Here is a 72,089-nt window from a genome sequence, read left to right as displayed (position 1 = left end):
ATACACAATACTTTCTCCCAAAAACTTGGAAAACCTACGTATGAGAAATTTTAGAGGAAAATTTACTATATTTGAAGGTTTTATTTTGCAGGTGGGATCACACTAAACTTAGGTTTTTTTTGTAGCACTCAAATACACAATAATTTTTCCATAAAAGTTGGAATAATTACATATGATTACAGTAAGCGTACACTCAAATACATTTCTAGGTGGGATTGCACTAAACCTAGCCCTTTTTCCAGCACGGGGATACATAATATCAATGTTACAAGAGATATAATCTTTACGCATTATTTGTTGAAGGTGCCATTGATCCAACATCTGATGATGATGGTGAAGAAGGAGATTCTCCCTCATCTAGACTTTGCATGATGTCTAACACATTAATGCTTTCTTGAAGTGTTGGTTTGAGTGAATGTGGGATGTGTATGGAGATGATCCATTGAAGGCTAGCATCCCATCAACATGCTTTGATGTCCATAAACCATTCTTCATCTCTTCCTACATCAAGTTAGGGGCCAATCCCGTGGAATCTAGAATGTCAAGTCTGATGTATAAGTCATCCAATGAGAAAACATGAGATGTCCTTCTTTTCACCTCTTCTAAAGGCTTGGAATTATCCATCTTTAGCATACTAGCTCGATGTGAGTGCAACCAAGCGGTGATGGTACTCCTCACAAGATGGGCTCATTGGGTGGCAATGGCACTACACATCTTCTGCACGTCCATGGCCAACTGCATCTCTCAGACATGGTACACATAGGCATGATCGTCTTCCATGTTGACCAAAGATGTGCAACAGCTCCTTTGAGAAGCTATTTAAGGTTAAATTCTTCTCCATCATGGAGCTAGTAGGCCCTTTGTAGCTCTCTTTTTTTTAAAACAATTAGACTCTCCCTCTCCCTCTCTCTCTCTCTCTCTCTCTCTCTCTCTCTCTCTCTCTCTCTCACACACACACACACACACACACACACACACACACACACACACACACACCATAAAAAATGGAGACTTCATGAATTGGGAGCAAAACTCGAGAAAAAAGTGTAATGTCACCTACAAATTTTGAAACATTACTTCTAAATTTTAAATTAGAAGGTAAGAAAACCTTCAAAATATGAAGGAACTTATTATTTAAAGTTTCTTTTGAGTATTAGGGGAGGGGTGGGAGAGAGAGAGAGAGAGAGAGAGAGAGAGAGAGAGAGAGAGAGAGAGTTAAACAACTATAAGCAACCCAGAGAACTATCCAATTAAATAGAGAGAATGGAGGAGGACGAGGAGAATATAAATATTAATCTTTGTGTGTGTGTGTGTGTGTGTGTGTGTGTGTGTGTGTGTGTGTGTGTGTGTGTGTGTGTTCTCTTCAATAGCTATAAAGCACCAAGATCCATTGAATAAGGGCTAGAAAATCCTACATAACGTGTGAGAACCTGCCAAGCTTGGTATTAAAGGAATATTTGTTGCCTCTTGCATGTATATATTTATTTGAGAAGCCATAGAGAGATGTTGTGAATAATTATTTTGAAATGCAAGAGGTGTATACATGTAGAGTGAATCCATATAATTTTCCACCTTTGTAGTTGTAAGAATAGAAGACATGCATTTTCTAGCCACATCAATGCGCGGGTCACATACTAGTAGCATTCAAAAGGCTAGGATCTTTGTATTCATTCACAAGACTTTTAAGTTCCATAGGGACACTTGTCAAACAAGAAAATTTGAACGACCTTTGCTCCTTGGTACTAAGGCCTTTAGAGGCAAAAAAAAGGTGAAGATTTATGATGGCCTGCAGGAGGAGAGAAGGATGGGGACTGGCAATTTCAAAGTTGGTTGTAAAAGAGCATAATGTATGTTGCGGAGTGATCAGACCAATACATGAAGTTGGTCCCTGATTCACAGTTGGATATTGTTGAGCTAGCCCAAATGTGGTCTAAAGACGATCCATGGATAGTTGTAATATCTATTATTAACTGTCTGATGCTAAATTAATTTAGGAAAGAGGAAAGGCCATTGTATGAAGTGTTAGGGACTCTAATGTTAATGTTGAAGTCACCCAAGATAATTATTGGAATTTCCTCGATGTGGTTTTTGAGCAATGATGTCAATGCGTCTATTAGATTTGTTAGTGGCGTCGAAGGGGAGCTGTAAAACGAAACTACTTTGATGATTTTGTTGTTTGTGAGCTTAATGGTTGCTTGTAGTATCTCAATTCCTAGACGAGAGATACTCGTATAATCAAAGTGGATCAGTGTTTTTTGGTGGAGAATTGAGATGTCCATTTTCCCATTGAATTGGTGGTGTAGAAAGCCTGATATTGAATTTGGTAATTTTTTTGTTAGCCTTGTCTCTTGCAAACAGAGTACATGTGATGCCATCACGATGGAATTTGTTGTAATCTTTGTTATATGTTTATTGAAAGAGACAACATTTAGAGATTGAATGATAATATGTGTCTTTGAGTAAGCTTCTAATGGCTTTTGGGTGGAGATCCATTTAGCTTGTACTTGTAGGCGATGGAGTTCTTCTAACACGGTTCAATGCATACGCAACATTATCTTGTATTTGAGACCCGACTAATCTATACCTACTCGAAAGACTGCAACCTTCCCATATCAAAGTTGAAGACCATGTGTTCTTATGTGTCCAGGATTGAAGGCCAGTGTTTGCAACGTAAGACCTTGTGAACGATGAATTGTTCGAGCACTAGCTGGTTGTAATGGGAACTGCGATCTTGAAATTGTATTCAAGTAGTTTTTCCCAACTTGAAATTCACGAATCACACGTTCTATTGGATTCCATTGTTTGCTAAGTGTTGGTGAATATAGTGCTTGATTTTCATAGCGTTTTTTCTTTTCAACAATAGGGTTAGAGAAATGAACCCACATTATCGTTTTGCTCGTTGTTTTGGTGAAATCTTTGTACTATCCTTCTGCGCCGTTCACTAACCCATCAAGAATGTCTAGGTTTCCCGCACATAGTTCAACAACAATGCCTGTTTTTAGGCTTAGTGTGGAGTGCAATCCTCCAGTTGATTTGGCCAACTTGAAGTTTATTAAGAGTCTCTATGAATATTGGATCATTTTGTCGCATTGTTAGTGTAAGTTCGTAGCATCGTGGATAAGTTTGCCAATATCAAGGAGAAATTTGTTTCCAAAAGTGTGTTTTTTTTGGCAAAGATCCAAGTATCCTTGATGGGGCTTGCTTGACATAAATCACCACACAGAATGACATCCAATCCACCGAATGGTTTATGGTGGACTCGTTTGATTGCACGCAAACATGAGTCGCCCATGGAAAACACACTTGAGCCAATCAAAGATACCTCATCAAAAACTACAATTTTCAAATCTCTATATAGAAGCCAAAGTGCGTCCAACTTTTCAACACTCAAACTTGTTTGCAAAGAAGTAATTAGAGGCAAGTGAAGTGCAGAGTGAATTGTGGTGCCACCAATACTAAAAGTTGCCTTCCCTGTATATGCCATTAGTAATGTTGTTGGAGATTCTGGATTGGGTGGGCTTTTATGGTTGTAGAATCTTTGTAGTGCTTCAACTAACAATAGCAAGGTGAATGTTTTTCCTATTCCTGCTCCTCTTGTAAGGAAGAGATGTATTGCTTTGTTGGGTTCAATTCATTTTTGTAACATTATGTCATCAAATATGTGTCGTTGTTGGTGGTTTAATTTTTCAATGCCTGCATAGTAGTCATCATTTGTCATAGCAAGGTACTTAAAATGTTTTAATTACAAAGGGTTTTTTGAGCGCACATTGATGTTTAAGTCATTGAGAACATCTGCTTGGTGTGAGTGGTACGAGTCATTGTCTGTTGTGCTCGGAGAGAGAGTGCACTCTTTTGTGAGTTTTTCTATTGTGCTTGCATCTTTATCGAACTTAATCTCATTTTGATTTTATGACTTGCAAATGATGATCATATATGTCCCTCCATGTAGAGGATTCTTTCAAATGCTGGATCTCATTGTTGATCCAAGGGAGGTATAGCAAGCATTGTTCTCTGTAATGGTCATTTGGACTCTTAAGAATATATTTCGTGAATCATATGATCTTAGCTTTACGGAATTTTTTGTATGTTGCTCCGTCTTGGTTAATTGTTGATGCATATTCAGCTAAGCATAGGTGATGGAGACTTTCTAGTCTTTGAGCCTATTTGTCAATAATATTTTGGAAGAATATGTTTGTGTTAGATGAGTCAAGGTTTTACAAAGTTGACTTTCTTTTAAGAACTAATTCTCGTTGATCAGGAGGGTTAGTGTTTATGTATACAAAGGCACAAGTTGCACTATGAAGCGATAATGACAGCGCTATATAACATGCTTATTGCGCACTAATTTGCTGTGTGTTGAGAATAGTGTTGCCTACCTTGCGCAATCGATCGATTGTTGTTGCATTGTTGGCCACACAAATATCGAATTGAGATTTTATTGCAGCAATCAATGTGTTGTCCATTTTTGTCATGTATGATGTACAGTAACTTGCTGCAGCATGCGCATTCAAGACAAATTGAATATCAGTGTTTGCATCCCATAGTGTTGCAATCATGGGATTAAAATTGTTTATGTAAATGTCCTTTACATGTCGTTTCAAGAAGAGTGTTGCGGTGGACAATGTGTCGCTTAGTACGGAGGCATATTCTTCGAAAGTCAATTGCAAGCTTCGCAACCATTCTTTGAAAGGCAGGTTATTTTTGACGTCAACTGTATCGAGACTGTTTTTGATACGTTTGCTTCTAGTTTGATTTTGGTGCTCCTTGTCAACAGGTCTCAAAATGACTGCCATGGCATGGGCAATCTTGGAAAACCAAATTGACAAGATTTTGTTTTCTTAAGGCAAGTTTTTCTATGGCGATGTCTTTGCACTTCGTGAAGGTCTAATGGGAGTTTAGAACTGTCTGTACTTATGTACTTGTCCACAAATGCAATAATGGTTTCATCCGTATCATGATCAAGTAAAGGAGCACCTTCGACCTACAAAAGACCATGATTATGTTGACTACCACGGCTTTGGAACTCTGTGACGAAGAAATAATCAAGAATTTTTCCACATATTGTCGTATCGTTGAGGAGCACTCTTTTCATGAATGTGAAGCGGTTAAGGTAGAAGCGAGATGTTGTAATTGGGTATGCTCGGATTAAACGTCTATGGAAGGACATATCGCTTTTGTTGGTATCTTGTTTAATCGGAACTATTTGTTGTGGTGCATTGACAACGATTTTCCATCATTTTTCAGTTGAAGAGAATGTAACGAAGAACGTTGGCAGCCCTAATTGGCGAATCATGCCAAAAACTTTTTTTTTTATTTGTCTTTATAGTCGGGAGAGGTACGGAGTGCTTCAAAATCTCTGTAGTCAATTCGCGATGAGACTAGTTTTTCTACGTTCTTGTCTTGAGAAACTTCTTTAGCACACAATCTTGCTCCCTCAAGTTTTGCTTTGCGCAGCCGTATCCAAATGGAGGATAGTATTTTCTGCGTCATGATTTTCACTGACTCAAAAAATAAATTTTTGATATTGAGAGCAAAGCGTCTATCTTTGTGCATTAGCTCCCACTTTGAAATTGTTTGGTAATTTTTAGGTATATATTGATGGTATTTCCTAGGCTCTCCAAAGAAGATTGTAGGAAAACTAAGTTCTTCACAAAACTCATCAGCAAATAAACCAAGTGGAGTGTTGCCCTCTGATGGCGCGACATGTAAAATTTTATCGTTGTAATCGACAACTTGCTCAACGGTAGTTACGCTAGTAACATAACATCAATGTGAATACTGTTTTCATCCTCGATATCATTTGTGCTCATGTTTAGGGGGATTGGTTCTTCGATCATATATGTGCTTATGTCTAGGGGAATTGATGATTTTGAGATTTCTTGTAAGTGTGCAAGCCATTTATTGTTTATGGTTATGTTCTCCTTTTTGTATAGAGAGCTATTAAGAAGAGCATTTGTGGCCTTTAGTGTTAGCAATGGTCTTACAACTCCAGATAAGTAGCAATATGCATACTTGAGCTTCCGTTTAATGCCTACCAAGACTGAAGCCTCATCTTGGGTAAAGCGAGGAAAAACTTGTTGTCCTTTTTCAATGTCTGCAAGAACATTAACTACACTCCCACGCAAACCATAATGGTCATCGTAAGTCAGCTCCCAAATCTTTGTGAATGGTATGCGAATAGATACTAAGCGCGCTTCGATATTGTTTAGTTCCATGACTCGTTGCAGAGGCTCATTAAGGACTAATCTATGCAAGATCTCAAATGGAATCTTGGATTTGTTTGTTTTGTGATTGCATGCACGGCAAAAAAATAAAGAGGAATTTATTTTACGCTTTCTGTCTGCATTGTTTAAGTGGAGTTGAGGAACAAATTGTGTAACTTGTGCACGAAAACATAGTCGACCACATTCTGCACATGGATATGTAGGCATATCATTCAGTCTCTTCACGAATTTGTTTGCAAGCTTGGATCTCTGATGCAGATCAACAGGGACATCTCGCTTCAACGAGGCATTTTTTGTGGGCTTTGTATTTCTTAGACGTTTTAATTTTGTTGTGATTGTAGAGTGTGTATGGACACAAAGTGGTTGCTTTTCAAGGAATAGATCCGCGATTTGAGTAGCTGGTTTTCTCTACATAATTGCGATAGCACATCACACTCTTGGATTGTCCAATGGAAATACTTACGAGATGATTGCAAATTCGTGAAAGGATAATATATTAGGCCCATGGTAGATGCATCTATAATTAGAAGCCCTTTCTGAAATTGTTGAAGTGATATGCCTACTACTTGTTGTTTGCTTTCTCTAGTTGTAGCATTGTGAAGAACAATAATAAGCCCTTTCTGAAATTTGTGCGTGAAAACATTAATGAACTCCATTGTGAGACTCATTGATGTGTTGCAAGTTTCATATAAAGCATTAAACTGTGTAGTGCTTTCACTTGACGAATCCAATTGTGACGCGAAGAATAATGAAGTGAAAGATTGCGTGGCAAAGTTTGTTAGATAGTTGACGTGCTAATCCTAAATGATTCAAAGCTTAAGTTAGTCTGCAATATATTATGGAGCGCTAGAAACAACTCATGATTAAAAGGATGTGTCTCCATAAATACCATGTCAGCATGTATGTCTTTTGGAATATTCAAGTTGGTAGGATTCTCCATGATTATGGGAAATAGGGTGTATGTGTTTATTTCTATGTGTGTGTGTGTGTGTGTGTGTGTGGGAGAGAAAGGGGGACAGAGGGGAGAGAGAGAGAAAACGGTCAAATTTATAAGGTAAATATAGATGAGAATATCAGACAAGTGAAACAAGAAATGTTATAGAAAGAGGGGAGAGGAGGAGAGTCCATTGTATTACAAGTGATTCAGAGACATAGTGACCAATTGAGAGGAGAAGAAGAAGAAGAGAATTTTATCGTCGCAGGAGAGTATCCCAAGAGACCTTAAAGAGCTATTCAACGAGGAGAGCTAAACACAAGAGCTGTTGTTCAAGAGCGATTGTGTCTTCGTTTACAAGCAATATATAGAAAGAGAGAAAAGGATAAAGATAAGCAGAGAGAGAGAGAGAGGGACAGGTTGTTTTGTTTGCGAATGTGTTTTTGTGATTGGTTTTCCTTCTTGACTGCGTCCAAAAAAAAATGAGGTGAGCGGGTAAGTATATAATTATATAAACAAAGAGAGAGGATATAATTTGTTCTTTGTGCGTGGGTGTATTTTTTGTGTGTTTGAGAGAAATAAAATCCTCAAATTTTGAAAGCGAGTAGATGTCACAATTGCTGCAAAACACACACACACAGAGACACAAAGAACGAGAAAGAATGTGTGTAGTTCGCATTAGTTATTAGAGAGAGACAGTGTGAGCAAAACAGACAGAGAGATAGAGAGACAGGGGGAGGGGGGGCCGGAGAGGGAAAAAGAATGTTCTCTATATATGTATGTTTGTGTGGATGCACGTATTTGTATTTGTTTATAGATAGATAGAAAGAGAGATAGAGAGGGACATGAAGAAGAGAAACAAAGAGAGTTAGAGAAATGCTTGGAAAGAGCAACGTAAGTACAAAGTGCACAACTCGTAAAGTCAAAGCCAAAAGTGTGCAAAATCACGCTACAAATAAGTAGAGGATGGGAGCATAGCTTTGCTTCGAAGAGCTGGATACAACAAGCATGTGACAGTGAAAAGACCTAAACATGATAGATGAACATTCATAAGACTAAGGTTCAGTTTCATATGCCACTATGTGCCCGCTTGCATTAATTTTGAAGTGACCAAAGCGGGTGCTTGTTGCCAAGGTAGCTCTTGATCAGAAACATAATCAATGTAACTTTCACTGAAGCTTCTACCCAATGCAAGCACTAAATCCACTGCCGCACCAATGACTTGCACATCAAGAATCTTCTTGTCTTTGGTTGTAATGCGTGCTTCCAACTTTGATGTTGTGATTATTGTGGTGTTCTAAGATCCACAATAAGTTGCTTGCCTAAGCCTGTACACTTTTGTGGATGTGCAATTTGGACAATGCTTCTCCAACAGCACACTGTTGAAATTCACAAATTGAAGCGTGCCAACAACGACCTGCACAGGTTAACTACATAAGAAAATGAGCAACCGCATGTAGTATATTTCTTTATCTTATGTGAGTGCACCTCACGATTGTAGCCCAAATTTTCAGTTTGAACTTGAAACACAAGCTCCTGTCTGAGGCATGCACTACAAACTGGCACTAGAATTTTGATATCCAATACTGACAAGGTGTTGGGTTTGCCGAGGAATGGGGCAATATTTCTTGCAACACGGATTACAGGGCCATTAGCAACGATCTTCTGAAGCAATTTTTGGCACTCATCCTTGCGAGAGTTGATGAAGCTCACCTACAAAGGAAGACTCAAAATGTAAACTATTAGAGAGGGCATGAACAAGTGATGCAAGATTTTGAATCGATAATGCCGACCAAAAAAAAGATAAGCAAGATAGGTGGATTCTCACGATCACCCTATCTGATTGGAGAGGACCATCCACAACCAGAAGGTCACCAGCAGATGCACCAAATCTTGATTGTGAGTTGTGCTTTTGTAAAATAACAAAAGTAAAAGTGGCCAATTGACAACGTCCACCTGCAGTTTGTTGTGCACTTACATCATCAAGAAATGCACGTATCTTGCAATCAGGGGAGAAGGTGAGAGACACTGGGAAAGGTTCTCCTGGACTTAGACTAGTCATAGCATCAACATACAAGGAGTACAATGTTGACCCTCCATCTGCCCTATTTTTGCGATGCACCTCTAGGCGATCAATATGAACAAATTCACCTAGTTGAAGCTTGTCGACACAAAACTCTATGTATGGATCACTAACCACCACCATAATAGTGTCAGTGCATTCTTTATCAACCAGGTCGACCTTTAAGTAACGGTTGTATTTTAGTTGGTCGAGGCCAACTTTGTAGGTGCCATACACATTCAATATCTTGCCCTCAATACAAAAGCGTGGACTTGAGTCAGAAATGTCAGCAATCAAGAATTGTGGGAGAAGACTTTGACCAAATGGAACAATGCTAAGATTGGTGTCCTTTGCATGTAGATGAAATGGTTGACCCACTTCATATAGGTGAGATGCTTCACCCACTTCATGTGAGCCACAAGCTTGACCAGAAGGCTCAATCTCAATGGGGGTTGGATCATTAGCAAGATCAAGAGCTATATTGTTGGTAGGATTTGGGATGATTGTTGCTTGTGGTGGGAGGGGAGCCTCAATCGACAAAGGTGCAATACAAAGAGGCCTTGTCTCATTTGTCACATAAATTGGAGTAGGTGCTTCGACATACGCTTCTTTTTCCACATCAATTGGTTCCTCCACGACTTCAATTGCTACATAATTCAAAAGATAGCAATATAAGCAAACATATCTATAAGTTCATGACATGAATCTCAGACAAACATGCTTTTGCAATAGAAAAACCTCACGTGTAGAGTTCACCGGTTTGTTCAAACAAAACAGTGTGCCTTCAATAGCCCTGTGAGGCCTATGAAATCTTTTTCGAGGTGGCGATGACGTGCATGCAATTGGAGACCCGCCAATACATTTACTGCTCCACTTAGGAGAACCTTCCGTGAACCTTTAAAGCTCTGTAGAACACTAATTGTGAGAAGCTAATGTGTTCGACATGCAAGGGAAAACTGTACAAAGACTACTAGAAACACATGCATTTTTTTGTCATAGAAAACACCACATCTATTTTGCATCATGACTCCTTGCATATCAAAATGCCTAAAAGTTTGATATGCTCCTATGGTTGCAGAAAGATCAACAATCTTATCAAAATAGCCATATTATAGTGCTCTTGTGGTAGGGGACTCTATGTACGTGTGTGTGTGTGTGTGTGTGTGTGTGTGTGTGTGTGTGTGTGTGTGTGTGTGTGTGTGTGTGTGTGTGTGTGTGTGTGTGTGTGTGTGTGTGTGTGTGTGTGTGTGAGAGAGAGAGAGAGAGAGAGAGAGAGAGATTTAATTCCTCCTTATAAACTACCAACGATATATTTTTATAAAAAACTAGAAAAATCACCAAAGATTGTAGAAAATAGGCAACCTAGTATCGATAACCTCGTAATTAATAATAATTACATTAAGCCACTAGATAGTACTCTTATTACTAACTTTGGTGAGGTCAGCAGAAGCGATGAAAGTAATGCAATCAACATAGAAGGCAAGCAAGGAATGCGGTAGCAGTGCTAATGTAGGTAAGGCTCAACTCCATTTTGCTATCAAGGATGGTGAGAAAGTAATATTTTCTATCAAGGGCAGGAGAAAGCAATACATACGTTCAGACCTAGATAGTTAGAAGGCAAGTTAAAGCACTAGATTTCCATATTTCCTACTGTCTTACATATGGCATGACAAATTTGAACGTCATATTGAGGAGAAAAGCAAACCAGAAGTCTATTAATACCTAGATTCCCTTGTTGATTAAAGCTTCCTTAAACCGACAAGTGAATGACAAGAACTGAAGACAAAGACTATACACCAACAACGCAATGAGGAAATTAACTAAGCAATCCAATTACGTCCTTGAAAACTCCATGAGCCCGAACGACACAAACCAAAGACAAACATAGCACACCAGCAGCGTGCCGAGTAAAACCAAAAGCATAGCACCAAAAAATACATCACCGATACAGATATTATATCATTTCTTGCTATGAATGAAGCACAACAGATCCGCAATAAAGCACAAGTTCAGATTTTGACAAAAAGATGCTCGAATAGGTGGCCAGAATAGGTTTACAAAGCATCAAATCAAAAAAACTTCAGTGGAGCTCACCCCCTTTGAAGTCCATGCTCTCAGCTCCGAGAGAATCACCACTGCTGATGCACAATTCTTCCGCTTCACTAGCACACGAACTCCAACTATCCTGGTTGCAAGCCATTAACAGTGACACTCAAGATGCTCTCACGCATTCAAATAGAGACAAAGAGGCGGGCTTAGATGGAGAGAGAAAGGGGCAACCACCTCCTCTTATACAAGCACAGACTGCTGCTCGTAGCACCAATCAGTAGGTCGTCAGCAACAGAGTAGGGGCAAAAAACTGCACGCTGAAAAAGACTCTCCCATGAGGCATTCAATGCGCACAGAGAATCGCCAGCAAGCAGGCACTACAACCCTTCTGCATAACCATTAATTTCGCCTTCTTTCACACAGATGACAGTCGTCTTCATCCTCGGGATGCACAACAACGAAACGAATCTGCCTTGCACAGTGGCAATCACACTAGGGGCTACAAGCTTAGAGCTTGTGCTGAACTACGTGACAAGCCAGGAGCATTCATGGCGCCTTGCTTTGCAGAAACGGCGCCCGTCTTCATGCTCGCAATGCAGACTCGGACTTGGCCCAGAAAGGACGCATAAACTTGCTGAGCCCTAACTTTAGGAGCTCTCACAGGCACGTGGCAGCCATCTAGCCCCCGGAAAATAACGGCTCATAACATGCACGATTTCTCTACCAGGCCCCTATGGCCTTCTGCAAGCCAAAAAAAAACACTACCTACATAGTGCAAGGACAAAAAGGAAGAAAATGCTGAAGAAAAAATAAAGGAGAAGACAAACAAAAATCCACTTGACCACCTCTTTATATGGACTCAAAAAGTCTTTTGACTTTCCGCCGTCATGTTCTCATTTCCTAAACTCACATTTCACTTACGCATTGAAGATGTTTTGAAAGAATTTTTATTTTTTTGAAATTGGGTGGTACTAGCTTTCCTACTGACTCATGTTTTTAAAAACCCCTCAAAAGTTAGAAGATTCCCTTCGCTATCAAGTACATGTCGCAATTAGCAAAGAAGCATCCTATTGAAGAGAGCCAAGGAGTTCATAACCTCCCGTCCTAAGTTCTCTTTCATCTTTATTTTGTTGCCATGGACCAAATGTGCATAAAACCCAATGTGTGTGTGTGTGTGTGTGTGTGTGTGTGTGTGTGTGTGTGTGTGTGTGAGAGAGAGAGAGAGAGAGAGAGAGAGAGAGAGAGAGAGAGATTCTACTACTCTCTTTGCTCCTCGCCTTTGCTTGCCTCTAATCGCAAGCCCAATTGAACTCAAGGAGAGCTTGGAGGGTTTCTACCATGAGTAAGGACATTACAACAGCCGGTGCTTGCAAGCCATGGTCTGCGCATTCCCAACCTCATTCTATCTATGCCTATAGCCTTGCCTCCATCCTAGGTAGGCTCTGATGCACGCATCATATTGTGATGCAATACACGTATCGAACGCATGCACAAAGAAAGGCTACACGTCCAAAGGCTTCTACTTGATGTTACACAAGTCAGGCCACACATGCATGAGTTAGACTGCAATTCTGTTCCATGAGAGAGAGTGTGCGCGCTGAATTTTGGAAAAGAGAAAGAGAATATCTTTAGATTCTCACAAAGTTATTACTTTTGAAATGGGTACTACTTACTCCTATTGGCACAATCTAAAAGATATTCATTAATTTATAAGAAGATTCTTTCGACAAGAAACTGCCACTAAGGTTTCTAATTAGGCGAGGGTGATGTGAGGAACACTTGGCAGCTTGCGCGCAGCCACAACAGTCTTGGCAAACTTGGCAGAATGCCCCACCATAGCAACCCTAGCAAAGGCGCACATGGCAGCCTACATGCAGCCACAACAGGCTTGACAGCCTTGGCGAACGCCCCAACCCATGTGTAGGGGCATGGAGGATCGCAACACAAGGCACATATGATGGCCTGCGCACATCAGCATCGAGGGACTCAGCGGAAGATGCAGGTTTTGAGGAACGCACAAGTGCATAAGAGTAGCGGGCGTCAATGGCAAGGGGAGGTGTCTATGTTGGATATGCATGCAAACTAAAGTTTCAAAAGTGGTCCCTACTCTTTTCTTTTGTGTTATGCTTGAGAAACCTCCTTACCCTCTATTCCCCCCTTATTTTCTATTTTAGTCCCCTTTAGGATTTAACCCCCCTAGAGGGATACACCCCCTTGTATTGCGTTCGACGCCCCCCCACCCACCCACCCACCATTTTTCCCATTTTATTAGGCCCCGCCTTCACTTGAACTGCTCCTCGGCTAACAATCAACGAAAACTTCCCTTATTTTTATCTATGGGGACTCTATACCACACTTTACACCACTGATTTCCTTCAGTTAAAGGAACTCACTCCCTAACTATACCCCTTCAAAAAGTACACTTCCTTCTTCCTCCCCCCTTTATGTCATGTGGCACTAATCTGCAAGCTTTATCCAATGGTCCACAATTGCTCCAAAAATCCTACCGTTTACTATAAACTCCTTATGTAGTCCAAAAAGATACTCTATAATTTTTTGTTAGTCTTTTCAATAAGTTTCTTTTATTAAAAAAAGTAAACTTGATAAGCATAGAAAATAATAAAATAGTTTAATAAAATAATTTTTGTGAGATCCTTAAATAAAAGGACTCTTTTATCACTATCTTATATCATAATATCAAACTCCTATAAATTGTTTATTCATTTGTTCTCTAAAAGCTTTTGTCATGCATGCCAAACAAGGTGAAAATTCACTATGGGGCTACATAAGGCTATCTAAAAGAATGTCATAATAAGAGGCCTCTTTTTGTGTGAGAGAAAAATAGAAAATGACATAGTATTTTAAAACATATGGTATCACAATAAAATATTATGTTTTTTAAAAAAAAGTGTAACAATGAGCTATTTAGATTACAATATATTCCAAAAGCATAAAAAGTAATGTTTGACAGGATATTCAATGTCCCTCTTTAAAGAGAGAGGTACACAAATGTCAACATCCTCTCACAAGGACCTAGGTGCCTCGTCAAGCTGCAAGGGTGGTAAGGTACTCTCCCAGGATTGAACTTGAAGTGGTTCATTAGGTGATTCTTGAACACTGGGAGGTGTGGATTCTTTTGTAGCTTCATGGAGGTCCACTACTATGGATGGAGGCGGTGTAGAAGCTTTTACCTCTATGGATGTATTACATGAGGAGCTAGAATCTTCATGGGACTCCCCCCTTCCTGAGCTAGGTGGAACAAATCGTTCTTTCTTTGGTGAAAAGTAATGTCTATGAGAAGCTTCCAACCTTGGTATCAAAAGAATGCTTTGCAGCATCTATTAAGAGGTTGTGTCATGCATCTTTATAAATGCGATAGATTAAACGTGTAGGAAGAGAATATTGACAGTGTTCCACTTGGAAGAGAAGATAACCCTATGAGAATAGAGGCATTGTTTCCTTGGCCGCAGCAAGGCGCGGGTCACATACTAGTTCTTAAATTTTTTTCTCACATTTTTACAGACAAAAAGGTACCATAAAACGTAATTGGAAAAAAAATTTACATACTAAATTATTTGTCAAAAATTCACAGATAACGAGTTTAAAAATAATCCTTGAACGCACATGATATACAAAATCTATATTTAGTGACACACCAAGTCAAATTTACAAGATAATATGGTTTTTTTAGAGTAATAGCGTATTTTCAAAAGGGTAGCTAACATTTTTCACCCTAGAAAATAAATAAAATGCCCAACAAAAATTAACCCTCACATTGGCACCCCAAATAGGGAGAGAGATTACCCACTTAATGTACCTTTTACTAGTTCTTGGATATTTTGTCATTTTTGTTTTTAAGAGTTAAATCATGGAAAATGCTTAAAAATTGATAAATTCTCTAAAATTTGATAGGCAAAGGTGCCTGTCAAAAATCAAACCCCCCCCCCCCCCCCCCCCCCCCCCCCCCCCACACACACAGAGAAAAATGTTTTAACGTCGACAAATGACGTAGTAAGCAGACGGGAGAAGAGGAGAAAGAGATAATAAAATGTTTAAGGGTGTAAGAATAATTTGAAAAGACGCTAAATTTACACAACAAGTCTTAAACACTTGAATATTTATGGAAAGGAAGGAGAAGAGAGAGAGAGAGAGAGAGAGAGAGAGAGAGAGAAGAAGAAGAAGAAGAAGAATAATAATAAAATTTTTAATCCCAGAAGATATATATATGGCAACTTGGGAGAATAAAGATATTTTTGTTTCATCTTCTAACTCTCTCTCTCTCTCTCTCTCTCTCTCTCACACACACACACACACACACACACACACACACACACACACACACACGTCTTGAAAAAAGAAGAAATTAAAACGTAGTAGGAACGATCCAATGAGATCTCAAAGATCTATTCGATGGTCTCAAGTTCAAGACCTTAGAGAGAGAGAGAGAGAGAGAGACCAATCATAGCCATCTATACTTTTCTTTACAGAGATTGAGAAAAAGGAGTTTACTCACTTTTTTCATGCATTGATTTGAGGTCATCACTTCAACCGCACTGCCAATTTTTCGACTACTATACCACGATGAGAAGTCATATGTGTATGCACACATGAACTCCATGCAAACTGCTATCCATCTAATACGTGTGTGTGTGTGTGTGTGTGTGTGTGTGTGTACACGTGTGTGTGTGTGTGTGTGTGTGTGTGTGTGTGTGTGAGAGAGAGAGAGAGAGAGAGAGAGGGGTTTGGGGGGGGGGGGGGGGACGCACGAAGGGAGCATAAAAGTTTTGAATGTCATAGTTATTGTATTATAACTACAACAAGAGGCTTCAAGACCTATGTGACAAATCTTCAATATAAGAATATATATATGTATACACACACACATACACACATAGATATATATGTATATGTATGTATGTATACATATACATACACACACACACACAAAATACACATATATACATGTGTGTGTGTGTGTGTGCGTATACTCAAGTAGGTATGATACTCATATTCTCAAATTTTCAAGGAACCTAATGTGTACACAAAAAGAGGTTGTCCTACATTGCTTCAATGTCCAATCACACATTTAACAGAGCAACAATTAAGCCAAATGGTTGGTATAGTATAGATTGTGTGCAAGGAAATAGGCTCAAGCTGGTTGAATACAATCTGCTCTCTTGGTTTGTAATTACAATATAAAGATAGATAGAGATCAATGGCATGCAGTCCTTCAGTTTAGTATAATGACCAAAACTCCTACAAAAATAAACAATTGGGCAACCTTACTTTGTTTTCATTTCTATCGCATTTTAAAATGCAAATGATGTGAAAGTGTACATGAACAAATAGTGTGCACCTTATCATACTAAGCTGCTTATGTATTGTTGTGATTAGGTGATGACGTAAACCATTACCATGCTTGTGAACATAGATAGAGATCCAAGAGAAGCATCTAGAGAGAAGCATAGATGTAATTACATTCTTAATATTAAAAGAACATCATCTCATCTCTTTGAAATTTGAAGCTTTTCTTGTACAATGGAAACTATGAGCCCTTATATTTTTCAACTCTACTCTTAGACATGAAAAGATTTTTAATTACACATTGTAGCAATTATGGGTCTTCATCTTTAAAAACTTGCTGGCTTACCCAATTTGTACTTCTCGACTTGATAGCACTTTTGTCAACTCTAGGTAGACCAAGGAAAGATGGTCTTCTTGCCATATAAGAAGTTATAATGTACACTTCTACCATGTCTTGCTCATAAGAAAGATGTAAGGATAGAAGTAAGTAAGAAAGTGGAGTAGAGACATTGAATTCAATTGTGTTCCTATTGTTGAAACCAATTCTAGAACCCACTCCATTTTTAAAAAAAAACTTATTTGTTACATGAATTTCAGATGGCTTTCATCTCTTCATACCATGCTAACTTACCTAATATGTATAAGCAACATTGTTAGCATTGCTAAACCAAGATACACCAGAAGGAGGAGACTCTCTCTCTCTCTCTCTCTCTCTCTCTCTCTCTCTCTCTCTCTCTCTCTCTACCACAATAGAAGTAGAGCACTCTTAGGTTTTTTGAACAAGGGCTAGCACCTTGTGAAAGAGAGAGAGAGAGAGAGAGAGAGTCACAATCACTTGTTCTTGTGAAAAAAACTCTTTACTCTTTAAAAGCTTTAAAAATAAAAAGATACACAAAATAAAAGCAATGTAGTTCCATCCTAAGAAAAAAGAATAAGTATAAATTATGTGTTCATGTTGAAAATAATATAAGATGAGCAAGGACAAAAAAAATAAACAAGGCAAAGTCTTAAAAAGCCCTGTAAGGCTATGAAATGAAAGGGACCCATTTGACAAACTCCATCAACATTTAAGATGAGTCTCCATCGTTGGCACTGAAAACATTAGAAGGATGTCTAACTCGACTCAACACTAAGGCTTCTTTTAGGAAGCCAACAATGTCTATGAGAAACTCCCAAGCTTGGTATCAAAGAATGCTTTGTAGAATCTTACATATATTTATGTTTGTTAGAATATTCAAGAGGTTGTGTAATGCATTACTTTTAGAAATGCAATAGAATATACATGTAGGAATAAAGTATTGATAGTGTTTCACTTGGAAGAGAAGATATCCCTACAAGAATAGAAGCGATGTTTCTTTGGCCGCAGCAACGCGCGGGTCACATACTAGTTCTTTATAATGCAGCTTAAAATTTTTCATGAAGGAGAGGACGTCCACGTGTCACTCTCTGGTTCATTTCAAAAAACACCTTGCAAAACATCTAATATAAAATGCAAAAGTAAAGGGTAAGATTGTAAGAAATGAAAGCCTTTTTAAATGTATAAAAGTCAAAAGACTTTCTATTCTACATAAAATAAATGTTGAAGTTTGATTATACATAACAAAAAAAAAGGGGCTAACTTTAATGGAGGTTTTTTTTTCTTAATGTGAATTTACTTTTTGAAGATACAACAAAAAAAGAAGGATTTTTGTGATTTTTTTTTGTTTAATGGAAATGTAATTTTTGAAGATATATTTGGCTTTATCTTTTCAAAGGGATTTTTTCATGACCAATATTGATTTGTTTTAAAAAGAATTGGAAGTATGTATTTCTTTAAAGAGCTTGAGAAAAAGAAAAGACCTCCCTTAATGTCAACTTGGGGCTGTCTCGCTTTGAGGACATGCATGACATACAAATGCAGGGTCGTTATCCACATTATTGACCATGAATGTGTGTGTGTGTGTGTGTGTGTGTGTGTGTGTGTGTGTGTGAGAGAGAGAGAGAGAGAGAGAGAGAGCATCACATTGCCTCTGTGTATACACACGTACAGTTATGAGGGGGAGAGAGAGAAAGAAATATTTTACCGTTGAGCTCACACAATTTTCAAATTTTCAAGATATTATATTTTGGCATTAGTGTATTTTTAAAATGATAGCTAAAGTTTTTCACCTATAGAAAGTGGACTAAATGCTCGACAAAGACCAACCCTCACATTAACACCCCAAATGGGTAGAGAGATTACCCAATTGATGGGACCTTTTACCAATTCTTGGATATTTTGTTCTTTTATTTTTAAGAGTTAACATGTGGGTTATGCTTAAAAATCTATAAATTCTTTAAATTTTGGCATGCAAGGGTGCCAATCTAAAATCAACGAAAGAGAACATCCCAAATGGGTATAGAGATTTTCCAGTTAATGGACTTCTACCAATTCTTGGATATTTTGTTCTTTTTATTTTTAAGAGTTAACATGTGGGCCATGCTTAAAAATCTATAAATTCCTTAAATTTTGGTAGGCAAGGGTGCCAATCTAAAATCAACACGAGAGAGAGAGAGAGAGAGAGAGAGAGAGAGAACAATTTTTTAGTGCCGTATTTAATTTGTTGAAATGCAAAGTCCAATAAATGACGCAAGAGGAGAGAGGAAGACATAACAAAATGTTTCCGTGTAGGAACAATCTAAGTGACTTAAAAAGTTACAAGACAAGTCTTCAAGAAAAGTGAATATCTATGGGGAGGAGAGAGAGAGAGAGAGAGAGAGAGAGAGAGAGAGAGAGAGAGAAGAAGACGATTTTAATGCCATCGAAACAATCCCAAAAAGATATATCTCACAACATGGGTAAGAATAAAGTTATTTTTGTTTCATCTTCTCTCTCTCTCTCTCTCTCTCTCTCTCTCTCTCTCTCACACACACACACACACACATACACACTCACACACACACACACACTCACATACACACGTCTTGATAAAAGGAGAATTTGAAATATTGTAGGAACATCCAATGAGATCTCAAAGATCTATCCAATGGTAGAGAGAGAGAGAGAGAGAGAGAGAGAGAGAGAGAGAGAGAGACCAATCATAGCCATCTATACTTTTCTTTTCAAAAAAATGAGAAAAAAGGAGTTCGCTTCTCCTTTTTAATTGTCCACCTGGGATCGTCACTTCAATGAAAGGGTTTTGGGGGGAGGGGGGGGACGAGGGGAGCATAGAATCTTTGAATGTCATAGTTATCGTATTGGAACAATAGCAAGATGCCTCAAGACCTATGTGAAAAATCTTTCCTTCAAGCATATATATATATATATATATGTGTGTGTGTGTGTGTATATATATATATGTGTGTGTGTGTATGTATATATATATATATATATATATATACATACACACACACACACACATATATATACACACACACACACACATATATATATGTGTGTGTGTGTGTGTGTGTGTGTGTGCACGCGCGCTCTATGTGTACATATAGACATAATTGGAACATATCATGATGTCCCAAGACCTATGTGACAAATCTTTGCTTCAAGCATATGTGTGTGTGTGTGTGTGTGTGTACTATGTATACATATAGATATATATGTATACATACATCCATACATGTATACAAGGATAGAACAAGTAAGAGAGTGGAGCAGAGACATTGAATCCAATTGCGTTCCTATCATTGAAACCAATTCTAGAACCCACTCCATTTATAATTAAAAAAATTATTATTACATTGATTTCTCTTAGCTTTCATCTCTTCACACCATTCTAACTTATCTAATCTCTTTAATCAAGCTTGGTAGCATTGATAGATCAAGGTAGACCAAAAGGAGGAATCTCTCTCTCTCTCTCTCTCTCTCTCTCTCTCTCTCCCCACCCACCCACCCAAATAGAATTAGAGCACTCCTAAGTTTGTTGAACAAGGGCTAGCACCTCATGCATCACTTTTATAAATGAAATAAAATGTACCTGTAGGAAGAGAATATTGATAGTGTTTCACTTGGAAAAGAAGATAGCCCTATGAGAATAGAGGCGTTGTTTCCTTGGCCGCAGCAACGCGCGGGTCACATAGTAGTAGGATTTAAAAGGTCACGATCTCTTTCTATTCATTCACAAGACTTTTAAGTTCCATAGGACACTTGTAAAACAAACAAATTTGAAGGACCTTGGCCCCTTGGATACTAAGGCCTTCATAGGAAAAAAAAAGAAAAGAAAGGTAAATACTTCACAATGGCTTAAAGAAGGCATCATTTTTTTGTTGTAATAAATGATTATTAGAACACATTTGACATGTTAATAGTTTGTGTTCGAGAAAAATGTGTCTCAACTTAATATCTTGTCGTTTATGGCTAGAAAAATATATTTTTGCTAAAGAGTCAAAATAAGCGGAAACTTGAAATTCTCTCGGTCTATAGGTCAAAATTTGAATCTTTTGCCGACAATTACACTAAAACTTGTGTAAATTTGTCGGTTTTCTTAAAGGAAAACTTAAAATCTAGTCAAGATTTTTCAATTTTAATCGGTTAAAATACACTAGATTCCGGTTTTTTTCTAACACTGGTGCCGTTTTCAATTTCAAAAATGTCAATTGAGAGCAAGGAGAAAAGGAGAAGTTCCACCCCGAAATAGAGAAAAATAATTAAAAAACTTGAAAAATAAATCTAATTTTTAATATTTTCTCTAGAAAAGAAATTTTGTATGTCTATAAAAATGTTTTTTTCCGAACACTTTAACGGAAGAGATTAGAGAGAGAGAGAGAGAGAGAGAGAGAGAGAGAGAGAGAGAGATGCACGTGTGCGCGCACACACACATACTCATTCTCATAATGAAAATATTCAAATGAATATAGTAAGGCTTGAAATGACTTGAAATGTCACTTATAAAAGTTAATGTGAGGGTGACCACTTAATGGTGAGAGAATTTCACATGTTTCTCTACCACTTCCCTATGGCCTTCTTGGCCAAAAAACACTACCTACATAGTGCAAGGATAAACAAGTGGAAGGGTCACGACAGCTTTCAAAAACAATAAGAAAGTGATAAAATTGTTAGGTTGAATTAAACTAGTATCAGTGTTTGGGAAAGGATTGCCTCAGCTTAGTCTTGAGCCGATTGAAAATCGAGACTAGCTAACTGCAAACCATGGTAAACGGAAGAAAGACCGATGAAATATGTGAGAAAGTCGTCCAAAAATTTTACAAATCTCAAAATTTCTGCTAGTATTTCTGGTTTTCTTCTTTGTGAGGAAGAAACTCGACCAACAACCGCTTCATAAAAGAGACTTTCTCGAACGTTAACAATGACTGGAATCAAGCTATAAAATGCAAGAAATGTAAAGCCATGTGAAGTTGTGAAATGAAAGGTCAAATAAAAAGAACTAATTAATATATACTAGTATGTGACCCGCGCCTACATGTGTGTCAATTGAAGTAACCATTGTTTTTCTTCCCTTCACAAGGAGGGCAAATGTGGGCAAATGCCTATGATTCTCATGTGAGCTTTTATAGCTCTTTAATACACTTGTGTATCAACCACCACTATAACTACTTTCTAGATGATAATGTATGATAGCACACAAGATCTAAGTGCTCTCCACATTCACATCAACCAAACACAAATCTATCTTTTGGATCAACACTATGTCTACCTTTTTGAGTGTAAGATCGAACAACTAATGAAGTATAGTTACTCTCCACATTCTTGTGGATTGACCAAGGACATGCCAAGATCCAACATAGTCCTCCTAATCATGGAAAGTTTATCCCTCCCCCCCCCTTCTCTCTATCTATGTGTGTGTGTGTGTGTGTGTTGAGTTCAAGAATTATCAGGTCAATTTGAGGTCTCTTGGGAATGAATTAAGTAATGGACTCCCTTCGCATGATGTCTTGTCTTAACATCCTATGTTTCTCTCTAAGGAGGTAGTGAATTTGTGATTAGGCTAAAGACGCCCCCCTCACACAATTGATATGGGTCCCTGGTGAGTGGTAGTGGCCCTCTAAATAGACTAATAGAGAGCTGGTATCCTTCTTTGGATATAGCGTTTGCATTGAATGACGAATTCTTTAGATGCATTAGCATCCCCTCTCACCATCCTTACCAATCAAGGCATTGGTCATGATAGAAACTCTCACATGCTTCACTCGTGTAGTTTTGGTCTTGCATTTGGGGCATCACAATCAACTAAGTTATCAATTGCTATTTGTTGGAACTTAGGATGCATATACCAGCCATGACTCAACATGCCAACATTACACCACATAGTAGTAGAAGAAACTTTGCCGTTGGTATGCACAACTGATTTGGTGAGTAGTGTGGCGTTTTCTTCTCAAAGGCAGTATTCATGATGGGTGTGTGACCTGGGGGTGATTGCATGGCTATAGAAACTTTGTCTCTATACGTGGGTAAATTTAAAAATTTACAAGTTGGATTGTACACAATCTAGCTAGCACATACACTTGCATCTACCAAGACTATCGCATGGATGTTGAGGTCTCTTGAAACTGACCATAAGCATGTTAGTAATATAAGGTGCATATTGTTTTTTTGTGTATATTTGGGCACCATTGACACCTTAAAATGTGAGGGCAATGAAAGCCGAAAAGTTCACTTAATCAATCGTTTCTCTTTGCAAGAGTTTGGGGTATCATGCTAAAAGAAATGGTGTGCTACAAAACACACACACACACACATACACACATGCATGTTCTTCTTTGAGAGAACAGACTATATCCAACCATTCACATGCTTGCCCTTACCCATATTTTATACCATAGCAGCCATTTGGCTTAGCTCCCACTCCCTTAAATGTGAGGCAAAGCATTGAGGCACTACATGTAGGAGAGTCTCTTTTGGTATGCGAATTATATCCCTTAACAATTTGACAATGTGATCATCATACCCTACATGGGTGCTCACCTTTTGATCACATCAAACTTGCTTTACCTACATTTTAGTCCATACCATGGCCTACATACCTTTCTCTCCTAGCCACCTCATAGATTCAACTTGTCAATGACACCCTTATATCCATAGTCTTCAAGCATGTCACATGTTGTACTCGGTCCCATTGGTCAATCTGACCTTTAAGGATGACCTCTCTCTCTCTCTCTCTCTCTCTCTCTCTCTCTCTCTCTCTCTCTCATTAACCTTTGAGGTCACTGTGTCCCCCTCTACTTGTATAAGTATGTGAGAATGCAAGCCCTTGAGTTCAAGAATCAACGTTCATCGGTTAAAAATTTTAGGTCTCTTGTGATGTCGTTCTCTCTCTCTCTCTGTCTCTCTCTCTCTCTCTCTCTCTCTCTCTCTCTCTCTCTCTCTCTCTCTCTCGTTAACCTTTGAGGTCATTGTGTCCCCCTCTACTTGTATAAGTATGTGAGAATGCAAGCCCTTGAGTTCAAGAATCAACGTTCATCGGCTAAAAATTTTAGGTCTCTTGTGATCTTGTTCTTCTCTCTCTCTCTCTCTCTCTCTCTCTCTCTCTCTTGCAGGCTGCATGTCTAGTTTGTAGTATTAAATTGAAGCATGTGAGAGGCGAAGAGCCTAGTCATGTGTACCAACGAGCCTACTTTCTGCCCAGTCACGAGCCGGCTCTTCTCTCTCTACCTATCTAATCATGGTAGTTAAGAGCCTCAAAATGGGTATAGCCTTTCACATGGTTGACTTTTGAGGCCCTCTCGGTTAGCAAGAACCTGTTCAAGATCTGTCTCATCACTCAATCAAATCAAGCATTTATCTTCAAAAAGCCACCAGTTTCCTTGACTTGCAAACAAATCTAGAAGGCTATTTAGCCGTTACAAAGTGACCAGACTCTAAATGTAAGCAAAATGACATGGAGGCAATCCTACAGTGGAGGCACATGCATGGAGGTAGCCCTACAATAAGAGACCGGAGTCACCATTTCTAGGGGGAGGAAAATGGCCCACATCAAGTATGCAACACCAAGGAGGATTCAAATGAGCAAAGGATTGCTAACTCCAAGACCAGGGCCAATACCCTCAACTGGCAATGATCATCCTCCAATGCAATCACATCAGTGTTTTAGAAAAAATCATTCTCAAAATTGCTTCCGTTAATTTTCCAAGAGGAAATTTAGAAAATTAGGTTTGTTTTGCAAGTTTTTACACTATTTTCTCTATTTTGGGGTGGGATTTCTCCTTTTCCCCTTGCCCTCAACCGGCATTAACGACACAATCTTAAGTTGAGACACATTTTTCCCAAACACTAAATGGAAGACCCGCCTTGCACGACCATTGCCATGAGCACTGTAGCAGTAGGCAATGCCACCTGTCCCCTTGCAGAAACCCCTTTTTTCTTGCCTATGTAAGGAGTTCGATGTGAAAACTTGGGAAAGCTAAAAAGCCTCGATGGTCACGTTGGAGCTCTCAACATTGTAGCATCCGCTGACTGGCCAAAAAAAGATGAAGAAAATGTGGAGATGGATATGGGACTCTCTCTCTCTCTCTCTCTCTCTCTCTCTCTCTCTCTCTCTCTCTCTCTCTCTCGTGGTGTGGAGGGCCGTAGCTAGGAAAAGATGGAGCTGGTCAAGATCAAGGGTGGCGGGCAGGCAACGGTAGAGGAGTAGGTGGCTCAGCAATCGCTTGTGGCGAGTGGGACATGTATTGGATCCAGAGTCTTGGCGTCCTGGCCAGCAAAGGATTGAGGTTGTATAAGGGTGTGGAGCTCGTGGTGGATCAGTTGTTGGCAAGGGTGTTGATAGAGGAGACTACATGACGCCTGTTGTAGAAACATTCGAGAAGTTGTACATGAAGTAAGTGGTGGGTTGTGTTCATGATCGAGTTTGGGGGGGGGGGGGGAGCATTCTTTGTCAAGCGCCAAGGCCAATCAATGGCACTCTCTCTCTCTTTCAAACAAAAATAGACATACACACTCCTCAGTAGGAAAAAATGGGATTGCCCCCCCCCCCCCTCTCTCTCTGTCTCTCTCTATTTTTCCCAAACACTCAATGGAAGACCTGCCTTGCACGACTGTTGCCATGATCACTCTAGCAGCAGGCAATGCCACCAGTCCCCTTGCAGAACCCCTTTTTTCTTGCGTATGTAAGGAGTTTGAGATGTGAAAACTTGGGAAAAGCTAAAAAGCCTGGATGATCACGTTAGAGCTCTCAACATTATAGCATCCTCACAGACTGGCCAAAAAAACATGAAGAAAGTGTGGAGATGGATGTGGGACTCTCTCTCTCTCTCTCTCTCTCTCTCTCTCTCTCTCTCTCTCTCTCTCTCTCTCTCTCTCTCTCTCTCATGGTGTGGAGGGCCGTAGCTAGGCAAAAATGGAGCTGGTCAGGATCAAGGGTGGCGGCTAAGCAGCGGTAGAGGAGGAGGTGGCTCAGCAAGCGCTTGTGGTGAGTGGGACATGCATTGGATCCAGAGTCTTGGCGTCCTGGCCAGCAGAGGATTGAGGTTGTATAAGGGTGGTGCGGGGCTCGTGGTGGATTAGTTGTTGGCAGCCACCCAGGGGTGGTGATAGAGGAGACTACATGAGGCCTATTGTGGCAACATTTGAGAAGTTGTACATGAAGTAAGTGGTGGGTTGTGTTCATGATCCAGTTTGGGGGGGGGGGGGGGGGGGGGGGGGGGCATTCTTTGTCAAGCGCCAAGGCCACAATCAATGGCACTCTCTCTCTCTCTCTCTCTCTCCTCTCTCTCTCTCTCTCTCTCTCTCTTCTCTCTCTCTCTCTCTCTCTCTTTCAAATGGAAATAGACATACACACTCCTCAACAGGACTAAATGGGATTGGCCCTCTAGGTCTCTCTCTCTCTCTCTCTTCTCTCTCTCTCTCTCTCTCTCTCTCTCTCTCTCTCTATCTGTCTCACCTATGACACACAACGGTGCCGTAGAAAATGAAACCTGACCTCTCTCTCTCTCTCTCTCTCTCTCTCTCTCTCTCTCTCTCTCTCTCTCTCTCTCTCTCTCTCTCTCTCTCTGGTGTGGGGGCCGTAGCTAGGCAAAAATGGAGCTGGTTAGGATCAAGGGGTGGCGGATAGGCAGCGATAGAGGAGTAGGTGGCTCAACAAGCACTTGTGGCGAGTGGGACATGCATTGGATCCAGAGTCTTGGCGTCCTGGCCAGCAGAGGATTGAGGTTGTATAAGGGTGTGGGGCTCGTGGTGGATCAGTTGTTTCCAGCCACCTAGGGGTGGTGATAGAGGAGACTACATGAGGCCTATTGTAGCAACATTTGAGAAGTTGTACATGAAGTAAGTGGTGGGTTGTGTTCATGATCTAGTTTGGGGGGGGGGGGGGGGGGGGGGGGGGAGCATTCTTTGTCAGGCGCCAAGGCCAATCAATGGCACTCTCTCTCTCTCTCTCTCTCTCTCTCTCTCTCTCTTCTCTCTCTCTCTCTCTCTCTCTCTCTCTCTCTCTCTCTCAAACAGAAATAGACATACACAATCCTCAACAAGACTAAATGGGATTGGCCATCTAGCTCTCTCTCTCTGTCGTTGCAACCCTAAACCTACACGACCCCTCCTGTCTCCCCCTGGGCGAGGGCAGCCCTGTGGGGGGGGCGTTAACTCTCAGCCTGCCTTCCCGAGCCAAAGCCCCGTAGCTGGTCGACATAACCTGCAAACAACGTTGCTGCTCACTCTCCTGCTCGTGGAGTTTCGGCAGCAAGTGGCTGCTTCCCGGCTTCGGCCCTGTCCCGTGGCGCTCTCCTGCTCGTGGAGTTTCGGGAGCGAGTGGCTGCCCCTGTCCCATGGCCTTTTGTGCTCGGCCCCAGCAAAACGACCTGCCGACCTGCAAACAGAAGTTTGATTAAGGCTTCATTTCCCCTATTTTCAAATCAAAATAAGCTCATAATCCCGCCCACCACACTCTCAGATCGACAGAGTTGCCAACTAGAGAAGGTATCACTAGCACCGATGTCGTCGTTTGACACTCCCACTGCACGCAAGAGTTTTCTTGCAGTGGCTGCAGCACCAAGGAAGGACCCTGCCGCCCACCAAGAAGCAAGGTTCACAGCCCTCGAGGCTCGGATTCAAGAACTCATTGGGGAAAATGAGAAACTCAAAGAACGTCTACGCAAGCTCGAAGACGCAAAGGAGGCAGAGAGCCAAACTCTACTTGCAAAAACACAAGAGGTTCAAACCTCACTCACCAAGACTGTCATGGAAACAATACAAAAAGAATCACACGACGCAACATATAAGAAGATCAACAACAAGATACATGCAACCATACATGAATGCTGACTACAAGAATCGCTCGGCCTCAAGGTCAGGATTGGGGGGCTCCACCCACCGTGGTGCACCATCGAGGACACCCTCGAGGAGGCAATCTCCAAGCTAAATGACATTCTTCAACCTGTCTACATCAAGCCCGAAACTGTTTCATGGATCAACGACACACATAGGCATGTGCCACCTGAACATTGCATACTCACCTTTAAGGACAAAGATGAGCGTATGAAGCTGTTATGCCAATCTCGACTTCTCAAGGGAAAAAAGCTTTGGATTTCTGCAGAATTGACCACGAATCAACTCAAGAGTAAAGCAAGTGAGCTCAAGAAGATGCATGAAGCACGTAAACAAGGCAAATGGGCAGTCTACCGAAATGGCAAAGCGATCATCCAGGAATTTCGAAATCCTAAGCCGGCTACCCCCTCAGCTGAAACCCCTTAGGTTTTGCTCTCTCTTTTATTTACTTTACCCTCTTGATGGACCCTCAGTCCTTAACTGATATGTATCACGTCCCACTCTAAGAAGAATTTGTTGTAGTGCTCCTTTTTGGTCCCATGGGTCATATATGACCTCCGTGGACGATAATTCAATCAATCTCTCTCTCTCTCTCTCACACACACACACACCTATGACACACACGGCGGTGCCGTGGAAAAATAAAACCTGATCTCTCTCTCTCTCTCTCTCTCTCTCTCTCTCACACACACACACACACACCACACACACACACACATGCGTGTACATTCAAGGCAGACTAACTTATCGACGTATGGCACAGCTCGTTGCTCGTCATTTTCCAAGGTGCGAAGTAGAGCCACCCTTTACAAAAACAAAAGTATCACCCTTCAAAATTGAAGGTTGGAATGACACTCAATGGCCTTACTAAAGAGTTTAAATAATATAAATAAATATATATATACTAAGTATTGTGAATTTTTGACATAACTTAGAGTCAAAACTAAGTCCTTTCATTTTTTACCATCGCTGTACTTGTTACTTACTATGTACTTGTTACTTACTCTTTACTTTTACATTTTAAACCAAATGATTTCTGTCTTACCCTTCACTTTTACACTTAAGTTCTTGAAATGAAGGAGAGAGTGACACATGGATGCCCTCTTCTTCCTTGAAAATTTTAAGCTCAATTATATATAGTATAGATGTGTGTATAGAATTGTTCTCTTTATACAATCACTCACAATTGTGAGTTTTGCCAAAAAAAAAAAAGAATTATGCAAAGTGAAGCTTCACCTTAGGCTATGGTCACGCGAGGCTTGGTTTTCAGTAGGTTGAGCCGGCAACCACTGACGCAAATCAGCTTTTTGCAGGAGTCCACCGGCTTCGTAGGCTAACTATGCCTTTTTCAGCATAGTTGGAAAACTAAGCCCGTCTCTTGTCGGTCAGCCCCTTGTTTCTCTCTCCTCATTGCGTCTCACCCTCTCTCTCACTATACGTATTTGCCCATCGCCTTCTGACTTGCCGTGCCTGCCATCGTCAGGCCTGTCGAGGCTTACAGATAACTAAGCCTCGCGTGACCATGCCTTTAGCATTCTAAAACAATAGAATGCCAAAAAAACATGTGTGTGTGTGTGTAAAATTTACTAAAATTTATGCAAGATGAAGCTTCACTTTAGCATTCTAAAACATTGGAATTCAAAGTAAAGATATCTCAGGATGTTAAATGAAAAGTAAGTCTCCATCATGTCATGTCAGGATCTGAAATGAAAGGAGTCTCTCTAACCCAACACAACACTAAGGGTTTTTTTAGAAAGCCAAAAAGGATAAAAGATAAGAAAACACTAAAGAGAAATTAAAGGAGAAGACAAACACAAATCCACTTAAACACCTCTTTATATGGACTCAAAAAGTCTCTTGACTTTCCACCTTTATGTGTCTTTTTATTTCCTAAACTGACACTTCACTTATGCATTGAAGATGCTTTAAACGAATTTTTATTTTTTCAAGATTCAGGGTACTAGCTTTTTTATTGGCTCAACGTTTAAAAAAACCCCTCAATAGTCAAAAGATTCCCTTCGCTATTGAAGGCTACTACCTTGCTACCCTTATTGGAGTTGCACTTCTACCAGTAGCCCCTATAGCCCCCCCTCCCGCCCAGCCTAGGATCGTGCCTCGCCTCCTCTACCCAAGTGCCACCCTGCACCATGATCTCCAAACATAGCCTACAACTTTGCATCTTCCAATCTCTTCCCTCACAAGTACAGGTGGTAGTTAGCAAAGAAGCATCCTATTGAAGACAACCAAGGAGGTCATAACCTCCCGCCCTTAACCCTCTTTCGTCTTTATTTTGTTGCCATGGCCCATTTGTGCATAAACCCCAATCGTAGAGAGAGAGAGAGAGAGAGAGAGAGAGAGAGAGAGAGAAACTCAATATTCTACCGCTCTCTTTGCTCGTCGCCTTTGCTTGCCTCTGATCACAACCCCAATTGAACTCAAGGAGAGCTTGGAGGGTCAGTACGATGAGGAAGGGCATTACAAGAGCCGGTGCTTGCAAGCCATGGTCTGCACATTCCCAACCTCACTCTATCTATGCCTATAGCCTTGCCTCCATCCTAGGCAAGCTCTGATGCACGAATCATATTGTGATGCAATATTCGTATTGAACGCGTGCAAAAAGAGAGGCTACACGTCCAAAGGCTTCTACTTGATGTTACACAAGTCGGGCCACACATGCATGACAGTTCTATTCCATGAGAGAGAGTGTGCGTGCTAACTTTTGGAAAAGAGAAAGAGAATATTTTATAAAGTTTTTATTTTTGAAATGGATACTACTAAATTGGCACAATTTAAAAGATATTCATTAATTCATAAGAAGATTCTTTCGACAAGAAATCATCACTAAGGTTTCTAATTAGGCGAGGGTGGATGTGGGGAGCACTTGATAGCTTGCACGTAGCCACAACAGGCTTGACAAACTTGGTAGAACGCCCCACCATAGTAGCCCTGGCGAAGCCTACATGCAGCCACAATAGGCTTGGCAGCCTTGGCGAACGCCCCACCACAGCAGCCTATGCGTAGGGGCATGGAGGTTCATAGCACAAGGCACATATAATGGCATGCGCACAACAACATCGAGGGAGTCAACGGAAGGTGCATGTTTTGAGGAACGCACAAGTGCATAAGTGTAGTGGGCGTCAATGGCAAGGGGAGTTGTCTATGATGGTATGCAAGCAAACTAAAGTTTCCAAAGTGGTCCCTTCTCTTTTCTTTCTCTTTCAACTCTTCCCATTTTTCGATTTTTCTCTAGTTGGTACGGTTGTACCCTTTATCTATCTATACTAATAGATAATGGGGGAGGGGATTCCGGCTCCCCCCCGACACGTGTCAGCATGAGACTCATCTGACGGCAGAAATTCGGGCAGTGAGAGTAGTCGAGAGCAGTCAGGCGTCAGGGGTCAGGCGAGAGCAGTCGATAGTGGACACTGGTGACAGTGCCTGCGAGAGAGCCGGAATGAGAGAGAGAGGGGTATTCACTGCTGTTGTGCATCTGTGTCAACTCAGCACGTGTGTGTGTGTGTGTGGGAGAGAGAGAGAGAGAGAGAGAGAGAGAGAGAGAGAGAGAGAGAGAGAGAGAGAGAGAGAGAGAGAGAGAGAGAGAGAGAGAGAGAGAGCGCAAAAGGTGCTGCTCTTGGCCGTTGGCTCCAGCAGGGCAGAGTGCGTCAGCACAGACGCGCGCAGATGTGTGTGCGTGAGAGAGGGAGAGAGAGAGAGTTCACAGCATTATTCCTTCCCTTGAATTTCTGAAGAGGAAATTTTAGAAAATTAGGTCTATTTTTGGGGCAGAATTTCTCCTTTTCCCCTTGCCCTCAACCGGCATTTTTGAAATTGTAAATGGCACGATATTAAGCTGGAACACTGGTTCACAGGCAATCCTCGAAAAAAACTTTTTTTCAAAAACTGGCAAACCTACGTAAGTGAAACAACAAGGTAAATTGACAAAATTTGAAGGGTTTTCTCACCTTCAAATATAAAATCTAGAGGTAAATTTCCAAATTTGTAGGTGGGGGTGGGTTACACTAAACCTAGGTTTTTTTCGAGCACTGTGAATCACAGGTGCCACCTTGCCAAGAACTCAAGGAGCATTGAATTTGATGAGCCTTGCTTGCATGTCTTGGCAATATGGCAGATGCAGAGTCTCTTGAAACGTGTCAATACCTCTTGAGTCCGGCGGCTTTAGGCGGGTGTTATGGGTGAGAGAGAGAGAGAGAGAGAGAGAGAGAGAGAGAGAGAGAGAACCGGTAGAAGGCCGTACTTATGGTGACTGTGTGTGTGGGAGTCATTATAGACTCTTGGTCGTCAGTGCTCCTCGAGTCAAGAGAGACATAGAGAGCGCGGCGCGACGGCCCAAACACCAGAGAGCAGATAATACGACGCCTTTAGGACTCTTGAAGAGAGAGACAGACTTGTGTCGGGTCCCCAGATTTCCTCACTTGGCTCAAAAGAGGTGAGATAGCCGCGAGTTGCACACAACGGCAATTGTGCAGATTGTCGTGCTGCCAGGGAAGAGAGAGAGAGAGAGAGAGAGAGAGAGAGAGAGAGAGAGAGAGAGAGAGAGAGAGAGAGAGAGAGAGAGAGAGAGAGAGAGAGAGAGAGAGAGAGAGAGAAGGGGGTGCTTTCAAATAACCCAAGGTCGACCACCCCCCCGCTTCATCACCAGCATCCTCTTCAGCGCCGTCTCCACCTTTCCATCTCACCTGCAGTTTCCTGTGGATCATCTCTCTCTCTCTCTCTCTCTCTCTCTCTCTCTCTACCCTGGCACCCTCCCTAGCTACATGGCCAGAAGACGCCATATTGCAGCCAGGGAAGTTGTGTTTGGAGATGGGTTCGAAGGATGTTGGACGGGCCGTCGAGGTTGGACGTGTGCATCATCATCGATTCCCCTTTCCCACACGACGAAAACAATCTACTGCTGAAGAGGGCAACTTAGGCTTGGAGCCAAGTAAAGTCAGCTTCAAAAGCCAGGAGGAGGAGGAGGAGGAATTGAGGCATCACTCTACAATTCATCATCGACGAAGCAGGAGGGGGGGAAGAGAAGCTTATCTATACTATTTTGCATCGATACGAAGCTTTGCTGATGGTGGGACTCGCAGAGCTGGAAGAAAACCTAGGTTTAGGGTAATCTCACCTTCAAATTTTGGTATTTACCTCCAAATTTTAAATTGAACTTGATAAAACCTATAGCATGTAGAGAAATTTAGTGTAAAAACCTTGAACCCTGGCACTGCCTTGCTAGACATGTATGCCAAATGTCATGCACTTCATACAACACAAAAAGTGCTTGACGAGCTTAATCTATGGGACGTCATCTCTTGGAATGCACTCATTGTGGGATATGCCCAACTTGGGCAAGGCCAAGAAGCTCTGGGTTGTTTTCAACCGATGTGTTCAAAGCGAGGGTTACAATGCAATCACATACACATACATCTTGAAGGCAAGGCCCAAATGTAATCATGTACACTTGCACTTGCTAATATGGGCAAAAGAATTCACGTTAATATTGTTAGTCAGGGGTTATTGAAAAAAAACCATCATGCTTGCCACTACATTGGTTGGGACTTGCCGCGAGAGAGAACAGAGAGGCCGTCGAAGGCGGCCGGCCATACTAGTACTAATAAACAGGGGGAGCGAATTCCCCCCCCCCCCCCCCCCCCCGGGCCACGCGTCAGCCTCTCCTGCATCCAGTGGGTGTCGCCTACAACGTCCGAGAACACAGTGACGCAGAGAGAGAGAGAGAGAGAGAGAGAGAGAGAGAGAGGCGGCGGCGGCTATGCTAGTGTTTAATAAAAAAATTACCCGGTTCTTTTGAGCGCCGGAGTATACGTATTCCCTACGAACATGCGAGGAAAAGTTTACATGCTTCACAGGTAATTAAAAATTAATCACGTTTAATTAGCATCTACATTAATGGCACCCAATCACTCACAGGACTTACGTAGAAATCTGCACACACAAATGCATGCACGCAGATAGTACTTATGTAGAAATTTGCAAGCAAGTTCCTTCGTTTTCTTAAAATGTGTACAGCTACATACACACACACACACACACACACACTTTTTCAAATTGAGGCTTGTCCTGTTTGAAATCATCATGTTCCATGACAGGAAGAGATTCAAGCTTTATGGTAATCACTGGATTTTCTATGGGTCGTACTACTGCGGGAGGGAGGAAGGTCAATGTTCTTGCAGAAAAATCCAATAATAAGGTGAGATGTATGGCCTCTTGTAATCACGCTCTCTGTGACGTGGGGTTCGCTTGTCTTAGTGTTTTATTAGTTAGTTTGCTAAACTGTAGGATGATGTGAAGGCCAAGAAGGTGCTGCCTACTAAAGATCTCATCACAGGAAAGGGCTTGCCAAAAGAGGCTTTGCCTACAAAGTCTGGATATTTACCTATCAGTGGTACAAGTAAATCAAAGCTCTTTTACATCTTCTATGAGGCGGCACAGCTTCAAGTGCCTCTTGCAGATACCCCGTGGCTTCTATGGCTTAATGGGGGTCCTGGTTGCTCCAGTCTCATTGGATGCTTTTATGAGATTGGTCCCTGGTGGATCATGGAAGATGGTTCGGTTCTACGTAATCGTGGAGCATGGAATCGAAGGTAATGATCAATGATCAACGTTCTTGCTGACTTGCTCATGTCTTTCCTATGAAGTCAGACACACACACAGAGAGAGAGAGAGAGAGAGAGAGAGAGAGAGAGAGAGAGAGAGAGAGAGAGGTTTTCCTCAACAAAATACTCAAATTTCCTCTTCTCTTTCTTCTATCCCCTCTCCAATTCTCCTTGCTACCTCTTCACGATAGAGCTCTTGAGATCTTTCTCAATTCTTGGGAGATGGCTTCAACCGAATGGCATGGGGAGAGCATCCACATGTTACTCTTGAAGTGCAACCACCATTGCCTTCTGAACCTCCACCTTCGACTCCACCGCCACTGCCACCACCACCACCACCACCACCACCACCACCTTCTCCTCCTTCATCAAATGGGCAACATCATCACTATTATTATTATCCAGGACCTCCTGCTAACTTGGGTCCAAAACCTTTCAAGAACGGTGGTGCCACAGTAAAGTTCTTTACTTTTTCAGGTGTCCAAGATTCCCAGAAGGCCCTTAAATCTCTTGAACAGTTTGCTGTTCTCTTTCGCAATTGCAATTTTGCATAAGAATTCAAATTGATAAGAGTTACCTCTTTTGTCAAGGATAGTGCAATGACATGATGGGGTGCCATATCTTTATGCGACCTAATAGTCCCAGAGCATGAGTTCAACATTGCTCTTTATCCCAGCTTCCTTGACGAGACCTTTAAAGTAGACACTGTCTCGGCTTGTTCTAACAAAAATATGTAATCCTCCAACATCCTTGAGCCATACAACCAAAGATTCTAGGATACTTTTTTACCAGTTTCAACTTTTTGGGATATTTCTTTCTCTGCAGATCGAGAAATGCACGGTGCGCTTGCCTTTTCCTTTGCATGATTATTGCATCCGCAAAGTGGTTTCCAACTCATGTCATATGCAGGGGTGGTTCTTCACTTTTTTTTTTCCCCCAAGAAAAAGATCCTTCTATTACTTAATAAGACTGCCCAGTGGGCTACAAATTGCCCTGACCAGAGGGGGCTACATCAGCATGAGGGGAGACTCTCCAAATGAAAAATGAGTTATGTACAATGATGGCCTAAATAAAGGATATGGGAGGAGGAAACAACCACACTGGAGGCCGGTAGCGCCATCTAGGCCACGCCATGGACCATGGTGAAGGATCAAGGGTGCAAAAGTCGAAGAAGGCCTCGTGGCACTGCCGCACGCGGTTAGAGCTTCCCTGAAGTCTCTCAAACTGACCTGGAAGTGCATGGATCAGCTCCAGCAAGATATCACGAACAATCTCTGCCAAAGGGACAGGACGAGCCTCGAAGATGCGAAAGCAGCGGGCTCTTAACACCACTCTATCATTGCACCACTCTTGAGGGAGGAGCTCTGTGGCGGGCTGGAGTGTAGGCCGACCCTTCTGAATCACTGTCATCCTGCTGATGGAAGCCATCTCAAAACGAAGCGTTGGGCCCATAAGTGTGGACCAGGCTGCAACACCCCAATTGTACTGGCGGGCTGTGGAAAGTGCTGGCATGCGAAGCCAAACTTGTTGTGCCATGGGGCAGTCCCACAGACAGTGATGCCGAGTCTCCAGTGGGTGGCCACAGGCTGCACATGCTGCTGAGAAGTCGCTGTGTACCAACCAACTCTCAATTGCAGTAGCTCTATGTGCAACTAGCCACTGAAACATGGTAACTCTCCTCGGCTGTGTGCTGTCCCACAGGCGCTCCTAGAACCCTGCTAAGAACTCTGCTGTGTGACCCTCCTCCTGCGAGTGAAGTGCTACAGCAGGGCGAGCCTCTCTCCGTGCTGTCAGTATGTGGCGCCCCAAGCAAGGTGTGTACTAGAAGAAAAGGGTCCCTGGATGATCGACTAAAGAGAAAGGATCCCTCAAAATCTCAGGATCTATGACACAAGCCCACAACTCGGATCCTTTGAAAACAACACTTTGCAACCTGTGGTGCCTCTACTAAGACTCTGTGAAGATGCCCTCTCCCTAAACCTCGAAAAGCATGCAAGGTCCTGACTTTGAGCAAACCCTAACTGCAATGGGGACCTCAAATCGCGTGAAAGCCCCCATCCAACCGGGAGGTGCTGTCTCAAGAGGGGTATGCCACTCATCAGGTATAACCTCTGTAATATCTTGACACATGCTTTGCACCCCCCTCATGCCTTGTAGCTGGATGCTCTGAATCTCCTCTAGAAGGCATGAAAACTGTAGCCAGTCTCCATGAGTACGAGCTCATGGAGACTGAGCTGGACCCTCTGCCATGGGACCCCAAGAAACATGAGGCCTGCTACCAAGTGACCTCGCTGTGTACTGACCATGGGGTTCCAAACAAGAGGCTGCCTCAAGCGCCAATCCATGTGGGCTAGTGTTGCTCAAGGTCACTCCGTAGTTGTTCCTAGGACCGAAACAGGCTTGCAGCAAAGCGATTCTTCCAACTCCTGCTCAGGCTAACTCTGTGCATGTCACAAACTGGAGACGTGGCTACCCATGGTACACACACACTGGCTGAATTGCTGACTGCAGAGACACGTGGCAGTGCACCGTACGGACAGGCGCAAATCCCGGAAGGCAGCATACGGAATTTGTAACAGACTTGGACACTCCAAGTCGAGAATCTACCACGACACCACAAATAATCACTTCAAACAGTTCACAGTTCACAATTGATTCGACACTGGACAAGGGATGCCAAAAGCAGAGCCCCAAAAGCTGGTAAACTCAAAAGCTTAGAAAAATAAAGCAGATTCCATCTTTTTTATCTCTCAAGCCATTCTTTGGCAATAAAGAAAGCTTTTAATAAATTAAAGCTCTAACTCTCTCTATCTCTTGTGTAGCCAAAAACAAACCGTTTTGCGTAGCTGAAAAGCTGCCCCAAAGCGCTGCCACGTCAGAAGGATGGATGCCCGCAATCTGCGCCGGATTTTACGGACTGCCATGTCAGCAGCAGGTTTCCGGATTTCTCGGGTCTGCAGTGCCACATCAGCAGGGCCCAAATTCAGCTAGTCTCATCATCATTTCCAACTTTGTGCAAGGTGTGTGTGTGTGTACACAAGGGCAGCCATGCCATCACATATGTGACATACCCCCCTCTTAAAAGCATTGTAATTGCCCTCGATTATGCCTGCAAAACAGACGAAAGCCATAAACTGTCTTAGCAGACACTCACTGTTAGTACCGACGCACTAGGAACGCACATCCAGCACATGTACCAATCGATAGTCACATCACACGACATCATAGGACATCACTTGACATCACATGACAAATCACATTCAACATTCATTCGGACCTTTAGATCATGGTTTATCGGCAATGCAGTTAGCAATCACATCTAGATCCACTCAGGACCTCATAGATGCCCGATTGACTAACCCCTATTGCAACCATGTCTATTCGAGATCTTTCAGACCGAAATGCTGCAGTCATTTTGTCTGTCAGTTCTCCTTGCACTTAAAAACAAGTCAATGACAAATAAGTTTCATATTCAGGAATTCTATTTCAAAGTCATACAGTAGAATACTGTCAGCTCTCAGTATCCCTGAAGCTCAAAGAGACATCAATGACTCTAGTATTCTAAAAATCAAGGCATCTGTTGACAAAGGAGCGGAGTAACTCCCCTCTTGTACAACCCACTGCTCCAGATCTCCGGCCAAGCTGAATTCGGGGTTCCATTTGGAGTAGACTATGCTAAACCAAAAGCTTCAAGATAAAGGTTCACAATCTGAGGAGCATCTGCTAGGTCCTCCTTCTCCATCCACTTCGCATCCAATGCAGGATAGTTTTTGAATTTAACCAAGAACCGCCTTCGTACTTTACCCTTAATCTTTATGTCCTTATGTGCCAAAATCTGTTTGAGAACAAGGATCTCCTCATTTTCTTCCACTTCAGGTTGCTCATCGGACTCCCCATCTTCAGGCACATCACCTTTAAAAGGTTGCAAGAGACTCACATGAAATGCATTGTGAATCCTCCAAGTGTCAGGCAGTTTCAGTCGGAAGGAGACATCATTGATCTTTTCAGAGATCTGGAAAGGTCCATAGTATCGCATACTAAGCTTTGGAAAAAGCCTCTCTTTTCCCTTTTCAATTTCAAATCGCGATGATGGCGATCCGTTGCCTTTTTTTTGTCTTTCCTGAGATTTCTGCAAAGCCTCGTGCACCTTGGCAAAAGCCGTGTCTAAGTCGCGCGTGTACTCATCAGCTTCAAAAAAATCTTATCTTTCGTACTCAGGAAGGGTGGAACCTTCGCAACACCTTCAATAATCTCAAATGGCGCCTTCCCCGTCGAAGAGTGTATTGTGTTATTGTAGGCAAATTCCACCAAAGGTAGATACTTCTCCCATTGAGTCTTCTAATCCGAGATATAAGACTTCAATAAATCTAAAACCACTGAATTGGCAATCTCAGATTGCCCGTCAGTCTGCGAGTGGAAAGAAGACGAGAACTGCTTTCCTTCCAAAACAGACTCGTAAATCTGGGGTCCCTGTCGGAGACAATCGTCTTGGGCATGCCATGTAATATAAAAATCTGGGCCACAAACAATCTCGCTAAGTGATCCGGCTTGACTGTTTTCTTCACTGGGATGAAATGAGCCTGCTTGCTAAATTTGTCAATAACAGTCCAGATATCATTGTGACCACTCTGTGTTCTCGGGAGATCAAAAATGAAATCCATCGCAATACTTTCTCATGGGTGGGTGGATATGGGCAAAGGCTGTAACAATCCTGTGCTTTATGCCTGTCAAACTTGACCTTTTGGCATACAAAGCACCTGCGCACAAACTCGTCCACATTCTTCTCAAGTCTCGGCCAAAAGAAGTATCTCTCTACCCCTTTCATGGTGGTAGCAATGTCGCGGTGACCCGTAAAAGGCGGACAGTGGCATTCAGTCATAACCTTTTCCTCAACGGCTGTGTAACGCACAACGTGGTTTTCCTCATCAAGTAGCCATCCCGAATGGAATATCCTGCTACTGTCTCCCCATCCCGTATCCGTGAGAAAACGTTTGCAAAATCCGTCTCCGTGGCATATTGATCGACCACATCCTCGAAGCTCTTATGATGAATCATGGAAATAGCCAGAACCAACGGCGTTCGAGACAAAGCATCTGCCACCAAATTCTTCTGTCCTTGCACATGGACAATCTGGAAGTGAAATTGTGACAAGATGTTCGCCCACCGCATCTGCCTTTCCGATAGCTGCTTCTGTGACAAGAAGTAGCGTATACTCTGATGGTCTGTAAAGACAGTAAAATCCGCTCCGAGTAGATAGTGCCGCTACTGAGTAAGAGCATGGATAACCGCCAAAAGCTCTTTCTCATAAATTTGTGCTGTCAATTCTAGCCTTGAGAAGAATCGGCTCTCGTAAGCAATGACATGGCCTTCTTGCATTAAGACCGCACCTAGACTACGACCACAAGCATCACAATATACTTCAAATGACTTTTGCAAGTCTGACAAAGTCAAAACTGGTCCCGTAGTCAATTTCTCTTTTAATTTCTGAAAGGCAGTCCCCTTTGTGGGTCCCCACGAGAAAGGGACTCCTTTCTGTGTCAAGATATGCAAAGGGGAAGCAACCTCTGCAAACTTTCGAATGAACCGCCTGTAGTACGAACACAATCCCAAGAAGCTTCTAACTTCATGGACATTCTTCAAATCGGGCCAATCATGGATAATCTCTGTCTTGGCCGGATCCATCTGCACTCCTGTTGCTGACACAATGTGTCCCAAAAAGTGTATCTCTGGTAGGAAAAATTCACTTTTCTTTGCATTAATCACTAACTTGTGATCTCGTAATGCCTGAAAGACTTGAAGCAAATGATCTCTATGTTCTGCCTCGTCCTTGGAGAAAACAATGATATCGTCAAAGAAAGTGCCAATAAATAGCCTGTACTCTCGAAAAATCTTGTCCATCATCCGGTTAAATGTTGAAGGAGCATTGGTCAAGCCAAACGGCATCACCAAAAACTCAAATAACCCAAAAGTCGTCCGAAAGGCTGTCTTGTAGACGTCTCCCGGCACGATTCGGATCTGATGATATCCACTCTTCAAATCAATCCTGCTAAAACACGAGGATCCCTGTAATCTGTCGAGTATATCATCGATTCTAGGAATCGGAAATATGTTCTTGATGGTGATTTTGTTGAGAGCTCTATAATCGATGCACATTCTCCAAGATCCGTCTTTCTTCAAAACCAACAACACTGGAGAGCAATACGGTGAAGTACTAGGCTGGACAAGACCTTTTTCCAAGAGGTCTTTCACTTGGTTCATAATCTCTTCGTTTTGGGCTTGGCTCACACGGTAAGGTGGCCGGTTCGGTGGTGCACTTCCAGGTATCAGATCAATTGTGTGATCTTAAGGACGAGCGGGTGGTAACTCGCCTGGCAGGCCCTCTGAGAAGCAATCGGCATGAGAGTGGAGAAAATCTTGGCGTTCTTTATCAAGTTTAGACATATTTGTCCTATCCTCTATCCTCATCAGTCAACTTTTTGATAAAGATCAGGTAAACAAACAGATTGGATTTCATTAACTTTGAAATGGCCAAAGCCGATACAATAGGGACAGACTCGCCCTTAAGTTTAATGTCAAGTACAATGGTTCTGCCCTTCTCTGTGGTCAATGTCGCTTTCCTCGCCCGATAGTCAACCACGGCGTTGTTCTTGTGGTACAAGGGAATTCCCAAGAGGACATCACAACCTTCCAAAGGCATTATGTAAAAGTCCTCATGCCCCAAATACCCCTGACAATGCAACCGAAGCTTGCCAATGACAGGTGTAATGGCTACGTCCCTTCCGGGTGCCGCTAGAACTGCCTCCGCAAGTGGTCCCATCCGATCGGGAGTGATCTCGAGCCGGGCCTCCAATTCCGGTGAAATGAAGTTGGCCTTGGCTCCTCCATCAAAGAAGATCAGGGCTTCTTGGCCTCTCACTTTGCCCCAAGCTCGGCAAAGTTCTGTACTCTCGTCCAATGTGCTGGGATCGGTACCCACGCAATCTGGAACCAGTCCTATTTTCATCTTGCCTTTTCTTCCACGTTCCTCAACTGCTCTCGAACTCTCAGGCCTTTCGTCGTCCTTGTTGTTCTGTTCTTTTTGTGCCTTTTTAGGGCACTTCGCGGAGATATGCCCAGTTTCCGCGCATCCAAAGCACTTCCCTTCCTTGATGAAGTGAGCTCTCTCTTGAGGAGTGAGCTTGGGTCGTGCATCCTTCTTTTCTGGGTTGCTCTTCCTCTTTCTACTGTCATTTGTCGAAGTCTGTTCTGCTCTTTGTGTCATGATCTCATCGGTGGGGTAGGTCAAACTGCCAGAGTGAATGGCAAAACCCCGTTTCGCATGACTCATCAACTCCTGAATGAAAGCTGACTTTTGTTCCAAGCAGTGGTATCGGGTCTCTGTAGGAAGACCCAAGGTAAACCGCTCAATTTGTTCCTTGAACGAGATCTTCTTGAATGAAGAGGCGGGTAGAAAAGAGCTTCAGAATCGCACGCAATAAGCGTCCACTGTATCCCTCTTAGTCATCCGAAGATGGTTCCAAGCAGTTTGTATATCGCATTCATACTCTCGAGTCAGCCAAGAAGAAAAAAAAAGCCTCTTGAATTTCAGCCATTTAATTGGCGTAGTCTTGTTTAATAGAAGCGTGGACCACCAAGTTCGAACATTCCCCTTAAAGTAAGAGGCAGCTCTCCGAATCTTAGAGTGCTCTGAGTAACGCCCTCCTATGAAAGCGATGTCAAACTGCTGTACAAAAGAGAAAGCCTTCGAAGCATCTCTATAACCAGAAAACGTGTCAAATTTAATTGACTGTCCACCTTGCTTAAACTCTCGGACTTTCTTGCTTTTGTCTTCCAGAAAGTCATACTGGTTGGCTTTGTAAAAATTCTTCTTCTTTGCATAAAAGTTGCTGTCATCAGAGTCCGAACTGTCTGTAGACGAGTCCTCTGGAGAACTGTCACTCACGGGGCGAGATTTAGACTTCTTTGCCTTTTTCTTGCCCTTTCTGAAGCGTTGCTTTTTGCTTCGCTTTTTGCCTTTTCTGTCTTCTTTGCTCGAGTCAGAAGAGCTAGAAGAACTATAAGAAGAAGAAGAAGAACTGGGTACTCCTTCAAATCGAACACGCTTCTTCCGTTTCTTTGCCTTGTCAAAAGTCGATTGACGACCCAAATATCCTGGGAAGTCAATGCTTTTCTTTTGCTTTTTGCCGTGCTTTTTGGCTTTCTTTTGCGGGTCAAAAAGCTGAGCAATCCGTGCATCAACCACCTCTTCTAATTCCTTCTCTGAATATTTCTTGTGAGCATAAGGTTTCTTGAGAGTGGGTGTAGTGGTTTTCTGCCACTGCTCATAGACTTCTTGAAAAGAAGTCTCGCTCATATATTTTGCAAATTTTGGGTCCTTCGCAAAATTGAGCATCATCTTTGTTGCATCACCGATCAACTAGCGACGCTCCATCTCTCGCCGCTCCGCCTGAGTAGGCCGAGGTGGGCCATACTCTCTGTATGAATCTTCGTTGTGATCGCAGCCCGCATCTCCAGATGCAGAGGGAGTCGACTGATCATTGCCTGAAGCCATAGGTGCCGCGGAAAAAAAATATTTGGGGATCGGATTTCCCGTAGAAGAGAAATCGGCCGTGCTCTGATACCACTGTGGACACTCCAAGTCAAGAATCAATCACGACAGCACCAAATAACCACTTCAAACAATTCACAGATCACAATAGATTTGCACTGGCCCAGCGTAGTTCCGTGCCTTGGCCCCAAAGACTAGCGCCCCTTTCGGTATTTCTTTTTGTATTAATCAATCATCAAAGTACAAGAGTGGCTAGGGTTTCACTCTCAGACTCTGCGTCCAGATGCTCTGAGAAGTGAGGCCCTCACCACTAATTTAAATGTTACAAGGGATGCCCAAAAGCAGAGCCCCAAAAGCTTCAAATCAAAAGCAATTGCTCTCTCTCTCTCACAGAGAGTCAAAACTTGAAAGCAAAAGCATTCTCTCTCTCTTTCTCATATTGTAGAGAAAAAGAAAAATTTGCGTCGCTCATCATTTAAAAAAAATAAAAAATAAAAAATTTCAGTCTCCACGATTTCTGGCAGAAATTAGGGTTTTTGCTGTCTGCCACGTCATCACTTTGTGACAAGCGCACACAGCTTTTGGGAAAGAATCTTCATGTCCCAACCTCGGACTTATTAGCCACTTTCACCCTTCATACATTGCGTATCGGATGTACTCTCGTCTTCATCGCTCTGTCTTGCAGTGCATAAAGCCATAAAGAATCCCAGATTACACATGGGTTCTCGTGAAGAATCTGACAGAGATGACACCTCTCAGTGGGAAGGCAAAGAAAAGTTGAAAATCCGGCGTGGGAACTGAAGAAAGAACGAAGATTTGGGCAAATTTTCTTTTTTGAACAAGTTTGCCAGAAAGGACTATAAATATCAACTGCAGATTGGTATATCTTTGAACAGATTGATTAAGTACTCCAAGGACCCGAGATGGGCAAAACACCTGATTGATAAGATTTACCCGAGATGGCGTGTGGCCATTGCTTCTCCTCTCAGGTAGGGAGGAAAGCTGAAAAGACAGATGAACAGAAAAACGGAACCTGTACTCGCAGAAAGACATGGACAAACACTATGAAAAGAAGCACTTCTACAGAGCCAACCAGTATGACTTCCTCGAAGATAAAAGCAAGAAAGTTAGAGAATTTAAAGAAGGTGGACAGTCAATTAAGTTTGACACTTTTTCTGGATTCTGAGATGCTTCAAGGGCTTTGGTCTTCATAGAGCAGTTTGACATAGCTTTCTCTGGAGGGCATTACTCAGAGCACTCCAAGATTTGGAGGGCTACCTCTTTCTTCAAGGGAAATGCTCGAACATGGTGGTCCACCCTTCTACTAAACAAGAAAGCTCCTGTTAAATGGTTGAAATTTAAAAGGCTTTTTATTTCTTCTTGGCTGACTCAGGAGTACGAATGAGATATACGAACTGCTTGGAATCATCTTCGGATAACCAAGGGAGATTCGTTGGACGCTTATTGAGAGATATTTTGCAACCTTTTTCTACCAACCTCTTCATTTATGAAGGTCTTTTTTAAGGAGCAAATTGAGTTGTTTTACTGCGGACTTCTTACAGAGATCCGAGACTACTGCTTGGAACAAAAGTCAAATTCTATTCAAGAATTGATGGGTCATGCAAAACGGGGTTTTGCGATACATTCGGGAAATTTGACGCACCCGACTGATGAGATCTCGACTCAGAGAACCCAACAGACCTCTCACAATGAAAGTAGAAAGAGAAAGAGTTCCTAGGAGACAAAGAAAAGAAAGATACACGTCCCCGACGGACTCTTAGAGAAAGGGCTATCTATCTCAAAGAGGGGAAGTGTTTTGGTTGCGGGGAATTTGGACACATCTCCGGAGAGTGCTCCAACAAGGCACATCAAGAACAGACTGAAGACAGGCTAGAGAGTTCTAGAGAAGCAGAGGAATGTGACAGAAAAGGCAGATGAAAACAGAACTGGTACCACATTATGTGGGGCCCGAATCGAATCAGATGAACGAAAGTACAAAACTTTGCCGCACTTAGGGCAAAGTGAAAGATCAGGAAGCCCTCAATTTCTTTGATAGAGGAGCCAAGGCCAACTTCTTTTCACTTGAATTAGCGGCTCGATTTGAAATTAGGCCCGACAGGTTGAGGCCACAGGCGGAGGTAGTTCTAGCGGCACTCGGACGGGATGTTGCCATTACACCGATCATTGGCAAACTTCGTTTGCTATGTCAGGGGTGTTTAGGGCACGACGACTTCTACGTAATGCCCTTGGGAGGTTGTGACGTCCTCCTCGAAATCCCTTGGTACCACAAGAACAATGCCTTGGTTGATTATTGGGATGAGAAAGCGACTTTGACAAATGAAGGGCACAAAGATTGTACTTAGAAATTCAATTTCTTTACTTGATTTTCTGGAGAGAATTGAATGATGATTGAAGATCGAATATGTTTTGACCTTGCTAAAAACACCAAGATTTTCTCCACACTCATGCCGATTGCTTTTCTGAGGGCCTGCCAGGCGAGTTGCCACCAACTCGTCGTGAGGACATACCATTGATTTGATACCTAGAAGCACACCACTGAACCGGCCACCTTACCGTGTGAGCCGAGTCCAGAATGAAGAGATTATGAACCAAGTGAAACACCTTTTGGAAAAGGATCTCATCCAGCTGAGTACTTCACCTTACTGCTCTCCGGTGTTGTTGGTTTTGAAGAAAGACGGATCTTGGAGAATGTACATTGATTATAGAGCTCTCAATAAAATCACCATCAAGAACCAATTCCCGATTTCAAGGATCGATGATATTCTTGACCAATTACAAGGATCCTCTTGTTTCAGCAGGATCGATTTGAAGAGCGGATATCATCAGATCCGAATCGCATCGGGAGATGTCTACAAGACACCTTTTTGGACGAGCTTCGGTTTATATGATTTTTTGGTGATGCCTTTTGGCCTTATCAATGCTCCAGCGACCTTTAACCGAATGATGGATAGGATTTTTAGAGAGTACAGATCTTTTGTTGGCACTTTCTTTGATGACATTATAGTCTTCTCCAAGGATGAGGCAGAAAATAGAGAACATCTGCTACAGGTCGTTCAGGCATTGCGAGATCACAAGCTGGTGATCAATGCAAAGAAGAGTGAATTTTTCTTAATAGAGATACACTTTTTGGGACACATCGTCTCAGCAGCAGGAGTGCAGATGGACCCGGCCAAGATTGAGACTATATGTGATTGGCCCGATTTGAAGAATGTCCATGAAGTTAGAAGCTTCTTGGGCTTATGTTCTTACTACCGGTGGTTCATTAGAAAGTTTGCAGAGGTTGCTTCCCCTTTGCATATCAACAAAGGAAGGAGTCCCTTTCTCGTGTGGACCCACAGAGGTGATTGCCTTTAAGACTTTGAAAGAGAAAGGCGGTTATCCATGCTTTTGTTCAATGGCAACATTACCTACTCGGAGCCTACTCGGAGCCTACTCGGAGCCGATTTTACGGTCTTCACTAAACATTAGAGTTTACACTACTTCTTGTCATAGAAGTAGCTATCGGAAAAGCAAATGCGATGGGCAAACATCTCGTCACAGTTTCACTTCCAGATTGTCCATGTGCAGGGAGAGAAGAACTTGGAGGCAGATGCTTTGTCCCGAAAGCAGTTGGTCTTGGCTATTTCGGCGATTCATCATAGAAGCTTCGAGGACATGGTCGATCAGTACGCTACAAATCCAGATTTTTCAGATGTATTCAATCGAATAAAGAATGAGGTGGTAGTTCTCGTCAACTTTCCACCCGCAGACAGATGGGCAATCTGAGATTGCAAATTCAGTCGTACTGGATTTATTGAAGTCTTACATTCCGGATTAGAAGACTCAATGGGAAAAGTTTCCGCCTTTGGTGGAACTTGCCTACAATAACACGATCCAGTCTTCGACAGGGAAGGCGTCATTTGAGATTATTGAACGTACTCCGAAGGTTCCACCCTTCCTAAGTAGGAAAGATAAGATTTTTGAAGCCGGCCAGTATACGAGGGACTTGGACATTGCTTTTGCCAAGGTCCCGGAGGCTTTAGAGAAATCTCAAGAAAGACACAAGAAGGCAGCAGATCAACACCGTCGCGATTTGAAATTAAAGGAAGACGATTGGGTGCTCTTACGTTTTGAGAAGGCACTCCTCAAAAAGAAAAAGGGAAAAGAGCGGCTTTTTCCAAAGCTTACCATGAGATACTATGGACCTTTCCAGATAAAAGAAAAGATAAATGGTGTCTAAAAGGGTGTCTCCTTTAGACTGAAGCTGCCGATACTTCGAGAATTCACAATGCTTTTCATGTGAATCTCTTGATGCCTTATAAAGGCGATGTGCTCGATGATGGGGAGCCAGATGAGCAACCTGAAGTGGAGGAAAGCGAGGAGATACTTGTTCCAGAACAGATACTGACACATAAAGATAGAAAGATAAAAGGTAAAGTGATAAGGCGGTTCTTGGTTAAATTCAAGAACTATCCCGCATTGGATGCGAAGTGGATGGAGGAGGACCTGACAGATACTCCTCAGATTGTGAACCTTTACCTTGAAGCATTCGGTTTAGCATAGTCTACTCTGATAGAACCCCGATTTCAGCATGGGCAAATCTAGTGCAGTGGATATGCACAAGAGCATCTGGATGCAGAGTCTAAGAGTGAGCACCTACCCACTCTCTTGTACTTTGAACACAGATTAATACAAAAAGAAATACCGAAAGGGGCGCCAGTCTTTGGGGCCAATATCTCTAGGCACGGAACTCCGCTTGTCGACTCAAGTGTGAATTGTGAACTGTTTTGAAGTGAATCTCTGCTGTGTCGCGGTAGAATCTTGACTTGGAGTGTCCAAGTTTGTTACAAAAGACCAATGCTGCAACTGTAGCCAACCTCTCTATCTTCGAGGCCGGCTTGGATGGGGAGTAATTCGTATCCGAGCAATCTCGAGATAGGCATGTTTGTAGTGACTGTCCAACCGAGGCCTAAGAAGAGCTTGCAGTCTGTAGGCCTACATCCTTTGTCCAGGGGTCCTCATGTATATATACACACTAGGGTGTACTCTACGTGTCCGCAAAAAAGTGTACCACAATGTGCCTACATCGTGCTGTATCTTGGGTGTCACAAAAAACTTGGCTAAGGGCCACAGGGTCTGTATCAAATCTGTCACCCCCAAGTCTCGCGTGTGGTGAGAGAACTCGAGATCCTGAAGCTGAAGCTAGTCCATCACTGAATCCATAGTCCACTTAGTTTGATCCTTGCCACGGAAGGAGAAATCAACCACTGTGTCCAGGGCCTCTGCCCCTCTAGCTCCTAGAAACAGTATGTGGACTCTGAAGCAAGCGGCCTCAAAATCGAGAGAAGAGTCATTGAGAAATTGTGTGAAGTCGTAGGCAAGAAGTCCCAACGGCGATGGATGTCGAAACTGGTCAGCCCACGAGAGACTGACACAAAAGGCGACTCCTGCACCAACAAGGGCGTCCGCAGGTATGGCTGCTCCTCCCTCACCATGTGGCTCATGGCAAAGGCACTACCAAGAGACCTCCTAGCTGCTGAAGAAGATCCTATCCCCCTGGGCCGGCTGTGGGGTATGAGAGGCAGCAGACGACGGAGCAGGGGGGCTTGCGGATGGGATAGGAGAGGCGATGACGTGAGGGATAGAGGGGGGGGGGGGGGGGGGGGGGGGGGGGGGTGCTAGGGGGGTAGGCGGAGAGGGAAGAGGAAGGGCTGTCAGTGGCGAAGCTGAGGTGGAAGGGGTACCCGTCGGCTTGTCCTGTTGTAGAGGGTCGAAACGGTGCCCCCTAGCTTAGAAGATGCTAATGCAAGAATGCTCAAGATCTAAGAGAGAAGTGATTAATTAGGCCTAGGTTTTTGAACTGTTGGCTTTGATACCACTTGTAGAGTTTAGGGAGGATTAGAGAGAAGTATTCATGGTGTTAACATGCCAATGAGAACGTTAATTACACAATAGAGGTAGAATGTAGATGCAAAAACTAGATTGATTGATTCAAACTAGAAAGTGTGTACAAAAGGCTCATTATATAGAGCTAGCTAATGCATCTCATCTGGCATCACTGATGACATCATACAAAGGCTCCAAATCAACCCATCCAACTTGCAAACTCGTGGGTGACCTTTCAAGGCACTCTAGGAGTCCATTAACTACTCTAGGTGAGTCCACACCCTCTAGTAATGACCCCCATGGATACCCACACCTTTGAGTACCGCTTCCACATGCTACCACACGGTTTTGTGCCACCTATGCATCCGAGTAGGATAGAGGAGATACACACCAACATAAGACAAAACCCACAATTCCCAACAAAAGAGGTGTTGGGAGCTCATCTGCGGCCTAACACTCTGGTTCATGTGGCAGGCCCGTTGCTCTCTCATCTTTGAGGCTTGCCCTGTTCCACCGGCAGAGACTGTTCTTGATATTTGGCTGGAGCCGATTCATACACTGAGCAGTCAGTTTGACAGATTGCAGGGCAGCTCTGATCGCAACAAGCGGGAGCGTCATGAGGCTTTCTTGCGACTTTGGCACCCAGGGCCTTTCTTCACCATGTTTCAGGTGTGCCCAGATGGCACTACCGGCCACCAGTGTGGATTTTTCCTCCTCCCATCTCGTGATCTAGCCCTTACTGTACATTCTTTTTTCACTTGGAGAGTCTCCCCATGTTTCTGATGTAGCCCTCTCTCGCTGAGGTGGTTTGTAGCCCTCGGGCAGATATTCTTAACTAATGGAAGGATCCTTTTCTTGTAAAAAAAAAGAAACGGTCCTAGGCACATTCCTTTGAGCTTTCAGGCCCGTGCATTGAAAGGGTTTTGCATAGTTGTAGTTGTTGATCATGGTCTAGCATGTATAGATGATGGAGATTGCTTCTTCTTTGAGGTTCCAAAGGAGGGGAAGCTCTCTCATATACACTACAAGTTTTCCTTGGTCTTAGAGTGCACGTTCTAGAGGATCAAGATTCTGGCAGTGGTAGCAGAGTGTCCCAAGGAGTCAGTCAGAGGAGACTTGAGGCAGTGGGATTTTGGTGCGTGGTCTCTAGCATCCTACAATGGTACCTTGGGGAGTGGTTGTGGAGGGACCCCTTTACCACCCTGGGGCTCCTTTGTTTCAGAGTATTCCACAACTTGGTTGTCAGATATTGATGCTGAAGTGAGAGGCCACTCTAGTAGGTGACAAAGCACCAATGAGAAAACAAGGCAAATGTGAGGATTTTCTATATGATTTTTGGTCACAACTCCTCTGGGCTAGTCACAGGCCATGCAGATTTACAGTTTTTTAGTGGCTGGTTGCACACTGAGGGGTTTGGTTAGCTCACAATGGACACCCCCTAGTCTACATTGGGTGTAGGCATCCAATGGAGACTCAATGTAGTCGCTTATGGGATTGCAGGCAGAGACAGAAGATTTGGCTAAGGAGTCTTCACGTGATGGCTTCCATCCTCCCTGACATGATTTTGGGGGCCAGCATTGTGGTCAACTAGCTCAGGGCCAGCGTTAGGCTATGAGATGGAGCCAGACAGCCTACCCATCAGACCTCAAGCGGGGCGCCTCAGCAATGCCCTACAAGGTTGCATTCCAAACTCGTGTTTATCATTCTTCCCATACTGTACGATAAGTACGTATACACATATTAGTACTTAACGTACTGGTTGTTACGTATATGCACTCACCAGTACTCATACATGTGTGTATGCATGCATGCATTTTAGGTTGTAGACAAATGTATGTATATATGCGTGTGCGTGTGTGATGGTGTGTATGCATGCAACCATGCATAAGCAGGCATGTACGTCTATTTGTAATCAGTACTTAACGTATTTTTCTCATTGGTAGTGATTACCCATACTATACCATGGTTTTTTTTTGTTTTTTTTTGCACCGTATTTATCATACCTATCCACCTTGATGCCCTATGCTGGACTTTCAGCAACATGGACTTGGGAGAGAAACCTTGGATGGGAATTGATCAATAGCCTGGCCTTTGGTTCATTTGAGGGCTCGGTATTTGAGGGCCATCCTAAGTCACCTTCAGTGATAGCTCGCGCAGTATGGCTTGAGCTCATACATACACTCCTAATAGAGTTTGGCAGCACACAGGGCAGGTAGCTGAGACGGGTGAAAGACAGTGCCATGGTTTCATTAATTTATGGCAGCCAGGACCTTTCTTCACAATGAAGCATGGTGTCCATTGGCACTACAAGCCTCCTATTTGGCTTCCCCCCCCCCCCCCCCCCCCCCCCCCCCCCCCCTTCCCCTAATATCTGATGTAGCCATTGTATATCTAGCATCTTTCATCCCAGGAGAGTCTCCCCTCCTTCTTCAATTTTCCCTCATGCTAGGGGTGAGGTAGCCCATTGGGCAGTTTGAAAAACTAGTAGAAGGATCTTCTTGATGGGAAAAAAACCAGTAAAAAAAAGGTCTCTTGGAGCTGAATTGATTTTTGAAGGTATTTTCGTAGTATTGGGAGCTGTTAAAGGATCCAATGCCAATAGTAGGCACGACAGAGTTGATGATTATATTGGCTTAAGATGACTGTTATGAGTCTATAACTTGCACTTTCCTTAAAGGAGAATCTGGGCCCTTCATGGGCACATATATATGTACATGGACTGTGAACAAAGAAGTTGTGCACCAAATTTTATTTTTGTAGTTTTTCTGGAGACATATTTTAGTCCATGGTTTCATTGTTCTATTTTCCTTGTGGTTCAAGGTGTGGAATCATTTTTGTGGATAGTCCGGTGGGGACAGGGTTCAGTTTGGCTGCTATTGATGATGATATACCAAAAGACAAGGAATCCGTTGCAAAACACCTTGATTATGCTCTCAACTATTTTATTCACCGCAATCCTATATTCCGCTCACGGCCCTTGTTCTTGGCTGGTGAAAGCTATGCTGGAAAATATATTCCAGCCTTAGCATATCATATACTAGTCCAACCAAGCCCATTGAGGTCACAGCTTGTAGGTTTATCAATCGGCAATGGATTTACTGACCCACGATCTCAGGTAAACTTTAGCCACTTGTAGTCAGAGAAATGGCTAGCCAAACATGTAACTGGTTGCTGTTTTTATGTGACCAGGTTCAGGCGCATGCAGATGTTCTTTGGGCATTTGGTTTGTTGGACCAACGACAAAGTACATGTGTGCGACAAATGGCCAAGAACATTGTAGACCTCGTGGACAGGTTCGTTCGTTATCTTTCGATTGTTAATAGTTATTCTAATTCTTTTGCATGGAAGAAAACTAAGAATGCAATTGATATAACTCATGTTTGTTGATTTGGGTGTTTATTTTTGGCTAAAAGAGACGTTTCTAGCATGTAAAATTAGAAGTTAATGACATTTTCATGGTTCTTGTTGGATTGGTAGTGTACTACTTTTATTTGAATTATGTTTCTGCATAGGACAACTGATTTTTTAGCACAGAAAAACCAAAAAAAAAAAAGGTAGGGGGCAAAGGACTGGCCTGGGACAGCTCTTTCACATGTATCCCAATGTTGACTGTCTTGGAACAAAATCTGCTGCACAGGGGCATAGCATTTGCAAAAGTCCCAATCCACTCTGTCATAACCCTTCTTTAGATCAAGAATGATAATGGAAGTGTATACTTAAATGATTTTTAATCCACTCAACTGTCTCATGGAATGTAAAAAATCAAAATGCATATGTTTTTTTATCAACGGTGTTTTTGAGCCACTTACCAAATTGGGCAGAAAACCTTATGATATTATTTATGCATGCAAGCAGTTATAGACTTGCTCAGGAGGAGAGGGTGTCCATTTTGAATTGGAGGATGATTTTTGCTCCATAAGTGACCTACAGTGTGTGTGTGTGAATAGTGGGTGCAGGTTTACAGCTTTAATAGAAAGCTTGCCTTCTCCTTTGTCTCATATAGCGCGATCATTTGCTCTCTTGTATCTCTTTCTCCCTTTTGCACATATGGTAATGCCCCACTAGTTGGGCTACTCAGTTGACTATGTACAGTTTTGGGGGTTTTATGTGTGTTTTGCTAAGGCAAGAGCATTCTGAACAGGAACCGGATTAGCTACTCTCCCACAGGTACGCACAGTTCCATCGCAAAAGATTGCTGATTTGGAGAGTTTTTTCGCGTGAAAACTCGTCCAATTTACAAGGGAACCGTCCCATTGCGTGCGGGAGCCCTTGGGACACGTGTAGGTGTGTTTGCTCCATTAAAAATGATCCAAAACAGAGAATTACAGCCTACTGTGTTTTTTTGCAAGTTTAGGGTTTCGCACCTAAACTGCAAGGAAACACCAGGGGAGCGTCGGGCAAGCCTTGGGATGCGTATATATGGTTTTGAGCACCCGATTGTGGAAAAACAGAGAATTACAGCATGCTGAAATATTGTTACAGCTCACCAGAAAGCTTCTAAATTACGAGGGAATCCGTCCTAGACAGGTACTTTTGATCTACAAGGGTTTTGTCGCCGTTATGTTGCCGAAATCAGGCCGGAAACCTGCGTGTTCAACCCTCGCCAGGTTTTGACAACTTTGTGAGAGTTTGGTCTAAGTGTGCAGATCGTCAACTTTTAATTGAATAAAGAAATACCGAAAGGGGCGTCAGTCTTTGGGGCATACAGGGTGTCCGTCTCGTGTGGGCAGTGACATTCTAGTCGCTGGACGCATCTGTTCTCTCTTTTCTTCTCAGTGCTCTGTGTAAAGTTAACAGGTAATTGAATTAGTACCGCCCTCTACTATGTACAGGCCAGTTATATGGTTCCATGGCCGGGATTTGAACCCGGGTCGCCTAGGTGAAAGCCAGATATCCTAACCGGACTAGATGACAATGGAGACACAATATGCTGAAGATTCAAATTTTGCAAGGATCTATGATCAGCTTGTTGATGGGCAACATCATGAACACTATATGCTTAAGAATCGCTTTCTCATGATGCATTGAAAGTTATGCATTACTAAATAGTTACGGCCAAAGGTTTTGATGGAAAGTCATGCTCCACCTTATGTTGGATATCGTGGAATTGAAGCGACAATGAAAGGGGTTGAGGCATTTTTCTATTGGCCAGCTTTGCGTCGAGATGTTGACACATTTGTAAGATTATGCTTAGTATGCCAAAAAAATCAAATTCGACAGGCAAAATGTCACGTGACACATCCCAACCCTATGTGTCCGTGGACAAGCTACACCACAGCAGGGTTCAGTCAGTTCAGTCAAGTTTCGATTAGTAGTGATCTGGCACTTTTGTGACTCTATTCGTAGACCGTGCATGCCCAGTCACTTAGCATAGATGCATATCCTCCGGTTGCACACAACATGATCATCGGAATTCCCATCAGAATCCATTAGCATCATGTCACGTGACACATCCCAACCCTATGTGTCCGTGGACAAGCTACACCATAACAGGGTTTCCGTCCAAGTCCAGTCAAGTTAGATTAGGAGTGATTTGGCACTTTTGTGAGTCTATTCGTAGACCGTGCATACCCAGTCACTCATTGTAGATGCATATCCTCTGGTTGCATAAGCACAAGCATAAGCATTTCCATCAGATTCCATCAGAGTCAGTTTGGGGATTTTTCAGATGACTTTATCCCATTTTCCCCTATTTTTGACATTTTTCACTTATTTATTAAGTGACTTTTGTTGGGTAATCAGTAGTGCAAATTGGGTAAGTTAATTTATAAGCAAACCCAAGTTAGCACTAATTGGCAAATGAACAAAGAACACAACAGGCTTCCCCAAGCAGTAGGTGTTCCCTCCCTCTCTCAGCAAGACCCTCTCCAAGCCATCTTGGGAGACCCCTTCACCCACAGCCACTAGAGTTCTGGATCACCGCCTAGCATCTCATCTCTCTGGCGTTTTCCCCCAGCAACCATCGCCAGCAAGCCATTGAGCCTAGCGTTTTTCCCCGAGCACCATCAGCGTTTCCAGCCATTACTAACTCCAGCAGTCTCCAGCAAGTACAGCGTTTTCTCATCAGCATATGCAGCAGAGAAAGATCAGCCCGGTAAGGATCTACTAGCGCTTGAAGGACTGCTAATTTGCAGCAGAAAAGCACATGCTGTCCCAGCGTTTATCAGCCAAAGTTTTCCCTCCCAAAACGCAGCCAAAGGGGCAGATGCTTCAGCGTTTTTAGCCTATGACGGCAACTTCTGGCAAAGTGGGGTATCCTGAAATGCTTGCCATGGAAACCCTAGTAGATTATAACTTGAAACTTCTCGACATCTCTCAGTAGATGTCTCTTCACGAGCAGATGACCTTGGAGGCCCAATGCGATTGCTATCTTGGGACTACCATCGCCGTCAAAGAAACATTGTTTGTCCAAGAGCTGATGGACCATGCTGTGCTCGGCTACGACCTTATGGATGAACCTAACCCTAATTTTTGGTGCAGGTTTCAGGATGGAAAGTCAGTCGACTTCTCGAGCTCGACTGATGTCGAGATTGCTTTTTAAGTTTGAAATGTGTTTGAGAACTTGTTTGGTGAATTTGTTTGAAATGGATGGTATATGTTTTGAACCTGTCTTGGTGCCGATTTGAATTGTTTGACTCTGGTTTTAATACCGGTTTCAATGATTGGTGATTTTACTCCCGAGTGGAGTGGTGAGAAATGATGTTTGAGAATGCTTGTTCATAGTCATGGCCCGGACCCTTGTGGTTATTTGCGGGGGGAGTATTGAATGATTGAAAAGTGTTGTTTTTACTCATGGCCCGGACCCTTGTGGTTATTTACGGGGGGAGTATTGTTGTTATTACTCATGGCCCGGACCTGGATGGTTTTGCGGGGGGAGTATTTAGAAGTCTGAGCAGTGGTTACTCTCAGCACCTCCAAACGACGCAGGCTACGGTCTGGGGGGCGTTTGGTTGTAAAAGGCCTCTATATCTCATGGCCCGGACCTTTTTAGGTTATTTGCGGGAGGAGTGATGAGGGAGTCGTTGAACAGCTCATGGCCTGGACCTGGATGGTTATTTACGGGGGGGGGTGTTCATCGGCGGCTTTATGTTTCTATGTCTTGTAACATGCATATGTGAGCATTTGTGTTGCATTGTGATGTGCCAACTTCTGAAAATTTTCTAATTGGATGAGATTGCTTGGGTATGTAATTTTAGTGCATGAAGACACCCGTGGAAGATCAGTACGGTCTGGGTGTGATGGCTAATTTTACTACACCGGAATATCAAGAGTTCCGATCGGGAAGAAAGGAGAAGCTAACTCCTTGATCAAAATAGCCGATAGGAGAAGCTAACTCCTTGATCAAAAGAGCAGAAAGGAGAAGCTAACTCCCTAATAAAAAGAACAAACTGATTGTCCCTCGGAATGTCCCTCAGAATGACCCTCGGAAATTTTTGAGCTAACTTGAGTTGTTTTGTAGATATGCTGTAATCGCGGACGATTACTCTCTTTCAAGAAGGGGAGTTGTAACAAATTGCTGACGTGTCAAAGCCTAAAGAATGGAGCCAACTTGCAGATGCTGGTCGAGGGGCCTAAACCCTAAGAAGAACAAGTAACAGAAGAATTCCTACCAACTTGTTTTTGAAAATTGCGCTGGGATGAGGGCGTGGCAGGGTGTACGGATTTCGGCGTTTTGTGCTGGTTGATGACATGGTAGGCTGTACGGATTTTCGTAAATTACGCTGGCAGCTTTTGGCATTGCTTTTTGGACCAGAAGCTTTTGAGTTTTAAAAGCTTTTTACTGTAACTGCTTTTCAAGCCAAGGGCCTTTAAATATGAGGTTAGGGCTCATTCTCCGACATGCTTCCTGGAGAAGGTGCAGAGTCTGGAGTACCGGCTTGTACTGTGTTGATGCAATATAAAGAAATACCGAAAGGGGCACCAAGGTTTGGGGCCAATACTCTCTAGGGTGGAATTCCGCCACTCCGTGTCGCGTATCACCTCTCTCTTTCAGTTTCGTTGTTATTGAAGTGTTAAAAGTCAGTTTCGTTGTTATTGAAGTGTTAAAAGTCAGTTTCGTTGTTATTGCAGATTGACCCCTCAGCTTCCAAATCTCACCCACCCGTAGCAGATCCTCGTCGCCGTACCGTCGGATCAGCCAACGTTTTCAGTTTCAGCCTGCTGTTTTCAGATTTCAGCATCTGCGTTTTCAGCGCATGGTTGTTGGGTCGTCGTCATTGCCATCCTCGCCAACACAGTGTCAGTATTAGCAGCAGATCAGAGTTTCCACATTTCAGCATTTCAGCCCTAGCGTTTTTAGTTTTAAGTCCATCCTCATCGTCGACATCGTCGGCAAGTCCATTGCATCTAGACCATTGTACCAGATTTGTGCAATCTATAGTATAGACCTCTCTCGCCATAGAGAGGGGGGCGCTTGGAGAAGGGTTTGAGAATCGTAAGGTGTCGTATTCTTCTCTCTCTCTCTCTCTCTCTCTCTCTCTCACACACACACACACACACACACACACACACACACACACACAATCTCAACACTTTCATTCACAGTAGCATTCACTTTGTTTTTGATCATTGCACTCTCTCTCTCTCTCTAAAAGGAATGGAAGGCTCTCCCTTCCGTGAGTCAAAGGAACCCTCGAGCACAGTTTGGAGCATTCATCTTGAGCAATATCAACATTCACTTCCGCTGTACCTTACATACAGACTGGGGCACCCCAAGTCGTTAAGCTGGCACGACAGAGCAGAGAATCACTTAAAATACTTCACACCTTTATCACACTTTAAAAATAGAGTCGACACGGCCTGGTGTAGTTCTGTGCCCAAAGGTATTGGCCCCAACATCTGGTGCACCTTTCAGAATTTCTTTTTATATTAATGCTTGAGAAAAAGTTACAATTCTTGAGGGACCTCTGCTCTCAGACTCTGCCTCAGATGCAAGGGCTCTTTTATTCTGACAAGGGATACCCCAAAAGCAGAGCCCCAAAAGCAATTAGTTCAAAAGCAGTCAATCCAAAAAGCATATGGTCAAAAAACTACCCCCAAAAGCAGCCAGTGCAAATTGCGGAAATCCGTACGGCCTGCCACGTGACACAACCAGCGCATTTCACGAAATTTTTCGTACGGTTGTCCACGTAAGCATGTCAACGGATTTTCCGGGCCTGTCCGTACTGCCACGACGTCAACTGTCTGTACTGCCATGTCATCAGTTTGTGACATACCCCCCTTTCAAAGAATTGTAATCGTCCTCGATTACGCGTGCAAAATCAAACATAAGCCATAAACCAGTTCAATAGACACTGACTCTTTGTCTCATTCTCAATTTCACCTGTTATTTGTTCACAAATAGCAAGTTCTTTCAAAAATATTAATTTCATACATATATCAGAATCATCTTCAAAAATCCCTATTTCAAAGTTCTTCATTCACACACTTAGTTCATACTGAACATAGTGTTTTAATCATTCAGTCTAGTCATCTCATGCGTCCAGAAGTCTTGATGCACCTAGATCCTTCTGTAGTCATCTCATCCTGCAGGAACTCTTGATGCGCTCACCATAGTATCCAATCATCTCATTCATATTGAAATCTTGATGTAATAGAAATTTATTTCATTATTTATCATTCCTCATGCATCATCATTCATTCTTGATCTGCCGTTGCTCCCGATTGATTTCAGATGCAAATTCCTTGCTATGTCATCCTCAATTTCACGTGCAAAACAGACAAATTTTCAAGCAAATGGTTCACCTCGTTGCAAAAGAGTCGATGTTCGGCTCCATGCTTCCAAATGCTTTCGTATGCATGTTCCTCGCTCCTAATAGTTATCTGCACCACAGATAACAAAAGCTTCCAAAAACATTAGTTACACACATATTGAAAATTTTTGCAAAAAAAAAAACCCTAATTTTTCAAAGTTGTTGGATATAAGATTTGTTCGTGTCAATGCGTAGAGCTTGTTGAGAGGATCAACTTTGCCTTCTGTCACATATCCAAATTTCAACCGTTGAAGAGATTTTTACAGGTCTTCTGGCAAACTTCCCTGTCGAAAATTTGTTCCATTCTTCATTCTGTTCTTCAATTCCTGCACCGGATTTCAACTTTTCTTTGTCTGCCCACTGAGAGATGTTATCTCTATCAGATTCTCCACTAGAACCCATGTGTAATCTGGGATTCTTTATGGCTTATGCTCTGTAAGACAGAGCAATGGAGACGGGAGCGCGCCCGATGCGCCGATGAAGTAAGGGTGTCACAAACTGCTGACGTGTGAAATCCCTCAAGAATGGAGCCAACTTACAAATGCCGGCCGAGGGGCCTAAACCCTAAGAAGAACAAGTAATAGAAGAAGAAGTCCTACCAACTTATGGGGAGCGTCCGATGGGGCCCCAAGTGACATAAAGGATTAAAATAAAGCTGGACCCTCACATAGCGTAGAATGTGATGATGTAGCAGTTGTACGGAAACCCTAATTTTCCGTTGATTGATGACGTGGCAGTTGTACGGAAAACCTTGATTTTCGGCTGATTAATGATGTGGCAGGCTGTACGGATTTCCACGTTTTGCGTTGACTGTTGACATGACAATTGTATGGATTTTCGTGAATTACGCTGGCAGCTTTTGGACATTGCTTTTGGATCAGTTGCTTTTGAGTTTGAAGCTTTTCACTGTAATTGCTTTTCAGGCCAAGGGCCTTTAAATATGTGCTAAGGGCTCATTCTTTGGCATGCTTCTTGGAGAAGGTGTAGAGTTTGGAGTACCGACTTGTATTGTGTTGATGCAATATAAAGAAATATTGAAAGGGGCGCCAAGGTTTGGGGCCAATACTCCCTGGGATGTAATTCTGCCACTCCGTGTCACGTGTCGTCTCTCTCTCTCTCTCAGTTCGGTTGTTATTGAAGTGCTAAAAGTCTGTTCAGTCTGTTCTTTTCTATTGGCACGTGGTGCCCGTCTTGTGACATTGGTATGAGAGCATCAGGCGTGTGCTTTTTTGAAAGCATACGGTCCTACAAAAGAGCAGACAGAGCAAGATCGCACTTCCAAAGTTCATTGGAAATTTTAGGCTCGTGCTTCGACCCCGGACTTATTAGCCACTCCCACCCTTACTTCATCGCGCATCAGGTGCGCTCCCGTCTTCACCACGAAGGATCCAAGATTTGTTTCGAGTCACTGTTTTTCTTAAAAGTAGTGCCATGCAGATGTTGGTGTCTATAGCTACCAAGCAGCACACTCCAAGGACTTGGCAAGCTTTCAAGAAAATTTTTGCCCAAAGTTATATGGTTTCTGACATCTTCTGTCAGAGTGCAACTTCTGGTAGAGTGGGGTATCCTGAAATGCTTGCCATGGAAACCCTAGCAGATTATAACTTGAAATTTCTCGACATCTCCCAATAGATGTCTCTTTACGAGCAGATAACCTTGGAGGTTTAGTGCGATTGCTATCTTGGGACTACCATCGCCACCAAAGAAACACTGTTTGTCCAAGAGCTGATGGACCATGTTCTGCTCGGCTACGACCCTATGGAATGAACCTAACCCTAATTTTTTGGTACAGGTTTCAAGATGGAAAGTCAGTCGACTTTTCGAGCTCGATTGATGTCGAGATTGCTTTTTAAGTTTGAAATCTGTTTGAGAACTTGTTTGGTGATCTTGTTTGGAATTTGTTTGAAATGGATGGTATCACTTTGAACCTGTCTTGGTGCCGAATTGAATTGTTTGACTCTGGTTTTAATACTAGTTTCAATGATTGGTGATTTTACTCCCGGATGGAGTAGTGAGAAATTATGTTTAAGAGTGTTGTTTTTACTCATGGCCCGAACCCTTGCGGTTATTTACTGGGGGAGTATTGTTGTTGTGACTCCCGGCCCGGATCTGGATGGTTATGCGGGAGGAGTATTAAGAAGTCTGAGCAGTGGTTACTCTCAGCACCTCCAAACGACGCAGGCTGCGGTTTGGGGGGCGTTTGGTTGTAAAAGGCCTCTATATCTCCCGGTCCGGACCTCTTTAGGTTATGCGGCAGGAGTGATGAGGGAGTCGTTATATATCTCCCGGCCCGGACCTTGTTAGGTTATGAGGGAGGAGTGTGCATATGTAAGCATTTGTGTTGCATTGTGATGTGCCAACCACTGAATATTCCTAATCGGATGAGATTGCCTCGGTATGTAATTTTAGTGCATTAAGACACCCGTCGAAAATCAATGTGGTCTGGTTGTGATGGCTAATTATACTACGCCGGAATATCAAGAGTTCCGATCCGGACGAAAGCAGAAGCCAACTCCTTGATCAAAAGAGCCGAAAGGAGAGGCCAACTCCTTGATCAACAGAGCCGAAAGGAGAAGCTAACTCCTTAACAAAATGAGCAAATTGATTGTCCCTTCGAATGACCCTCGGAAATTTTTGAGCTAACTTGAGTTGTTTTGCAGATATGCTGTAATCGCGGACGATTACTCTCTTTCACAAACTGCTGACGTGTCAAAGCCCTCAAGAATGGAGCCAACTTACAGATGCCGGCCGAGGGGCCTAAACCCTAAGAAGAACAAGTAACAGAAGAAGAAGTCCTACCAACTTATGGGGACCCCGTCCGATGGGGCCCCAAGTGACATAAAGGATTAAAATAAAGCTGGACCCTCACACAACGTAAACTCTGATGATGTGGCAGCTGTACGAAAACCCTAATTTTTCGTTGACTGATGACGTGGTAGCTGTATGGAAAACCTTGATTTACGGTTGACTGATGACATGGCAGACTGTACGGATTTCCGTGTTTTGCGTTGACTGTTGACGTGGCAGTTGTACGGATTTTCGTAAATTACGCTGGCAGCTTTTGGACATTGCTTTTGGATCAGTTGCTTTTGAGTTTGAAGCTTTTCACTGTAATTGCTTTTTTTCAGGCCAAGGGCCTTTAAATATGTGTTAAGGGCTCATTCTCTGGCATGCTTCGTGGAGAAGGTGCAGAGTTTGGAGTACTGGCTTGTATTGTGTTGATGCAATATAAAGAAATAGCGAAAGGGGCGCCAAGGTTTGAGGCCAATACTCTCTGGGGTGGAATTCCGCCACTCCGTGTCACGCTCTCTCTCTCTCTCTCTCAGTTCAGTTGTTATTGAAGTGCTAAAAGTCTGTTCAGTCTGTTCTTTTCTATTGGCACGTGATGCCCGTCTTGTGACAAAGGTGGGAGTGCCTAATAAGTCCAGGGTCGGGACACGAAGATTCTTTAATAACAATTTCCAAAGTGCCAAAGTGCTCTGTCTCCTCTTTGGTAGGACCGGTATGCTTTGAGAAAAGCACACGCCTGAAGTTCTGATACCATTGTTACAGACCGGGACACCCCAAGTCGTTAATCTAGCACGACAGAGCACAGAATCACTTAAAATACTTCACAACTTTATCACACTTTAAAAATAGAGTCGACACGGCCCGCGTAGTTCCGTGCCTAGAGATATTGGCCCCAAAATCTGGCGCCCCTTTCGGTATTCCTTTTTATATTAATGCACTCTCAGACTTTGTGTCTAGATGCTTTGCAAAGTGAGGCCCCAAAAGCTCTTTTATTATTACAAGGGATGCCCCAAAGCAATTATTTCAAAAGCAGTCAATCCCAGAAGCATATGGTCCAAAAACTGCCCCCAAAAGCAGCCAATGCACATTGTGGAAATCCATACAGCCTGCCACGCGGCACAGCCAACGCATTTCACAAGATTTCTGTACGGTTGTCCACGTCAGCATGTCAGCAGATTTTCCGGGCCTGTCCATACTGCCATGTCATCAACTGTCCGTACTACCACATCATCAGCAGTCCGTACTTCCACGTCATCAATTTGTGACACCCAGAGACCTCCATAACTCACAGTTAGTCCTGGGTCACTAAAAGTGCCCAACAACCCAACGCCATAGGGTCCATTCCCTAACTTTCCTCGCTCTGGCTTGTTAATGAAGAGCCTCACCATGAAGAACCCTCAGTCTATAAAACCCCTTGGGTTGGGGGAGCCTATCACTAACCATTGACAAGGCAAAAGCCTCCTATACATCGCTGCTCTTGGACATCCCCACCACAACCTAGGCCCTTGATCCATCACAGGCTTACTTAGAAGTTGTCTGTTTTGCAAACACCAGCCCATGATTTGTCTGTCCTAATTGAGGATATGGCTCCCAGATGATGAAGCCCCTGCTACTCCCTTCCAGAACCTCTTTAAAGAGGTCACCTTGGGCACATCAAAAGACAATCGTATTGGCTGCTCGGCTGTGGGACATCCCTGACTACTTGATGAGACTTCCATTTTGAGAGGCTGTCACTCCCTCCGGCTGTCTTTAGTCCTTTGTAGTCGTCGAGCTACTGCTCTTATTGTACTCAAGCTCTGTTATAATCCAGCATTCAGTGCCAATTGTACTTCTAATCCATTATCTGAATACATCAGTTCCAATTTCTTCTGTCCAACTTCTGACTTTGTACTTTCAGTTCAGCTCATTATCTGATTTCTTTATATTCATTTAAAGTGTGAATCTGTTGTTCCATTCTATCTGATCTGACATCTGATCCTGAATCTCCAATCTCCATGGCTTCATTTGAATGTATGTTGGCATTGCCCGCCTTTGACTCGGAATTTGTAAGTGCAGCTGTCTCATTGCAGTGGTCTCAACCCCAGAATTAAGCATTTACCTACCTCAAGATACACCTCATGAAGCTCCTACTTTGATTGCACTAGACTGGCTGATAACATTTTATGTTCACAATGATTCTAGTTTGACTATTATCGGTGATGTTCTCACTCAACCCAGAAAATAGTCTTAACTTGGATCAAGGTTGAGAGAAATACAGCACATCTGAGAGAGAAGGTTTAGCTATAGTTTGTGCCCTTCAAAAGATTTGCCACTACGTCTTAGTTGTGGAAGTTACTGTGATCACTGTTTATCAAGCCCTGTGTTACCTACTCAGCAAGCCTTGAGTGGTGGCAGGATGTGTTTGAAGATGCTTTTCCAAAGATGATGATGTGGCAACCCTGGAACCGTGCCACGATTTGCAGCATGATTTGATGCATGAAATGGGACAGAAAATGCGGGTTGTATACATGGCAGTTTTTGGCATCAGTGATGTCTTGGAGCTTTTGGGGGTGACCGTTTTTAGCGGTCTCTGCTTTTGGAGGCACCTAGTTTTTGGTGTCCATTGCTTTTGTACCAGTGCGTTAAAATATGAGCCTTGGGAGTCAGTTTTGTCAGATCTGCATGGTTGCACATCTGCAGTGTGATCTTGGCAGCTGTACTCTGTGGATTATTTAATAGAAGGGGTGCCAGACTTTTGTGCCAATGCTCCTAGGAGTGGAACTTTAGCATTCCATATCTCTTGTCTATTGTTGGGGTGTTCTCTATTTCAAGTTCAAGTTTATTTGCGTTGAGTGATTGTTGCAGTGATTTTACCAACTTAGAGCCAGAGACTGAGGCGCATTACACATGTCAGTGCCCAATATATGATGGATACAAGGACGATTTCATTGTCTCTTCAGAGAGGGATTTGGGTCACTTTCCAAGGTGATGGATTACGCTGACCGGCAAGGCCTTGGGCTATTCTTGTTGGGGCTTTGGACTCTAGGAGACGTTTCATTTCCTTTGCATCAAGCTATGGGCTATTCTTGTTGGAGCTTTGGACTCTAGGAGGCATTTCATTTCCTTCTCATCCAGTTGTGAGCAAGCTGTTCGTTTGAAAAATATTTCCCTAATAAACATTTGATGGTTTTTTAATGTTTCATTCAATCACTCACCTATGACAGTTGTTGAAGCAAGTGTCTGCATCACTTTTGTTACTTACCCTGAGCAATTGATGGCACATACTAACTCATTCTGAAAGGGAAGAATGGCAAGAAGCTTATGAGAAACGAACTGCACTGTGCAAATGGATTGAGGAGACAGCTGGTCTGAAAACTATGCTGGATATTCGGCGTGCATCAAGATACCACTATCTGAAGGTACACATTTCAACAGATAAAATACAAAGAAGTCATTTTTCCTCTTGAACTCTCTAAAGAAAATTTCTTTCTTTTGGCCTATCAAAGGATGGCACAGAGTATCTGGCGAAATATCTGAACTTAACGGAAGTTAGACTGCAATTAAATGTCGATGGAAGTGCATTACCGTGGGTAGGATGTAGAATGAGCATCCGTACGATCATGGCCCAGGTTTGACATTTTCTTCATTCATATTTCTAAAACAGAATTTCTTCAATATAACCAGGATATTTTGATGTTTTGATTATTCAGATTTTTGAGAAAAAAACTCTTGAATTTATCCAGGACACAATGAAGTCTGCTAAGTTCATGGTAGAGGCAATTCTTGAAAGAGGGCTGGCTATTCTTCTTTATCAAGGAATGTACGATGTCAAAGATGGTCCTCAGGGATCGGAACTTTGGATGCGCAACTTGAATTGGACCGATATCAAAGCATTTTGGAAATCGGAGCGGAAAGTCTGGAAAGTCAATGAAGTGTTGGCTGGCTACACGCGAAGTTTGAACAACCTTATGCATGTTGTTGTTACTGGAGCTGGGCATCAGGTATTGCTCTATTTATCTTCACTAATATGCACATACAAGGGCTTAACTTACTCATGTTGTTGTTGTTGGAGCTTATCTATCTTCACAACTATGCACATGCTTGGGAAACCACTTATATGCACATTCTTCCATATGGCATGGTGTACCAAAGTCTGGTTTTGGAGTTGTTTTTCCTTCATATGGATGACCTTAAGGATTGATGATTTGAAGATGCAACATTTGGCCATTCATTTCGATTTCTGCTACCATTTTGAAGGCCAACTAGCAAAGTTTTTCCTTCAAACATTTAATATTTCTATTTTCCTGTAGAACACAATTGAGGCCAAACTTAGAGAAGAAATCGCAGTGGGAGCAACGTTCATTTGAAACAAAAGCTTTACATTCTTCATAGCACAACCTTACTTTTGTTGGTACTGTTGGCCTAATTTGAGATATTATCGAAATCACTGTATGTTTAATGACCAGTTTTCTCCTTAAAGGTTAAAGAGACTTGACTCTTTTATTGGAAAGCCAAAAACATTTTGTTCTCCAATGAATTGAGAAAATATGTGGAATTGAGAATTCTTTCTTCCACAATCCTTTCTTTTCATTTGTTAATGGCAACTTTGCGTTATTAATGTTCCTTTTTTTCATTTTTCAGGTCCCATCTGATCAACCGATTGTCTCGCAGATTATGTTTGAGAGCTGGATGAGTGCAAATCTTAAGCCCGTTGATAAACCTCATCAGCAAGAAGCTAAATTGTAACATATCTGTACTCTGCAAATCTTGTGCATAGGAAGAATATTTTCACAAATTCAATATTTGTTCTTTGAATTATACACCCCCTGAATTGCTACATGTTGATAAGCAATTTGGGTTATTCCATCAGCTTTACTGTCAATTAACAAACCTGAAGGGGCTCTCTATGGGCCAATCCACATACTTAGAGTTGAACTAGCTTCCATTGACGTCTATTTTGTTATGTTTTTCCTTCAATTTAAGATGTTTCTTGCACAATTATCTGCACCATTTAGGCAGGCGAAAGCTAATTAGAGGAGGAGCACAAGTAGACAAGGAGTAGGATGAATGCATGGGCAGATAGATAGCTTAACAAAAAGGGATTTTAACGTCGTAGGAAACTATCCCAAGAGACCTTAAAGATCTATCCGCCGAGGTGAGTTGAACTCAAGACTTGTTATTCAAGAGGGAAATGGCATAACCAATCTACCACACTTGGGTGATAGAAAGGTTATACCATTTTTTTTATTAGCAACACGTGCGCGCGCACACATACGCACACACACAAGAAGAAGAGAATTTTAACGTCGTAGGAAACTATCCCAAGAGACCTTAAAGATCTATCCGACAAAGAGAGTTGAACTCAAGACCTATAATTCAAGAGGAAAATGGCATAACCAATCTACCACACTTGGGTGATAGAAAGGTTATACCTTTTCCTCTTTTTATTAGTGCGCACGCACACACACACACACCCACACACATACACATCCGAGAAGAAGAGAATTTTAACATTCTAGGAAACTATCCCAAGAGACCATAAAGATCTATCCGGGGAGAGAGAGAGAGAGAGAGAGAGAGAGAGAGAGAGAGAGAGAAGCAACAGAAGAGGATTTTAAACGTCGTAGGAAACTATCCCAAGAGACCTCAAAGACCTATCCGATGAGAGTTGAACTCAAGACCTCTTATTCAAGAGGGAAATGGCATAACCAATCTACCACACTTTGGTGATAGAAAGGTTATACCAATTTCCTCTTTTTATTAACATACTCACACCCCCCCCCCCCCCCCCCCCCCCCCCACACACACACACACACACACACACACACACACAATGAAATGAAATGAAATGTTACATTAAATGTCTTCAAAAGGCCAAAATGACCTATGAGACCAAATGATATAATCTTGGTGGATCTAATACAATGTATATAAAAATGAAGGAAAGTAAAAACTAATTGATCATTAGTGTTCGAGGATGCCCGGCGGGTCATGTTAATGATGGTAGGTGTAGAAGAAGCCTCTTTACCTTTCCCTTTCTTGGCGACCTCAATCCACCTCTCGGCCGCCTCCACTTTCTTTTGTGACTTGGTGATGACCTCGACCAAATTCCTTTCCTTCTCCTCCTTGATGACTTGCACTTGTTCTTTGATTGTGTTCAGCTCCTCCATCACGGAACATAAAAGGTCACTAGAGGATTGATTTGTTGTACTCTAGAAGTGGATTGCTCAAAGGTCACTACATGATGCTTATTTGCAATGTTCGGTAAAAGTGCGTCATCTTACAATGGTGCTGCTTTAAAATTCAAAAAAATGATGCTTTTAGAGCAAGAAGAAAAATCATGCCAAGATTTAGAGAAAATAAGTATAAAAAGAGTAAAAATTAGCTCAATTTTTTTTCAAAATTACCCCTCGGTAAACTCATAAAAAGGGTTTGTGTATGGTTGAGAAAATTGTTTTTTCCCAAGCACTACTTATTTGCCACCATCTCAACCATGTATTAATATTGTCTTTGTCAATTGACAGTTTCTGTTTTGCAAGTGTATCATAATGGATGACAATTAGGTAGAGAGAGAGAGAGAGAGAGAGAGAGAGAGAGAGAGAGAGAGAGCAAGGCCCATCGTCGTTCGGTGACCTTAGTTTAGTTGGAATGCGATGCTCCTATTCTCTATCATTTTATTAGCACCCTAGCCTAGCCTAATTGTCTTGTGGGCCGATAGGGTGGAGAGGTACCAGGTGATGACGGGGCCATTGGTGATGGGTGTCTCAAGCCTGCCCACAAAAGGATCTCCATTCAATGGCTCGATCACTTGATACTGCATGCACCACAAGCCAGTTAGCATCCACACGCACAAAACCCACTTCCCCTCCCCAAAAAAAAAAAAGTATCAAAATAGAATGCCACTTATCCACATTGTTAGGTTAGCTAAAACTCCTTGCAAAAGAAGCACAATTGGGAGTACTCATGTACCTGACATGCCACAGGATTAACCATCATTGTGCTACATTTTTCCTCCACGCAGTGCTCAAATGTGTAACCTTGATTCGGCACCAAGACACTAATTGCAGAGAGCATACATTATTCCTCCACGCAATGCTCACCACCAAGTCAAAATGTGTAACCTTGATTCAACACCAAGACACTAATTGCAGAGCATACAAGCCTTTCAATAAAACAACATCACACTCTTATCTCACACATGAAGAACTTCTTGCACCTCAATCAAAGCATGCTAAGTCATTGTCAGGACCATGGAACCCACATTCAGCTTTAGAACTAAGGCTAGGCTATGGTGCTAATAAAACGATAGAGAATAGAAGCATAGCATTCCAACTAAACTAAGGTCACTGAACAACGATGGGCGTTGCTCTCTCTCTCTCTCTCTCTCTCTCTCTCTCTCTCTCTCTCTCTCTTAATACCAAGCAAAAAGAAAGCATTAGTAAGTTTACACATCTTAAGAGGCTTGTCTCTTACAGATCACAAAAGTAGAAAATACAACGACGGACCATAATTGAGTACCATATTCTTAATTCTACCAATGTGCGTAGTACATAGTGAGGTCCATGGTTGTTACTATGTAGAACTAGTTGACAAGGAAAATGATGCTTTGGATATAAAGCTTAGGATGGAGAATGTCCTTCACTATTCATACTCGAGCTAGGGAGAAGTGAGGGGCTTGGCTAGGTGATGTCTCTTTGGATTTTGTTCTTCGTTCTGTAGTTTTTCTTGAGTGTTATCAACTATCTACACGGTTTAGATAGGTTATGTCCTAATGATGCTATTGGGTCTTTTATCCAAGAAGAAGAAATTCCTTCTAGCAGTAAAAGATCGTCCTTGTGCACGGTAAGGGCCATCAAAACAACCCCAAAACTATAAGGACGGGGGAACTGAACATGCTCATCACCACCCAGCCATACCCTATATAGGCCCCTGGCCTTCTAAATATAAGGACACCCTTGACTGCATGTCCGTCCTGGCCCTTGGCCCGGACTGGTCCTACTATTGTCCTGACATTACTTCCCCCTTAAGGAAGAGTTTTCGTCCTCGAAAACACAAGTAGTAATATCTTCTTAAGAATATTGATGTTCTCTTTATTGACGTCCCATAAGTGAGCCAGTTGTCTGTATGACCGATAATTGGTGCAGTGAGGAGGCTCAATGAAACCAAGAGGAATATCTTGATTTTCAACATTGTTGTCCGTTTGCAACCACTTGGGTCTAAATGGTAACTTCATATATAACTCACTTGAGTGTTGTAAAGCAGTAACCACAACTAAGAGTCACTTGGGTTTAAATGGTAACTCCATTTATAACTCACTTGAGTACTGTAAAGGAGTAACCACAACTAAGAGTTGTCCAAAGGCATAACCAGTTTTCAGATCTTCTGAAGGTACTGGAATAATGCAAGGAAACCTTGGCGTAACTTTCCATGCAGTTGTGAGCCAGATTTCCTACTCGCCTGAGTATCTTGAAAAGTCCGTTACATGTTCATCCCTAATGAAGGTTACTTGCCAACATACTCTGTCAGCACACCTGGTAAGTCCTTGACGTATGAAAGTATTGACACAATCTCCAAGCCCACCACAAGAGGTGTTCAAAGTCGAAAATCGTACTTAAGCAAATTCTAGAATAGGGAGAAAATCATCTATCTAGAAATGCGTTGTGCTAACGTATGCTCTTAGCAGATCCTTTAGCACAAGATTACTCTTTGTAATCTTTGTAATCTGCCTATTCCCTTGGATAACTGACAGTACTGAGGTGTGTTTTCCTCACAGTTTACAGACAGTCGTCCCAGATGACTGGTAAATGGGAAATCACAGTAGTGTTTAACATTGGTGAAGAATCAACAATGTCTGAAATAACCGTCGTGGCTAACTTGAAAAAATCCACAAACGCCCAAACCGAGCCATGACTTCTATTGGTGATTAGTGGATCCAAAAGTAATCTCATAGAGATAGTGCACATAGAGTGCAAAATGCTTCATAAGCAACAATATGTGGAATATGCATGCCGTTCCAAATCAGCCCTTGCTAAACACTAGGGCCCATAACACCTATTGTGCATGCATTTAGCAAAAACTAACCGAACCTGTATATCCATAATGATGCTTGCCAATACTTATGGCAAATGTGATGCGCCGAGCACGCAATAAAAGGAATGTAAATAGTTCTGAAAAGAAACTAAATACTGTTAGTTGCAATCTTTTGCAAGCCTTGCTGAAACGTCTGAATCACAATAAAAAGTGAAACATTGATCACTTCTAGATACAGACAATGAAACTTTTTCATTAACGGCTTATAGCCTTGCTATATGTATAAACAATCATGTATAATGTTGTTTAGCAGTACTTGTACCTTAACAAGTCATTCTAAGTATCCGACAATTTCTGGCCACGAAGTTGCTCCTGATACGTCGTGCTAAAAATGTTCTAGAAAACAGGTGTGACCAGCACCGAGGGACTTTGTCGTGACACATAATTGACATAATGGCGCCGATGTCAGTCCAGAGACTCATATTCTCCACATGTGGAATATGTCTCATATAATGATGCATGAAAAGGAACATCCTTCAAGTACAAGACGTACTTGTGTGTGGAGGTAACACTCTACGACGTGAGTGAGAGGGACCCTCATTATCCTGCTCCACACTGGCTAAACCGAACTCCTTGAGTTCCTAGACCATGTTGTATCCCATGTGACAACATGTGCCAAATCGAACCCTACAAGTAGGTTCGTAACAACATAAGGTAGAAAGGTAGATTGGACACTTGGCTCAAAATACTTTGTGCCGACATGCCCTTGACATGGCTCTGTAGCATTCAAGCATACTTATACGTCTTGAAAAAGAAACAAGCAAAGCATACAAAAATTGGAAACACCAAATCGATAGATGCGTACTTGGAGGTTTGAATGTAATGTTCACTTACCCGTATTGAAACGGAGAGGAGCACGTCTCCTACCTGAAAAAAACAAACAGCATTGCACTGGGTACCGTGGGTGTTGCCTTCGTAATCCAACCCCTTTGGTTAAAACGTGTGGTAGACTGTGATCCTCGATGCAGATCAACTGTGATCCGCAATGCCTATGGGGTGATGTAGTAGTCACCCGCCCGTTGTACCCCAGAACAATATGTCCTTAGACACTCCGTAGTGCCATGGAGAGAGCAGGAAATCCACACAAGTGAACTGCTTAGCTGTTGTGGATAGCCATGCTGTCACACCTGATTGCTGCATCTATACTTCCTTGTAGAGATCAGCTGTGCTGTGAGGTGAAGATTATCAAAAACTCAACTTGAGTGTCGCACTGAAAACATGTAGTGCAAAAATGACACCCTACACCTCCGTAATGACAAGATTATTGCTTGTCCATTAACGTCGATGTATACTCCCCTGGGTAGATCTGGTCGAGCTGGAGAACAATCGTCCAAGGAATACCAACAGTTGGGTCTTACCCAAGATCTGCTAATGACTCTTAGCCGGTGTGTGTGGCTCATAGCCCTTGTGACAATTAGTGGTCAATCGTCAACCCGATGAAGACTAATGTGGATGGCTGTCCAATTTCTAGTTGAGAGTTAGAGCACCTTGGCTCATGTTGACTCCTAAACAAAACATGTATGAAAAGCTTCTTAGAAGATTTTCATTATTTCCTTAGAGAGAGAGAGAGAGAGAGAAAGAGAACAAGAGCATGCTGGGCTGAGGAACTTTCCTTAAGGTTTTAGAGTGTGTACCCAAGCTATGTGCTCTTACGCATCTTATGCCTAAA

General features: G+C 42.6%; 2 protein-coding genes across 3 annotated transcripts; one reads left to right on the top strand and one right to left on the bottom strand.

Moving 5' to 3' along the window:
• Window positions 1-8,078: 8,078 nt before the first annotated feature.
• On the bottom strand, window positions 8,079-11,420 carry LOC147419513 (uncharacterized). The gene is made up of 3 exons (XM_086505817.1): window positions 11,315-11,420; window positions 9,964-10,104; window positions 8,079-9,867 (listed from the first exon to the last, which is right to left on the bottom strand). Exons 1-3 carry the CDS (start codon window positions 11,418-11,420, stop codon window positions 8,843-8,845), a joined length of 1,272 nt encoding a protein of 423 aa, XP_086361943.1. The 3' UTR covers window positions 8,079-8,842.
• A 22,162-nt stretch (window positions 11,421-33,582) lies between these two features.
• LOC147419512 (serine carboxypeptidase-like 50) lies at window positions 33,583-66,275 on the top strand. 2 transcript variants are annotated; one of them, XM_086505359.1, is made up of 9 exons: window positions 33,583-33,628; window positions 33,869-33,969; window positions 34,059-34,363; window positions 51,630-51,924; window positions 51,999-52,102; window positions 64,632-64,749; window positions 64,837-64,959; window positions 65,074-65,331; window positions 65,972-66,275. In XM_086505359.1, exons 2-9 carry the CDS (start codon window positions 33,886-33,888, stop codon window positions 66,074-66,076), a joined length of 1,392 nt encoding a protein of 463 aa, XP_086361485.1. In that variant the 5' UTR covers window positions 33,583-33,628; window positions 33,869-33,885; the 3' UTR covers window positions 66,077-66,275. The 2 variants fall into 2 exon arrangements, with proteins under 2 accessions (XP_086361485.1, XP_086361484.1); XM_086505358.1 differs by lacking the exon at window positions 33,583-33,628 and having other exon boundaries at window positions 33,746-33,969.
• Window positions 66,276-72,089: the final 5,814 nt, after the last annotated feature.

This window comes from Adiantum capillus-veneris, chromosome 29, assembly GCF_014529385.1.
Source record: "Adiantum capillus-veneris isolate H3 chromosome 29, ASM1452938v2, whole genome shotgun sequence".
Lineage (NCBI taxonomy): Eukaryota > Viridiplantae > Streptophyta > Polypodiopsida > Polypodiales > Pteridaceae > Adiantum > Adiantum capillus-veneris.
Note: the sequence above shows the minus strand (reverse complement) of the source record. Positions and strands in the feature narration are given on the sequence as shown.

Excerpts from the sequence above, each read along its gene's own strand:
- LOC147419513 (XM_086505817.1), bottom strand. The coding sequence starts at position 11,420 with ATGGCTTGCAACCAGGATAGTTGGAGTTCGTGTGCTAGTGAAGCGGAA. Across the intron at positions 10,105-11,314 it reads GAGCATGGACTTCAAAGGGG|GTTCTCCTAAGTGGAGCAGT; the intron begins GTGAGCTCCACT and ends GGTTCACGGAAG. Across the intron at positions 9,868-9,963 it reads CAAACCGGTGAACTCTACAC|CAATTGAAGTCGTGGAGGAA; the intron begins GTGAGGTTTTTC and ends TGAATTATGTAG.
- LOC147419512 (XM_086505358.1), top strand. The coding sequence starts at position 33,862 with ATGACAGGAAGAGATTCAAGCTTTATGGTAATCACTGGATTTTCTATG. Across the intron at positions 34,364-51,629 it reads CGTGGAGCATGGAATCGAAG|GTGTGGAATCATTTTTGTGG; the intron begins GTAATGATCAAT and ends TTGTGGTTCAAG. Across the intron at positions 64,960-65,073 it reads TCCGTACGATCATGGCCCAG|GACACAATGAAGTCTGCTAA; the intron begins GTTTGACATTTT and ends GAATTTATCCAG.